The sequence below is a fragment of the Asterias rubens genome, chromosome 9, assembly GCF_902459465.1.
Source record: "Asterias rubens chromosome 9, eAstRub1.3, whole genome shotgun sequence".
NCBI lineage: Eukaryota > Metazoa > Echinodermata > Asteroidea > Forcipulatida > Asteriidae > Asterias > Asterias rubens.
Genome location: NC_047070.1, coordinates 9,273,530 through 9,331,645, shown reverse-complemented (window position 1 = coordinate 9,331,645; position 58,116 = coordinate 9,273,530). Strand labels below are relative to the sequence as shown.

Genomic DNA, 58,116 nt, shown 5'->3' with positions numbered 1-58,116 from the left:
TAATTTGTCAGTGATTTGTTTTTAACGGAGTACACAGTGCTTAAAAGGCAGCGGACACTATTGGTAATTACTCAAAATAATTATTATCATAAAAACCTTTCTTGATTACGAGTAATGGGGAGAGGTTGATAGCATAAAACATTGTGAGAAACGGCTCACTCTGAAGTAATGTAGTTTTCGAGGAAGAAGTAGTTTCAACGAATTTGATTTCGAGACCTCTGATTTAGATTTTGAGGTCTCGAAATCAAGCATCTGAAAGCACACAACTTCGTGTGATGACAAGGGTGTTTTTTTCTTTAATTATTATCTATCAACTTCGACGACCGATTGAGCTCAAATTTTCACAAGTTTGTTATTCTGTGCGGATAATTTTCCGGATAACTTTCCGTATGGCGCCACCACTTTTTCACTCATTTTTACAAAACGGGATATCTCATTGAGGTAAATTAGATCTTATATTATTTCATATCGAATGAAAAAGTGGTGGCGCCATACGGAAACTTTTCCGGAATGAGTAATGAACTCTACATTGTATGTTACTAGCACAGACTGTAAAGGGGTGGGTGGTGGGGGAGTGTACCCCTGTGTCAGCCCTAGAAGTAGTTGGCAACGTGCCCCTGGTGGCAGTTGATCTGGGTGAAGTGTAGCCCGCACCTTAAAGTGACTGTCTGGCCTTGTTAACTTTCATACCCTTATTGGACGAATTTGTGTGCTTTCAGATAGGAATAAAAGACTTCTGGCTAGAAGTCTTTTATTATTTTAGTGATAAATTACCTCTTTCTCAAAATCTATGCTACTTCAGAGGGTGTCGTTTCCCCACAATGTTTTATACTATCAACAGCTCTCCAATGCTCATTACCAAGTAAGTTTTTAAGTTAATATTTGTTTTGAGTTATTACCAAACGTGTACCTTCCCTTTAAAACAAATGATTTCTGAACTAGGTCTACGGTAGCATTGGGTATCTTTTAAAATGTCGCCACATTTTAACTGCTTACAATTTTGTATCATTATACAAAGTCAGTTTTAGGACCTCCCCCATCAGGATTGAGCATTGTAAATAAAACATCAGGTCATTTAGACCTTAACAGAAGGACAGATTACACAGAAAAACAAAACCTAAATACTTATACAACAAGCTAGGGTCGTTTTCTTTGCATGGTGAGCTATGATTGGCACACCTTGCTTATTTCAAATAATATTGTTGTTATGTTTAATAACCAATTAAGTACATTCTTTATCCCGATGCAAATTTAACACCTATTAAACCGTTTGCAGTACGCTAAAACATAGGATTCGAACTGCCTCTAGCAACCGGGCTATCTCTGTGTATGACACTGCTCTATGGGTCTATATTATCAGACCCCTTGCATTATGCAAAACGCTACACTGACGAACACGTTTTTATGCACAAAGAACAGCTATCGTCCAATCATTTGACTCCTTTGACCCCAGTGAGGGCACACTTGGACCCCAGTGAGGTTGCTTTTTGAGTGTGTGACATTACATGCAAGGGGTCTAATTGAAACTTGAAAGCCTGGCTAACCCAGTGACGGCAACTGTTATTTGGGCGTCAAGACCTCATTCCTCTGAATCCTTCATTTTTCTGAGAGGGTGGAAGGATTTGCGAGGGTTGGGGTTAACCCCCCTTTGACACTCAGGCTAGGTTTGACACTTTTCTACATGGCCACATCCATCTCCAGATCTGTACTTGGTGATGCCCTACGACGATGATGCTCTGCACATTGCTTGCTTTCCAGGATAGAGAAATCCCGATGGGATCTAGGTGGAGTCCAGACGGAATCCCGGATTCATTTTCTATGGGGTCAGGCTAGATTTGACTGTTACATGGCGACATTTGTCTCTAGATCTCTACTTGGTGATGCCCTACGACATTCAGGCTGGCGCACATTGCTTAATGCTTGCCGGGATATAGAAATCCCGATGGGATCCAGGTGGAGTCCCAGCAGGATCCCGGTGGGCTCCATCCCAGCAGGATCCCGGTGGGCTCCCAGGTTCCTTTCTTATGGGGTCAGGCTAGATTTGACTCCTACATGGCTAAATCAATCTCTAGATCTCTACTTGGTAAATGCCCTACGACATTGATGCTGGCACACATTGCTTAATGCTTGCCGGGATACAGAAATCCCGACGGTATCCAGGTGGAGTCCAGGCGGAATTCCGGTGGAGTCCAGGATTAATTTTCTATGGGGTCAGGCTAGACTTGACTGCTACATGGCCAGATTCATCTCGAGATCTCTACTTGGTGATGCCCTCTGACGATGAGGCTGGCGCACATTGCTTGCGGAAAACATCTCCATCCCATCTGCATTTCCTCTTGGATCTTCATTATCCTCCTCCTCCTCCTCCTCCTCGTCATCATCCGAAGAGATGTTGCAGGCTTTCTCCAGATCATCCATCGACATATCAGCAATCTTAAACGGGACATCCTTCCACTTCTTGAACATCCTAGGGGGCCCTTTGGGCATCTTCATCACAAAGTTCACTGGTGTGATGAGATTGATAAGGCATCCCTTGTACAGCATCTGCGTCCCCCACTCTTGGGTACAAGACTTCCTGGTATTCCCGCAGTAGATCTTCTGTCGAATCTCTATGTCTGGATGCGGATTGCTATGAGGGACATTTACGAAGCGACAACGCTCTACGAAGAAGTCGGCCAGGACTACGTGATGAGCGCCCTCTATGACTCTGATGTCGTCTGCGGTGCAGGCCTCGGCGCCGCACTTGCGACAGATCAAAATAACCTGCATGAGTTTCTTGTTGTGCTTCCGTGATTGGTTCCCGTGGTTCTTGAGTTTTCTCTCCAGCTTATTTTCCCTCTGTAACTTGTCAATCTGAAACAGAACAATCAAGGGTTACAAATGTTGTTTGTTTGGTTTGCAGTATCACAATGTGTATATCATCGCTGAGTATAGAGCTTGAGTTTGGTGATCTTAAAAAAGCAAGAACTTGTCTTGCTGTAGTAGCTTTTTGGGAGACTACTACCTGTCGGAACTAAAGCTTTCGCTTAGTGGATCGAGGGGACTTCTCATTACTAACTTCACTGACGCGGAGTGAGTTCTTAATAGGTCTCAACATTTCAACGAGCTTGCTCTAGTCATCGTCATCAGGAGACTGAAGCGATGTGACATATCGGCCTATTTATAGGGGTCCAGAGGTTTTAGTGTGGAGTCAGTTTTGGAAAACATTTGGAACTCTGTTTTGGGAGGTGTTTCAAGTTTATTGTCCTTCTGCAATCTGAAACAGAACAATAAACGGTAACTTTGTCGTATGACTGCAATAAGGTCCCAACGCTGCTGTGGGAAAAGGTCATATCTCTGTTTTGAAAGATTGTATTTTGGTATGGGGAAAAATGCCATCTGTTTAAAGCCATTGGACACTTTCTGAACAGAACAAAAATTCAAAGTTCACAGATTTACAAATAACTTACAGGGTTTACAGAAGGTAATGGAGAAAGACTTCCCTTGAAATATTATTCCATGAAATGCTTTACTTTTTGAGAAAACATTCAAACAATTATCAATTTTCGATATCGAGAATAACGGATTTATTTTAAACACATCATAACACGGCGAAACGTGTGGAAACAAGGGTGGGTTTTCCCGTTATTTTCTCCCGACTCCGATGACCGATTGAGCCTAAATTTTCACAGCTTAGGTTTGTTATTTTTTATATAAATTGTGATAAACGAAGTGTGGGCCTTTGGACAATACTGTTTACCGATGTTGTGCGATTGCTTTGAGAAAAGGTCATATCTGTTCTAGGAAAAAAAAAGGTTTTTCTGTTCTGGTCTTATATGTTTTGGGAAATTGTCATAAATAGAGTGGAGAAAGATCACTGATGTGTGAGGAATATTTGCTATCATTTAATTGTTTTGATTGATAGGCTTTTCATAATTTGACATCTTTTCGCATTATAGTCTGGATAACAAATTGCCGAAACAACTTATCACTTAAAAAGCTGACAATGTGTAAAATAAATTACCTCTTGTATGAAGCATAATTAAAAATGGGATTAAAAGGTCAGGTCTGTGTGAAAGGGAAAGGCACAATTCCCATTAAATGGTTTGGGTACTTTTTGTATAACACAAAACACAATGTCCGCAGATTGACACTAAAATTAAATGGCTTAAAGATAATGATGGTAGAAAGATTCCCTTAAAATATTACTTGCTGAGGTGCTGTACTTTTTGAGAAATGAGAAAAACAATGTCACAAAAATCATTTTTGTCTCAGTGAGGCGAAAGTTATTTTAGCATTTACAACATATTTACGCGACTTTCCTAACAACTTTGCTCTGTGATTTTCACTTTTGTTTTCTCAAATACTTGACCACTAGTAAAGCTGAAACATCTTCATTCACAGTGAATAGGGATTCATGTCATGGCCAAAAACTAAATCTACAAAAGGTATCAAACCCTTTAAAGGGAAGGTACACGTTTGGTATTTACTCAAAACAAATATTAACTTCAAAACTGACTTGGTAACAAGCATTGGGGAGCTGTTGGTAGTATACAAAATTGTGGGAAACGACTCCCTCTGAAGTAACGTAGTTTTTGAGAAAGAGGTAATTTCTCACAAAAATATAAAAGACTTCCAGCTAGAAGTCTTTTATTCCTGTCTGAAAGGGCACAAATTCGTCCAACAAGGGTGTTTTTTCTGTCATCATTTTCATGCAACTCCGATGACCAATTGAGCTCAAATTTTCACAGGCTTTTTATTTTATGCTAATGATGGGATACACCAAGTGAGGACACTGGTCTTTGACAATTACCAATAGTGTACCTTCCCTTTAAGCAGAATGGTGTTTATTTCTAAATGAGGTATGGACATATGTGAGCGGGTCGATGCACCAAATGAATGCATGATCAATGGCTCTGTAGTACGCATCATTACCACTCAATGCTTGACTACACATATGTAATTTGCATTACTATTTTAGTCACGACATTTCTCAGTTAGGGATGGAAAAAAGATTCCAATAAGAATTAGCTATGAATCAATAAATAGTAAACTTGTGGGTACAACCAAGTATTAAAGGCAGTGGACACTATTGGTAATTACTCAAAATAATTACTATCATAAAACCTTACTTGGTAACAAGTAATGGGGAGAGGTTGATGGTATAAAACATTGTGAGAAACGGCTCCCTCTAAAGTAACATAGTTTTCGAGACAGAAGTAATTTTCCATGATTTGATTTTGAGAACTCAGATTTAGAATTTGAGGTCTCGAAATCAAGCATCTGAAAGACACAACTTCGTGTGGCAAGGGTGTTTTTCTTTCATTATAATATCGCAACTTCAACGACCGATTGAGCTCAAGTTTTCACAGGTTTGTTATTTTATGCATATGTTGAGAACACAGGTCTTTGACAATTACCAGTAGTGTCCACTGTCTTTAAATCTCTTTTGGAAGAGTGTTGGCTCTGAAAAGAGTTGGTGTCATTTCAAACAGTATACTCTGCACGTCTTTAGGTAAATGATTCCTTTAGAGGCAAAGTATAAACCATTAATTCGGCTGGGGATTCGAACCCACACTCTGCTGATCAGAAACACCAGAGTTTGAATTCGGTGCTCTTAACCGCTCGGCCAGGACACTTCCACGAAAAAAGGTTGACGAATTCTTAGTCCTCTTGCACGGACTGCTACATGACCTTCATTGAGTTTGCTTGTGGTTTGCAATGCGGCATTGTTGTATTTGTGTGTGCATCATATTCATTTTGTGAACCTGTGAATATTTTTCATATTCCAATCAGCCATTAATAATCAAAGGTCCCAATCTGGTCCTTCAGTGCTGAGTCGCTAGTGATCTTGTCCCGAGTAAAACCTATTTGTCTGAACAACTGCCTCTCGTGGGTAAATGGCAGAGGGTGTTACTGTGTTGTGACTCAACTATATTCAGTAGCATACGTAGTTAAGGGGGTCGCCCACATTCCCACCTTCCCCTCCTTGATGTCTCATTCCAACTTGAGTTTAAGACACTTCCTTTTATCACCATAAAGGATAAAAGGTCTTGTACTCAGCGCAACCTTCATTGTACTTGGCATGTTCCCAGCTTTACACACAGGGCATATACAGTGTATATTGCAAACATTTGAGTTGTTGTTTTCCCTGTGCTGCATAGTGCAGTGTTCCAAACTCATTGCTGTGTTTCTGGGTCATGCTGTATTACAATTAAAGTAGCAAATCGATGTGTAACATTGTTTTTGTTATGACCAATCAAAGTGGTTCCCAGCGGGCGCCAGAAGTTTTGTTTTGGCAGGCTTGTTAATTTGATCTCTCACTTCGGCACAGTCATTCGTTTGGAATAGATGCTTCATTTTAAACCCATTATCAAGTCAGTGGTCTTCAGACTGAGGCAGTAATTCAACAATTGTGTCTTGTTTACTTTTATTGGAGTCTGAGTATAAAGGACACCTTTGGTAATAGTCAAAGACCAGTCTTCTCACTTGGTGAATCTCAACATATGCATAAAATATCAAACCTGTGAAAATTTGAACCCAATTGGTCTTCGAAGTTGCAAGATAATAATGAAAGAAAAAACACCCTTGTCAACCCAAGTTGTGTGCTTTTAAGATGCTTGATTTCGAAACCTGAAAATCTAAGAAAATTACTTCTTTCTCGAAAGCTATGGTACTTCAGAGGGAGCCGTTTCTCACAATGTTTTATACTATCAACATCTCTCCACTGCTCGTTACCAAGTGAATTTTTTGCTAACAATAATTTGGAGTAATTACCAATAGTGTCCAGTGCCTTTGATAAACTTTACCTGTTTCAAGAATTCAGCCTCGGGCATCCTCTGCAGTCTCTGAGTCGATTCAAACATCATCTTTTCACGGATTTGGTTCATGAACTCCTTCTCGTGGAGGTTTAACTCCTCAGTGACGATGAGGTAGAACTTCCCACCTCTAGCTCTGTTCCTACCTGTTTTATGAAACAAAGTTATTTTATTAGAGATGTTAAATTTGCATCGGGGATAAAGAATATTAATTTTTGTTGTTTACCCCTACACAGATGTGTGTTAGCACTGTATACTCAGAACTATCAAAGGCATGTTACTCGGGTGGGATTCGAACCCACGACCCTTGCAATACTAGAGCAGTGTCTTACCAACTAGACCACCGAGTTATTATACTTGAAGTTAAACATGCCAAAAAATTGTGGGTTCGAATCCTGTTCATGACACCCGAGTCCTTGAGCAAGATGCTTTATATAATTGCTTCCCTTCACCCAGGGGTAGAACATTTGAATGAGTACCTGATTGGGTATTCAACAAAATTTAATCATACCTTAAATTATACTTGCAAAATAAATTATAAGAGGGTGAGGTTGCTATGCAAAGACTTGCCCCGAACCATTTGGCATAGCAACCGTCTCTACAGTCTGAGGAATCCAAATGTAAATGAGCAGGACATTGTGACTATAGCAAGTCATTCTACCAGACACTATTCAAATCTAACTTGCAGATGGCTTAGGTGGCCAATGCAAGGGGTCTTTTGGGGCCCAGTCAACATTAAAAATTGCTCCTTCACTCGACCCTGAAAAAACATCACCCAAAATGAAAATCCCCCCCCCCAAAAAAAAACTTCCCCCCCACGCCCGCAAAAAAAAAAAAACACAAATGAACACACCTCACTCTCAAGTTCACCCCCTTTTTTTACCTTGCGCTTGAACCCTGCCGATATCATTGCTGATGTAGTTGTAGCGGATGACAACATTACAAGCCTGGATGTCCAATCCCTCTTCTGCCACCGATGTTGCAACAATCAGCTGGTGGTTACCATCCCGGAAAAGTGTCAGAAGCTCCGTCTGCTGCTTCTGGGTCATTCCTAAAATTAGTTTAGGAAGGAACAGGAAAGCAGAAAACATAGTTTCAATGAACAAATTGATGAACAATTTGGGGGCTTAACCGACAGAACTTGTGGAATTTGGTATTACAATTGGCCTTAGCCTGGAACTGAACCAGGTCCACAGCGATAACAGGCAAAGGACACTGCTACATTGCAGTCATTACGCAGGTATGGAATTGCGCCCATGGCAGCCAGCCACATCGATACCCATATTCGATCATAGAGCATGGCCAGAGATCAAAGTGTTTGAACTTTTCAGTGGGAGGAAAATCAAAGGGCCAAGAAAGAAAAAAAACTTGTAGCTTATTTGGAGAGAACCAACGCACAACTCTACTCACATCTGCCTTTGCTTGGACTCTCTTGGACTCTATCAGGGCCACAGTGATGAGAGGCAGAGGACACAGCAACACTGTGGTCATAACTCGGGCATAGGATGGCGCGCCACCAGCCAGCAACACCGACCCATATGTTATCACAGAGCACGACCAGAGCTCAAAGTGTCTGATTTTTCAAAAGGGAGGAAAACTAAAGGGCCCAGAGAAAACCCTTGTAGTATAGGAGAGAACCAATTGACAACTCCACTCACAAATGGTCTTAGCATGGAATCGAACCAGGGTCACAATGATTTCGGGCAAAGGACACTGCTACATTGCCCACAAATGCCCTCCTTGGCAGCCAACCACTTCAACCCATAATAATGATCACACAGAGCACGGTCAGAGATCAAAGTGTTTGAATTTTCTAGAGGGAGGAAAACCTGAAGGCCTTGAGATAAACCCTTGTAAAGGAGAAAACCCACACAATTCTAGTCACAAATGGCCTTAGCTTGGAATCGAACCAGGGCCAAAGTGATGATCGAGGCAAAGGACACTGCTACATTGGGGTCATTACTCAGGCGTGAGATGGCGCCCTTGGCGGCCAACCACATCAACCCACACATGATCACAGAGCATGGTCAGAGATCAAAGTGTTTGAAATTTCCAGAAGGAGGAAAACTGGAGGGCCTTGAGAAAAAAAACCTAGTAGCAAAGAAGAGAACCAATGCAAACTCTAATGACATACATTAGTCGGGAACTGAACCAGAGCTATACGGTGCTGAGAGGCAAGCACTCTGTGCACTTGCCACCCATGCCACCATGCCACCATGATCGGTGTCAATCGTGTCAACATTTAAAACATTCCTTTTTACCTGTGCCCCCACTTCCGATGAGTCTCCCAGGTTTCAGAAATTGCAGCTTTGGGGTCTTCTCTATCCAGGCGAGGAGCGCTTCTGTCGCAGCTCTGGTCTTGCAGAAGAGAATCCCGCGGGAGTGATCCTGTCCGGCTAGGGCTTTGATGAGTGTGTCCGAGAGGCATTCAAGGAGAGGGTTACGATTTGCTGGATCTTCACTGATCCTTTGGAGATGTTCTTCCTTGCCTGCAAGTTTGAAAACAATGGTGGCAAAGAAGTAATTTTATATACTTGTGTTTTGACAATGTGTGATAGTGCCACGATGAAAAGATGACAACAAGGAATATTAGCGGTTTCTTATGTAGCATAATAATAATAATAGTAAGCATTTATACAGCGCTATCTATCCAGATAACTAATCCGAGGCGCTGGAGAGGAAAAGAAACCGAAACAAAGAAGTTTATACAAAGAAAAGGATCAAAAGAGTGCCTAATTATCGTGACTTAGGAAACAAATAGGTTTTTAGTGGCAATTTAAATGTGTCTAAAGAAGAAGCTGTGCGAATGCCTATTGGTAGAGTATACCAGAGGGTTGGTGCTGCAAATGAAAAAGCCCTATACCACACGAGGTGTGTGTCCTCGGTGTCACAAGAAGACACTTGTTTGATGATCTCAGGCTGCGTTGGGGAAGGTATTGTGAAATAAGTTCATTGAGATAGCCTGGTGCTAATCCATGAAGTACTTTCCATGTTAAAAGTAAAATTTAGAACTGAATACGCTCTTGTACTGGCAACCACTATAGTTTAGTGTAAAACCGGTGGAATATGATCAAATATGCCTATCCGGACATAAGGACACAGGTGTCACGACTCTTGAACCTACACTCTGCTGAACAGAATAGCCAGAGTTCGAACCCGGTGTGGCAGTTTCAACTTTCCGCCGTGTTCAGTTTTCCGAATGACCAAATACGGTAACATTACGTCATGCGATGCCTGCGCACAGCAAGCAAAAGTAGTCAATTTTTAGTGCTGTATTGAGTCATCCACGTTGCTCTCCGGTAGCTGTCATGGCGGCGTCCACGAGTACAACGAGCGGCGAACGCGTGGATCGTATGAGAGAATTTGGTGTGGCACAAGCAGTGTGACCTGCTTACAGCTGTACGCATGAATACATGTAAAGATGGGGCAAGAGAATGTGACTAAACAGAAAAGAATCGTAATAATAAATAATTTGGGGTCACTGAGAGAACTACAGTACTCACCAGGGTACTCGCGGCTGTATTTTTGTCTGGCTACATCACCCGGAAAACTGAACACGCCGGAAAGCTTAAACCGTTCCAACAACGTGGTGAAATGTCCGGCTACATCACCCGGAAAACTGAACACGGCGGAAGACTGAAACCGCCACACCGGTGCTCTTATCCGCTAGACCAGGCTTTCTGCTTGTTCTCATCATTATACTGTGGCTGTGCCGAGATGTAGACATGCCTGGAGCATGTTTCCCTTCATCCTATGATCAGCCATCTTTTAAGAGGAATATCAAATCCTACCTTCAGCTCCACTGAGTTACTACATTTCTATGTTTTCTTCCTTGTAGCCCTTAACCTAGAGTAGCTTTTAGCCTTGTTTTGGGCGAACTTGCATAAATAAATAAATAAATAAAAATTAAAAAAGACCATGACATGCCATTTAATAAGGAGGGAAAACATACTCATCAACATCATGCTGAGGAGTAAAGTGCAAAGACAACTGTTGTTTTATTTGTTTCATAAGTCTCACTTTTAAACACTGCCACTAGCTTGTCCTCAAATGAACAGTTTCTCTCTTTGTCAAGTTCATTGTCTTGCTCTTCTTCCGCTAAGACGCTGTGATGACGTGTGAGGTTTCTCTGAAGATACTCCAAAGCGTCTTGGGTACGAGCATCACGATTGATGTAAAGGCTGGAGTTATATTTCTGCAATAAAACATGAAACAATCCCAAAAATAATTTAAAAGAAGTATTCTTTCAAAGGGCCTTGTCATACGAGGATATTTTTACATCCGACTAGGAGAGAGTTAAGCAATTTGCTACAGAAGACGATCAGAGCATACTGAACTAAACATCGAGTTAAACCAACGGTTCTTTTCAGAACCACCTCAACTCATTAGAGATAGTCGTTACATGGTGTTACCGCAAACCTTTCCATATAAATTTGCTACAGAACGAGAGAACCTTTTTAACAGTGCCTCACTATACTCAACAAAACTTCTGTGAAACTTGGAATGTGAAAAAGTTTTCTTGTTGAAATTTGCTTGTCTGGTTAACATCACCTTGTCAGATAATACTCTTGCCCGAGACACTCAATAACCATGATTTCTACTCTTGTACAATGGCTGAGAAAATGTTTTTGGATTAGCAGTTTGGGGGTTGTACATGCTACCCATAGTGTTTAGAAAGATTTAGGCATACAGGCCATGGCTGCTGATGCCTTTCGTGGCTGTGGGGTGCCCCTAAAAAAAATACAATTTTTTCAAGGCCAAAACTGCTGTGCCACCATGCCCTTTTTTTAACAGAAGTTCAATATTTTTTATTGACACAAATATTTGTTTTCGGCCGACTACTTACACCGACAATAATTATCTAGTGAACTCTATTTGGGCGCGTTCCTCTTGTCCAAGCATTGCCAATGTTTGCTCACGTTTGTCAACAATTATGTGTAGAACGAGTTGTGCGCCGCCACCGTTGGCGAACGTTGGCAACCTTGGGTGACCATTCTTCCGAGGTGTTGGCGGGTGGTTTTTAAAATGGCGGACAAGCAGATGGTATTATTTCCTTCGCACGAACATAATTAGAATGTATTTTCGATGGTTGATAATGCAGATTTAAAATAATTAAGTTCATTAATTGGTGTCACGATTCACAAAAGAGGACTACATACAGCAAAATAAAAACAATCTTACAAAAAAACTATGTATGTTGTCGCCATCTTCATTTCAGGGCGACGCCATTAAAGTGCCTTTAAAGGCTGACTAATCTAAGACCCTCTAAGGCAGAATGCTGGCAATACCTGACTGGTCTTAGATCACTGGCTAAGACAATTTTTATTGTAATTGACCCCTGCATTAAAATACTAAACTTACCTTCAAGTGGTCAGTGCACGTGACCAGGCACATTCGGTTGTCGTTATCTGTGGTCGCTCCAGCGATGTAATCTTGCATTCTGACCAGCCACTGCTCGTAAACTTGAGTCCCACGGGTTGTTGGACACTTTAACTCCGAGTCTTTGTGGATGATATCACCTCCTTTAATTTACAAAAGAAAAGTTTTATCCAATAACAAATTTGTTTTTTTTAATGTATGTTAATCTTTCCACTGAGATAAAGAACACAATTTGGTTTATACCCTTACACAGAAGTATACCAAGCACTGTTAACTCAATACTTTCCTGAGATCTGTGAAAAAAATTCCACAGGCAGATCACTCCGGTGGGATTCGAACCCATGACCTTTATCAATTCTTAATATTTGAGTTCTTTTTCCAGAAATCAAATCCCTTCTTCGCAGTTTTTAAGCTGAAAGAGGGGGGAAAATTGAAGGTTTGTAATCAATAGAGAACAAATTGTCATTCTATATTTTACCAGGAGTTTGGGAAATAATGTCTTCAATCTGAGTCATAATTCTCTCAATTTCCATTTTGAAGCGGTCGATCTTTCTACCAGGAACTGGGAGGATACCTGGGAACAACAACAATATAAATCAACATTATTTTTTATAAAATATCTTTTATTTTAACTAATCTGTAGGACCCACTGTTCCATTGATACAGTTTGGGAAGACCTGTAGTCTTTTAGTGTTGCCTGAGCCCATTTAGGGCAACCCTTAGAGCTCCAGCTACCTGGGCCCAATCTCATAGGGCCGCTTAGCACAAAACTTAGCATGAAATTTCTTCCTTGATGAAAAAAGGATTACCAACCAAATTTCCATTTGTTGCACATTGCTTGTTACAGGTATTCAGCTGTTGTTTGCTAATCCTGAAAATCAATTGGAAATTTGGTTGGTAATTCTGTTTTTATCAAGGCAAAAAATTTCATGCTAAGCCAATTTTTGTGCTTAGAAGCTCTCTGAAATTGGGCCCAGATGTTTTTGTTGCACGGTCTCATTTTTCGGAAAGAAGTTTCCTTTCAAAAGGATTATGACTGATAATGCCATTTCAAAAATGGAAAACATAAAAATCCTTTAAAATGTGCCACAAAACACAAAAGAAAATTGTGCAAAAAATAGTTATCGTGCGAAAAATAGTTAATGCCCTGACATTTTGACCCTAGCAGAGAGTCTTTCTTAAATGTTAAAATGACAACACAAAAAAACATAAACAGGTAAACTAAGTGGTACATAAGCAGTGAAGTGGGAGTACATGAATGGAGTTAGAAAATAAATTTGTTTGTACAATGGCTGATGGTCCACCAACCCAAAACCCAACTGAGCTAAATTATTAGAAGTCAAACTCGCTCTAAAATTAAGTATTGTTTTAAGCTTTGCATGGTGTGGAGAAATAAGAAGAAACCATAGATAAATAGTGAACTTGCGGGTACAGCCATGTGTCAATCTCTTAGGGTGAGTGTTGGCTCTGAGAAGAGCCGGTTGGATCTCGACGTTTCGAACAGCATACTCTGCTCATATCCTGAAGATCTCCTGAAGACGAGCAGAGTATACTGTTCAAAACATCAAGACCCAAGCGGCTCTTTTCAGAGCCAACACTCACCCTAAGAGGTTTACACATGGTTGTACCCGCAAGTTTACTATTTATCTATAGTTTCTTCTTATCGCTCTAAAATTATTAGTTGAAAATGTTTTTGACTTACTTTCTGTCGGCTTATCCCGATTTCTCTTCAGTTCTTCTAGATTGTCTTCATTCTGCACGGTGGACAGTTTCTCTGCGTCCAAGTTGGCGCACAGATTCAAGATGTGACTGACAGCTTTGTATCTGGACTTGGCTTTACCGACGCCCATCGATGCAGTCAGACCAAGGATCTAAAGGAAAGACATCATTTCAATTTTAAAGGCAAGGTATACTTTTGGTTTTTTAAATCAGTTTGATTGTTTTAATCCTATTAATCAATGAATATGAATATGAATATTAAGAATAATGTTTTATTGTCACATGTAAAACACAATATTACAGTGAAATGCATTTTGGTTTTGCATGTCTCAAAATATTTTATATACAAAAATACACACTAAAAATTTACATTTTATACAAAAATGCATCAAATCTATAAACAATTTAAACGTATACCTTCTCAAATTTATAAACAATTTAAACGTATACCTTCTCAAATTTATAAACAATGTATGTAAAGTATTACAATATACAGGGGAATTACGAAAGATAAAAACAGCACGCTGATTTAAAAACAAGCCGGTGGAAAATTGATTTTAAAAGGTAGTAGTGTTTTTTAAAGGTATCGCCAGAGGGGCAGAAAGAGTAATCTGAAATTGGAATACACAGTCTGAGAAATATATGTGACTGTAACATTTTTCAGATTCACATTTGAGGGGAAAAAATATAAAAATATCTATTTTTTCAAAACCACATTCATGACATTACTTCAAAGTGAAATGATTCTAAAAATGCTTTATACTTAAGCTGCTGTACTTTTATAGCCATTAATTTAAATGAGTGATTACCAAACGTAAACTTTCTCTTGAACCTGTCCTAAGAAAAACTTTGAATGAAGGCCAACTCATAAAGATGGAGGGGGAAAAAAGAAACTCATGTGTACCTGCGGTCTTGGTTTATCTGGTGTGGTTAACTTGAGGTCCCGATACTCCTCCATGACCTCATTGTACGCATTTGATTTCTGTGTTGCACAAGAAGAAACAAGGAAAACATTCTTAAAAAACAACTTACCCATATGAAAATATAGAAGACTTTGTGAAAGCTACAATAAGAAAAATTGTAGAGTGAGAAGATAATTATTAGGTGAGAATAAAGGCATTTACCTTCTACACTAAAAAAAGACAAACACATACACATATATGGGTCCATGCATTCAATATTTAATTTGGCTGAGAAGTGGAAGACAATACCCATATAAAGCACTTAACGGCAAGGCTCACTATATCTCAGAACTATTTCAAGTTTACACTCCATCAAGAATTGTTGATCTGTTCCATGCTTCTCCTCATTGAACCCAAGTATCGACACTCAATGATCATGGGGGTAACAGGTCTTTTTCTTCAGCTGCGCTACGCATCTGGAACTGCTACTACTTAATCTTAGATCTTGTCTTTGTACGACAAAAAGCAAATCTCTGTAATGTCACAGGTTTTCAAGGAATAGCTTTGTTGTGTCTGTTCTCTTTCGTTTTGTTTTTTTAGTTTTACTGTGCCTGTGGATATGTTCCCATTTCAAGTCTATATTTGTATTATTCTTAATATCACAATGCCAATTATTAGTAAGTGTATCTCATATCGAAAATTTAAAAGCCGAGTGATCAAGTGAAGTGCACTAACAATCCTAGTACATGGGTCCTATTGCTCTTAACTGCTTGGCCACGTTATGCCACAATATTACTCTTAAGAAGCATTTGCACTAAGAGGTTTGCGTTAACACCTTGTGAAAATCTCTTGAGACTCACAAATGTACACTGTTTACTCTTAAGACCTACACTAATTTGACCTTATTGTAGCATTGTCAAAAAAAAATGACTAAAACTACCTGACAATGATGACACTCATCCAAGATGATCAACCCAACAGAAGACAACTCCATCCTGTCGGCGTTATCCTCCTTATCGCTGGCGCGTAGAGCGTTGACCAAGATCTGCGCCGTCATGACGAGGACGTCTTTCTTCTCCAGGAGATCATCCAAGGAGCCGATGTGGCCCATCTCTCCGCTTAATCCCATAATCCGACGTCCATCGATGTATTTCTTGAAGAGATCTCCCTGCTGCTTCACCAGAGGCACCTTGGCAACAAATTGTTAACAGAAAAAACAAAACTGTGAAAGGGCTTTGTAAAAATAACAACATGTTCTGGAAAACGTGCCTAATGTAAAATCCCTTTCCATGGGGGGGGGGGGGGGGTCATTGTGTAACCCCCGACTCCTGACCTTGGGGCAGGCTGTCACAGCGTTATTCTATTCGGCTCAATTTGGAGAAAGTCCGAGTACTTTGAGATTCCAGCAAAACATGGCAGATTTTCAGTCATGGTTCTCGGCCATAGTTCTGCGAATCATGGTAAGTGTCTACTCAATTTTCTCAAATCCCGGGAACCTTTGTTGACTCTCCTCTATTTTCAAAAAAAAATATTTACTCAAAAAGCTCTGAAAAGTTCTGAAAAATGGGTGGGTGGGCAAAACTTGATCTGGTTATTAAGCAAAACAAATGAAGAAGAAAGGCACCACTAGCTCTATGAAATTGTGTAATGACCCAAGAATTAAAATCAATTATAAACTTTTCTTTATGATAAAGAAAAGTCAACATCAGAATCTCACCTTGTTGACAATGAAGATAACTTTGTTAGATCCATCCTTTATAACACGACCTACTCCCTTCCCAGCCCGCTGTCCTACTCCAGGCTCCTTGTCCACAACCGCTTTGGCCAGGCGGGCAGCGACAACTGTCTTCCCCGAGCCAGTCGGCGCAACGACAACCGAGTTTTTACCATTTAGCCCCGGAGACACCAACTCGTCTTGATACCCTCGCAGGATGAGTTCCTCTAGTCGTTCCGGTTCCTCGTTGAGTATGTCATCAGGATCTTCATCTACGGAGAGAACCGGGCGATGCGGCTGGATGGAGGGTTCAGCCTAATGCAACAATAAAGAATACCGAAAATCAGAACCTAAGAGAACCAGCCGTTGATTTCACCAAACTCTTCCTAACTAAGGATTAAACTCAAGACTTAGGACGAGTTAGGTTCCGTATCCATAGACGTTGACGCATTGACACAGTCTTAAGTTAGGACAAGTTAGGTAATTCTAGCATTTCGTAAAATCGGCTGCAGACCCTTCTAGCGTCAGTATGACTACAATGGGAGGGTCACTAGAACACCGGACTCAAGCTCGGCTGTATTTGATCAGCAGAGTGTGGGTCTGAGTCGGCTAGTCGTGACACCTGTGTCCTTAAAGCAAGACACTTAACCATAATGCTTCGTCCTTCAGGTGGGACGTGAAACCTTTTGGTCCCGTGTGTTGTGTAACGCACGTAAAAGAACCCAGTGCCTTATCAAAAAGAGAAGGGGTTCGCCCCTGTGTTCCTGGTTTGGTTGGCTGCATATTGTGCCACATCACCTTGTAAACCATTACATGGTGCTATGTAAAAGAAGTAGGTCTCAGAGTTCAAACGTAGTCCCGCATACATTGCAGGAAAATACTGTAAGTTAAAGCGCCTTGAGCGTCACCGAGTGACAGAAATGAGCCCAAAAGCCACTACACTACATGTATCTTTAAACCAATATGGCTCCTCTATGACAAATAGTGATTTGAGTCACGTGGTCTTAGAAAAGGGAAAAAGGTCAGCCTTGTTACCTTGGGCAGTGCCGTATCGATACATCTCGTCACAAACCCCTGGCAGGGAAACACTAAAAATCAACGCTAATTGGGTATCACCAAAAGTGACTGCTCTGCGCAGATGCTTGATTTGATACTTTCTGGCAATTGCAGGGCACTTGTCAGGCCTCACATTTTTGCCGCTAAAACTGGAAACTATAAATAATAACATACATGTACATGGTTAAAAGCCATTTTGAGATATGGCGGACACAATACTAAGGTTTGGCTAAATTTTTCTGATATACGCCCAAACCAAACAGTGCGCTCCAATCAGATGCGCCATACCTCAAAAGGCTCAATGACAGCTGGGGTTCACCATTATGTGTAGACCTCGAATTACGCTCAGAATTACCTTTAAAAGGGGAATATTCTTCACTGATTGGCCCTTCTGATCTTCAGAGTCATTAATATTCATAGCCATCTCCTTGCCCCATGTGCAGGCTAGGCTGCGTTTCTTCCCCTTGGGGGCAGGAGAGCTTGAGATCGAGTCACAGCTGCTTGCGTTATCGTCACAAGGGGTGCAATCATCATAACACCCGGGCGCGTCCTCCATGGTGCACGTGTTGACGTCATTCAGTTTTGATTTGCAAAACTTTTCTCCACCTTAAACCAAGTGGAAAACAAAATTGGTTTCTTCTTTTTTTTTTAATTTACAAATACCCACCTTAGCTCAGTTTCTTAGCTCATAGGCTTACGTTTCAATTTTGGTTATTGTATATATGTGTATGTTTGTAATGTATGTTATTGATTGTATCAAGCGTCATGAGTACTTTAATGGATTTGTGCGCTTTATAAATTTTCATAATTATTAATTGATTATTATTACATATTCAGGGAATCAAAAACCATTTGCAAAAACAGTTTGTTTTTTTTGGACGAGGGATTTTGGTCAATCTTCATGGCTAAGTTGTTTATACTGCCAAACTCCCCGCTTACGGCGCCATGTTAAACACATAGTTCAATGGGCCATAGGGGCTATACTTCAACGGTAAGCAGAACCATCAAATTGGAATCTGGATCGAGAGTCAATTAGTTTGGTAAGTCAGTTAAGTTAAATAAACTCGTACCACCATGCAGTGCAATGAATTTTATGTCACACAAATTTTCTTGGCATGGCACTCACGTTGAGTACAAACAATCCCATAGATGGGCAGTCAGAGTCAGAATGTTGGGGCCAGAAATCCCTCATTGGATGATCAAGGTGCTTGTCTGTATGAACAGCTAGACACTCGGGGTCCGACCCAACGTTTAATTTGTATAGTTTCTAAGGAGATTTTAAGTTTGTGTCTGTGACCTTTTAAACCTTTTTGATTTGGCCTACAGCATTTGGCAGGGGGAGTAGATCGAGCACCTTCGTAAGAAATGCTCTCCATTGTGACAGGCCTCGAAATAAACCCTTTGCATTCACAGCAATCCGTGGTGCCCTCTGCTTTTGCTGTGGTGCCCTCTGCTTTTTGCTGTGGTGCCCTCTGCTTTTGCTGTTTTGCCCTCTGCAAGGTTCCAACAGAAACTGAATGTTTTCCCCATAGAAGCAAATACCCCTTACAAGATTGCTGTGCCCCATTGGATATGCTTTTAGAAAGTTTTACCATTCTTGCATGGATCCATGAGGTCAGACAGCTCATTTGCAAGTCCCTCATGTCCTGTTCCTTGGAGACCTTCAATCAGCTGAGAAAAGCACTCCTCTCCTTTGGTGCGCAGAATCCCACAGAACATCATGGCTCCACTTATGGCTCCATTGTTAGTAACACACTGTGTCACATTTTCTCTTTCACCATCACTGAATTCGGTAATATAGGGTAGTAGATCACATGGGTCGATGTCACAGAATCTTGGGCAGAGTGCCCTCATAACATACTTTATCTTATCCCTGGCCTCTGATTCTCTTGCGTTTGCAAACTCTTCGATGACGTCCGCAAAATATTTGAAGGACTCTGGCAAAGAGATCAATAATTGTTGACAAATTTTTAAAAACAACTACCATAAACCGAGGGCAAAGTATTTTTGGTTGAATGTTCTCATTTATATTGAGCTCATGGAATGATTTTAAGGGACTGGGAACACACGTCACACAACACAATGTCCACAGATTTTTTATTAAACTTAGTTTGAATATAATGGTGATAGAAAGCTTCCCCATGCTGTAGTATTTGAGAAATGAGTAAAACATTGTCATCACAAGAAAAATTGTTGTCCTCGGGGGAAGAACATTATTTCATCATGCAGTGACTACCAGTACTGGTAACGTTCCTCCAGTACTGGTAGTACACTGCATGATGAAATAATGTGGAACTGCATGATGAAATAATGTGGAACTGCATGATCAAATAATGTGGAAGTGTTGTGGTCGAGCGGTTAAGAGCACCGATTTCAAACTCTGGTGTTTCTGATCAGCAGAGTGTGGGTTCGAATCCCCAGCCATGACACTTGTATCCTTAAGCAAGACACTTAACCAATGCTTCGTCCTTCGGATGAGACGAAAAGCCGTTGGTCCCATGTGTTGTGTAAACGCGCATATTAAAGAACCCAGTGCACTTATCGTAAAGAGAAGGGGTCCCCGGTGTTCCGGGCCGGATTGGCAGCACATTGCGCCACAGCACCTTGTAAACCATTACACGGTGCACGGAGGATTATATCTCAAACTTCGTCTCACTCCTGCATTAATAATACCTGGCGCTTTGTATCCTTTGGCAAAAGGCGCGTTATAAATACGGTCATTATAACCGGATCTCTACTCTTACTGAGCGCTATGACCAGTCAAGCATGTTACTATACTCTTGTCGCGGAATCCAACAAACCAATTGGACCTGACTGAAGGTCAACATCAAGACCAAGACCGGTCTCTCAATACCTACATAACATACTCCTAGAACTATGACATTCGTTCCGCTATCGCTTCCACAGAGGAACAAACCAAAATCCAGTGGTTATAGACTACAGGACTTGCAATCACAAGGTTGTGGGCTCGAGTCCCTAAAAGCTAACCGCTGATTTCACAATGACTAGAACAAGTGTTGATGTCTATTTATTGAATCGCAATTCATAATCGTAGACGTTAAACCATATGTTTGAGAGAGATTGGTTGTTGCCAGCTTGTTGTTTTGCCCCTTGTGAGAGTTTGCCGAGTTCCCTTGATGGGGAGATCAACTGAACGAATAAACAAACAAACCATACATCACTATAAAGTCCACAAGATCATATCGAATACAGTACATCGTCTTGCCATGATGTACCGTATTAGATGATCTTGTGGACATCAACTGGCAAGCACATCTCACAGAAGCACAATACCAGACTACAGGACATGGATCTAGCTTCTACATCCCGCACTGCAGCAATCAGGTCTATGTATCATCGTTCTTTCCTCGCACAATTAGGGACTGGAACTGCTTGAAGATGGACCCTGCCCTCTCACCCTCTCTAGATGCATTCAGGAATGCACTGACTGTCTCACCTAGTTAGTAATCTTGCTGGCCAGTTTTTACTTGAACCATGTATATTTTGCACCTGATTTGGCGCTTGGTCTCATGGTTTCACGCATGCGCCCAGCCGCAGTGCGGTAATCTCCAATTATTGAAGCAGCACTTGAAAGGAAGAAGAAGAAGATTATGAACCTAATGCAATTAATTACAACTGACCCACATTACGGAGAGAGTTCATGAAGGCGGCATAGGATCCCATTTGGTTTGCTTGCTTCAGATCATCAAGGAGCGTACTGACACCGTTTCCCAACTGCAGTAGTTGGGGATTCATCATGATTTCTATATAAAAAAAACAAGAAAATTCACACACAGGTGAGTTTGTCTGATTACTAATTCAGAAATCATTGCGATATGTGTAAATAATTTTAAACTGCACTCTGCATAATTTGAATAATTTAACTTGGGCGGTGGATATTTACCCAGTACTCCTAGCACTATATGACAGGGCTGTATGCTTCGCTTTTGGAAGGGCCAAGGCACCAAGGCATTTTCTTCTTGGTAAAAGGGCACCCTATGATGAAGTTGCAAATTTGTACTGGTGCATTTCAAGGGCACCAAGGCAATGACTAGGGGACACGGAGGCAATCGCCTTCGTTGCCTCCGTGAAGTATCAGGCCTGATATGATGTTCATTCTGCTATCATCTCCACGAACAAAACGAAGCGTTTGTGTTGTGAGGATGATTACCTAGAGGTCTAGAGGATCGTGGAGATGATAGCGGAACAAAACCTCATAGTTCAAGGAGTGTATACCCTGCACCTCTTTTGTATTAAGTCTACTATTCATGCAGAGTGTTAGGCCCCCACCCAGGTCAAAATTCCAGTTGAACCTAGTTAAACTGGGTTCAACTGGAACTAGTTGAAACCAGTTGATAAACTAGTTAAACACAGTTAAAACCAGTTGGTTTAATCTGGAAAATGGACAGACACCAACTGGTTTATAATTTAAACTCAGTTGAACACAGTTAAACCTAGTCCAAACCAGTTGGTTAATATGGAAAATGGACGAGTTTGGTCACTATCCAGTTGAACCAGTTGACCCCAGTTAACTAGGTTCAACTGGAATTTTGACCTGGGCAGTCACGATTATCAACATATGTCCACCATACGCTTTTGTTTTCTGAAAAAATTGTTGAAGTAGGATATAAAAACAATAACTTCATGGCCCTTTTTGCAACGTAGCTCAGGTAGGCAATACACATTCTGCGTCTTTTACGCAGGAATTACGGCATTGTATCAACTCATTCATGTTCTTTATTTATATCTTGAGAAAATAGAACTAGCTGTTGCAAACCACTTACCAAGCAAATGGACCGAGGGTAAATGGTTAATATACAAGATATAAATAAAAAACAGTTAATGGCCTGACGTTTCGACCCTAGCAGAGGGTAGACTCTGCAAGGGTCGAAATGTGCGGCCATTAACTGTTTTTTATTTATATCTTGTATAACCTGTACTCGTAAACAGGGTTTAAATGATTCACATTCAAGTATCTCTATATGTCAGTTGTAGAATAGTGTGAAAACAGAAAATCAACATTTTTCTTGTTCAAGTACTTTTTTAGTGTTTTGAGAAGGGATCGGAGGGGGTATTGAAAAGAATACCGGACACTTCGGCACCTGGCAAACTCGGCACCTCACAAACTCGGCACCCACTCGGCACCAAGAATGTCGGCACCATACAACCTCGGCACCGGCCTTTTATTGACTAACAAACTCGGCACCAAGCAATATCACCTCGAAGAGTCAGGTGGTTAAAAATAAAGTAAAGTACATGTATGTGTCTTACACAACATAAAATGGTTTGAATAGTTAGTAGCTTTGTAAACGCTATTAATGGCAAAATCACCAGTTGTGGGAGTTAATAAGAATTCCGAAGCGTAATTTGCCGAAAGGCGCCGGGGCCGTGATCGGGGGATTAAATTTTCTGACGGTTCCGCGACAGTTCGGTGCATAATAGCTCATGCCATGCACACACCAAAGACCGTTTGGTGCACGCTCCTTTTAAGTTCTTCTATTTTCTGGTTAATTTAACAATAATTATATATTCCAATAATATTTGTTATGTTATTACTAATAACTTACTAACAGGATTAAGCTTTTTATGGTACTATATGGTGACACTGAACTTTTACATAAAAACTAGGCCTACGCACGCAGTGCGAAAATCACACTTTTTCAACTGGGTGCCGAGTTTGTATTTGTACATGTGCCGAGGTTGTAGGTGCCGAGTTTGCAAGGTGCCGAAGTGACCGGTACCCATTGAAAAGGAGGGTTTGTACGCTTGTGGAAAAGTTCATAACTGTGAGTGATGTGAATGGCCCGGAAAAATTTCATGACCTCCCCACCACTTCTGGCCTTTTTTTTGTTTCTACGAACACACACATATACAGCAGGAACATGGCGGATTTCCATGATGCTGCGAGGTCAATACCGGCCTTATTTTGGCAATTGTTTACAAACTGTTGATTGTCCAATGTCCCCTTGATTTAAAGTGCATGACAGAGCAAAGTAGTCTGAACTGTGTGTGTGTAGTGTAGCACTCTGTAGGCCTATTAATATTACTTATACTATCTTTACTGTATAGGTAACGGTAATTACTCCTGATCCTGGTGGTAGGAATAGGCATAGTTACTTACATGTATACTTACCTCTAGAAACTATAGGCTTCCCCGTGAGCCTTACATTATTATTATAGTTTCTAGAAGTAACTTAAGTTATACTAACCTTCACTCACGAACCCGGAGCCTGTTAGTTGAGCTATAAACTCGGGATTCAACCGAAGACTCTTCACTAAAAACGGCCGGAAAACCTCCGTGATTAAAACCAGATTCGGATCGCCACTAGCGCTACCGCCATCTTCTGCCACACCTGTCATGGCTGTGGCAGCCATCACAAAGTTTGTGACCTATTTCTTAACTAAAATTTAAAAAAGGCTAAATAATTTCAATCAGGTTCAGAATGAAGAACTCTTTCTGTCAGATTGTGTTCACTACAGCTCTTTGCAGGAAGACGAGTGGTTGTGCGGTCGGTCTTCACTATTTTGATTGCGCAGATGGGAATTCACAGAACCAAAAACACACAGGCCAAGGGCTAGTCGCACTCCCCTGATTGCAAAAGGGGTTTGATGTGCATCATCTCCGGGAATTCCCCCACGTGAGAAATAGCCTGCTGCCCAAACCGACGGCTATTTGATGAAATCTGTATTTGAGGGCAATTGTTTTTAAGGCTATTATTATCATTTTTAATCATTAGACATGTGTACATTATTGTTCAACTTTAGCTTATAATGAAAATATGTATTGCTGATGATGGAATTATAAATAAGTGATTATATATAAATGGATTATCACGAAATATCGTGATAATAAATTGATACATAAAACAGTGTCCTAATTGAGAATTTATCTCAAAATACAACGATGATGTCATTTTACGGTGGGCTCCCCGCGACTAAACAAAACATTCTTTAGAAAGGCTCTAGTGAAATACAAGGCCAACAACATTCACGGTCAACATCAAGTTTTGAACAATCAGGGAAAGACAAATATTGCGCAATTCTTCGTATGTAAATATTATGACGTCGGTGGGTTGCGAGATTCCATTTACGTGAAGTACGTGAAGGACGCCCTCATGTGCTTGTGTTTGTGAAGCAGCCTTTCCTGTTTCGTTCACATCACAGTGTCATGCTGTAGAGCTTTTCCTGAAGTGAAACATTGTTGGTTTTTGATGTGATTTTCAGCCATTCCAGGAGTATTTTAGAAATGTAAGTATGTGCAGAAAACAATCAGTGGTCCCATTGGTTGTTATTATTGTTGGAAAAGTTTCCGTATGGCGCCACCACTTTTTCAACGTTGGGGCCCAAAGTTCAAACAATTGGAATTTTATTTATTATGCATGAACAGCACCTGAGGAAGTGCACATCAATAAAGCGTCAAGTCTAGTCATTTTTAAATCAGCACTCGGCAGTTATAAGCTTGACTGGATTCAAACCCACAAATCAAGTCCTGTGGTCTGTTGCCCAGGTCTTGGCCTTGGTGCCCCTTTAAAAAGTATCCTAGGGGTTTCTCGTTTGTAGGCCTAGTGGAAGTGTTGTGAGCAAATTTGATCTAGCCTTGCCCTCTCAGAAATGAAATTCTGGGCCTGTGTATTTTAGCATTTCAAACATGTCAAAGGGCACCTCATACATGTCAAAGGGCACCTCAAACATGTCAAAGGGCATCTCATACATGTCAAAGAGCACCTCAAACATGTCAAAGGGCACCTCAAACATGTCAAAGGGCATCTCATACATGTCAAAGAGCACCTCAAACATGTCAAAGGGCACCTCAAACATGTCAAAGGGCACCTCATACATGTCAAAGGGCATCTCATACATGTCAAAGGGCACCTCAAACATGTCAAAGGGCATCTCATACATGTCAAAGAGCACCTCAAACATGTCAAAGGGCACCTCAAACATGTCAAAGGGCATCTCATACATGTCAAAGGGCACCTCGAACATGTCAAAGGGCACCTCAAACATGTCAAAGGGCATCTCATACATGTCAAAGGGCACCTCATACATGTCAAAGGGCACCTCGAACATGTCAAAGGGCATTTTAAACATGTCAAAGGGCATCTCATACATGTCAAAGGGCACCTCATACATGTCTAAGGGCACCAAGGCAATGACCCAGTGGTAGTGAACAAACTCTGATTGTGTGATTGTGTTTGAGATGGTATTTTTTTCTATTTTTTTCCAAAAAGCTACTTATGGGTCGTATTTTCCATAAACTTGTTTTCATCTGATTTTTTGTATGTGCAGCACTGTCAACATGGGAGGAGACGACTTAAACAAGGCACGGAAAAAGCGACTAGATGATAATGCAGTTGAGTTTCGAAATAAAGTGATTCCCTCCGAGCTTTTGCCTCATCTTACCTGTCTTACAGATGGTACCAAGGTAACTTCAATCAAGAGATCCCTAATTGTAGAGAAAAAAGTAAACTTTTGTGCAATGTTTTTAGCTAGAGACACTCTCAATTTTGACCCCTTGCACGCACATCCCACAAGGCGACTGTCATGCTCAATATTTTGGTGGTCAATAGGTTTACGTGTAAATGCCGCATTGCCTAAAATGCACACTTCACTGATAACGCAACTTCGACGACCGATTGAGCTCAAGTTTTATGCATATGTTGAGATAAACCAACTGTGAAGACAATAAGACAATTTGACAATAACCAATAGTGTCCAGAGTCTTTAAACCGAAGAATAAACAAACTGATAGCAATCCAGGAGTCTTCCAGATGGTCTAGAGACTGTATTTCACCATTCTAGGGTCGAGCCCATGAATATTTACACTGGGTCAGCTGTAGCCTTTTGTTGAGGCCTTCGTGGCTTCGTAGAGCTGCGGTCCCAAGCCACTGCAACATGAGACCACACACGCGAGTGGCGAAGCCCTGAGGGCCTTTTCCAACTTGTTTGCGGTTTTAAAAGTCCAAACCAATCAGAAGCGACAGAGGTCAGCATACATTAATGCATGTTTCATACTCTATGAATAATTCATCAACAAAACCGCAAAACAAGTTGGAAAATGCCCTCATGGCCTAGCCACTCGTGTGTGTGGTCTCCCGTTGCAGTCACTCGGGACTGCGGCTCTTCGAAGCTGTCCAAGCCACAAAAGGCCTTGACAAAAGGCTAGATCAGGTGTGTCAAACAGTGGGTGCGTTCGTTTAGATTCCTTGGGTCGACCCCGGTCTGCCCCGGTACGTTCGAATAGCCTTGACGGGGCTCACCCGGGTCAGCCCCCAGTGCCCTGCTTGTGGAGTTGGTCACTTGAGGGTGACCTGAGGTGCATGCCACCACCACGAGAGGGCGAGTGTGATCATTCGATTAACTGTTGTCATGGGCTCACCCGAGTGAGCACTGCGTGGTCGACCCAGCGAAGCTTATCGAACGCACCCAATATTAGTACTACACAGGCTTGTTTGTGCATGAGATGGGGAATTCCCTTGAGACAGAGGACCAGTCTATGTTGTAAAAACTCCAGCATGTAAACAGCCTTGCCTCGGCCACTCAAACTTTAAATCATGTTTCTCAAGCAGATTCTCTTTGAAAATGGGATTTTACTAAATCATGCGCAGAGTGATTAAAAAATGCTTAAAGGCAGTGGACACTATTGGTATTTACTCAAAATAATTATTAGCATAAAACCTTATATGGTAACGAGCAATGGGGAGAGGTTGATAGTATAAAATATTGTGAAGAACGGCTCCCTCTAAAGTGACGTAGTTTACAAGAAAAAAGTAATTTTCTTCGAATTTGATTTTGAGAACCTCAAGTTTAGAATTTGAGGTCTCGAAACCAAGCATCTGAATGCACACAACTTCGTGTGACAAGGGTGTTTTTTCTTTCATTAATATCTCACAACTTCGATGACCAATGGATCCAAGTTTTCACAGGTTTGTTATTTTATGCATATATTGAGATACACCAAAGGAGACAATCTTGTCTTTGACAATTACTGTTAGTGTCCAGTGTCTTTACTAAGCCAATTGCTAACTAGCAGTGAAACGCTCCAAGGGTTAAATAAAATATTTATTTCCTCTGATTGTTTTTTTTTCGAATACAGGAGAAAATTATACAAAAGGAAGTAAATAATGGGCCCATGAGTGCAGCTTTACAACTCATCATGGTTGTACGTAAAAACGATGACTGGTTCGAACAGCTCATTCCAGCTTTAAGACAAATTGGTCAAAACAAATTAGCTGATCTGCTGGATGACCCCGAGGTGGACCATTGTGTCCAGCGTCCTGGTGTCCGACAGAATGGTCCTCAACCCGACCCCAGCTTCAACCCTATAAACGACAGACAAACTGTTGATAAAGGTAATAAACCCCTACCATGAAATGTGCACAATAAAGGGCACTAGGTTAGACACTTTGGTAATTGACGAAGACCAGTATTCTTACTTGGTGTATCCCAATAATGCATTTAAAGATAACAAATCTGTGAAAATTTGAACTTGTCTAGTCATCGAAGCTGTTGCACTTAATTTGTGTGCTTCCAGAAGCCTAAAAAAGGCTTCATTCCTGTTCATTCTTTCAATATTTGAATGAGAAATCACCACTTTTTCAAAAACTATTACTTTAGAGGGAGCAATTAGACAATCTCTGCTCATACATACTCATGATCAAAAGTTGAGTTCTCGCTGGTCCGTTCAACAGTGTGGCCGACGCTATTTGCTGCTTACCAAGCCCTCACGCGGGTATTCACGTACATGGTAAATGCCCAAGACAAATAGACTGTCGCCTGAGCAGCCTGGGCGACAGTCTATTTTGTCATGCGCATTACAATCCTGTATATATTCTACCTGATAAATTCTAATGCACCTGGGTTCCCAACTTAGGTTTTAGTAAAAGCTTTCAAAATGAGCTCAGGAATTTATCAATTTTTTTTATATTTCTTCTTTGAAGGCAAAGGGGCAACATTTTCCCCACATCGCCCCCGAAACCAAGGGGCATCAAGGTACCCACCTTACCAGAATGAAGAGCAAGCCATTGCCAGGAGAGGTGAAAGGGTCACTGGTGACACTCTGTATCGTCAGTTGCCCGCCACTGTGATGGATGTGCTCAGACTACTCGACGAACCCAGTATCTCAGGCAAAGATTGGCAAGGACTTGCTGGATGCTTAGGTTGGTATCTTTGTGTTTTATATAGCTAACCTAGTACAGTCCTTGGGAGCCTGAACATCTGACGTCACACTTCGAGGCTTGCGAATAAGGGTGGCATGGTTGGCTTGTGCGTAAAGTGCTCGCCACTCACCAAGGTGACCCCGGTTCGATGGCCAGAGTCATATGTGAGTTGAGCTGTGCGTTGGTTCTCCAGACTATCAAGTTTTTCTCCCTCGGGAAAAACAAACACTTTCGATCTTGGCTGTGCTCCGTGGTCATAATGGGTTGATGTGGCTGGCAGCTGAATGCGCCCTTGCATGCCTCCTCGTCGAACACGTTGTAGCTGCGTCCTTCGCTGCGAGTAAGGATAATTACTCCCCAAATTTTATTATAATGCCAGAGACCTGCCTCCAGACAGGCGTGTACATGCTCATGTCACTGTGCAAGTTTATCCAATGATGTCGTTGTATCCAATGGAATCACTGGGTCTGAGCAGCAGGTACCTGTCTTTATTTTTGCGGATAAAGACAGGGGCCTAGTCTAAGTCCTTCGGGGCAATTCAGATAAATCAATGTTTATTTTTTTTAAATTAATTTTTTGAATTCTGATCCAACAAGAACCATGGCGGGTGTCGTGGCCGAGCGGATAAGAACATCAAACTCAAGGTGGTTTGTCCGGATGTGGGTTCAAATCCTGGTTGTGACACTTGAGCAAGACACTAAAACATTGCTTCTCTCTACCCAGGGGAAAAACTGGTACCTGTGAGGGCAGAGATGGTTAATGTGAATGATTATTATCTGAAATATTGTTCAGCTGTTATTTTAATGATTTAACATTATTTTTTTAACACTGACGTTAAGTTTTGAAGTCCATATATTTTAAAATTATTATTGATAAACAATAAAATACCAACGTTGTATTTTTGTTAATTTTCCTTCGCCTTGTGGTGAACAGGGTACACCATTGACATTGTTGAGCGTTTGAAGTTGAGGGAGAGTCCGACCGAGGCACTCCTGTTGGAATGGGGTTTTGGGGAAAAGGCAACTCTTAATTCACTGCTGAAAGCACTCCACGCCATAGGAAGGGTCGATGTTTATCAACAACTTCAGGATGTGCTGGGGTTTCACATCGAGGGCTTCGATCAGGTAAAATCTTGTTCTTCGTCTTTTTCAATTTTCAGATGGTTTTTGTATAGTGTCTGCTTCAACCATGTTTCCCTGCAATTTTGATTTGTAAAGGCAGTGGACACTATTGGTAATTAATTAAAAATATTTATCAGCATAAAACCTTACTTGGTAACGAGTAATGGCGAGAGGTTGATGGTTTGTGAGAAACGGCTCTCTCTGTATAAATTTGAATGCGAGACCTCAAGCTTAGAATTCGAGGTCTCGAAATCAAACATCTAAAATGCACACAACTTTGTGTGACAAGGGCGCTTTTTTCTTTCATTATTATCTCGCAACTTCGATGACCGATTGAGCTCAAATTTTCACAGGTTTGTTATTTTACATCAAGTGAGGAGACTGGTCTTTGACAAATACCAATAGTGTCCACTGTCTTTAATGGTTGCATTGTAATAAGTGTAAATGCTTTATTCCTTTCTTATATTGCAACTATTTGTGTGATAGACTGTAAATCCTGTTCGTATTCAATCATTCTGATATTAAAGGTACTGGACACTAATGGTAACTACTCAAAATAATTGTTAGCTTAAAAAATTACTTTGTAACGAGCAATGGAGAGCTGAAGTAACATGTTTTTTGAGAAAGAGGTAAAGGCGTCAGGCCCTGAAGTGTTTATTAGGCGTCTAAAATTTCACAAATTTGTGCAACATGGGTGGTTTTTTTCTTTCATTGTTCTCTTGCAACTTCAAGAACCAATTAAGTCAACATTTTCACAGGTTTTTTATTTGTATGCATATGTTGAGATACACCAAGTGAGAAGATTTTTTTTTTTTTTACAATTACATGTATCAAAGATGTTCAGCGCCTTTAAACATGCTTGTTTTCGTTCTTGTGCGAAGCCAGTGTTCCATTTATTTATTTTATTCACGATATATCGCCGACAATATATTGCAATATTCGATATAATCGCGATTAATTAAATTTTGACATCATCAGTCTTCAAACTCCAAGTGAAAGTTGTAGAAGAGAAAGTCATAGCATAAGAGAGGTGTTCTAATGACCTATTCTTTTGGTTTTACTCCAAACCTATGGGGTGCAAGATATCTCAGCTAGGAAATACATCGTGATATTGCGATATTTAATCAATATCGCGATATATCGATATTTCGATTAAAATCAAATTGATACGATATCAAAATCGTTTCCAAATTAACATCGCGATATTCGATAATATCATGATATCGCCCTAGCTTTAGGCAAACCCTGGTATCATCATTGTGCCGTGCACATTCAAAAAAATTGTATGGGTGTTTTTGCCGTCTGTTACGCAACTATGCAAAAGCATGCCTCGAACCATGTGTCAGCAACCGTTTCTAGTCTGAGGAATTCAAGTTTAAGCAGTCAGGTGTGACTAAACAAGTCTGTGTACCAGACATCATTCAAATCTAACCCGCAAATGGCTTTCTTGAACTTAATTATCCGATACATTGATTGTGTTTTCAGCTTTGTTGTTGTGAATTTTGATTGTGACTATAATTTATGATAATGCCTACTTTTTCCACAGAATGTTTACTATTTTGTTGTTTTACTTTTTAATTTACTCTTTAATTTTTTTTCTACAGATTCCTCGACCAAAATCCCCACCCCAAGTGCCATCTGTAGTGAATCTCCCGAAGTTAGATTGCGCATGGGATGACAGTGAGGAAGCAAAAGTTGAAATTAAAAAACAACCAAGAAAGCGTAATGACAAACCAAGAGACAGCTCTTCAGAAGCCAATCGGGCGGGGGAAACCATTTCCGATGGCAACAAGAGGAATGCTGGGAATTCGGGATTGGACATCACCAACACTGGCAGCAGTGGTCAAGTGGAGGCAAAGGAAGTGAATAAGGAATGCCCGGTCAAAGACCAAGTTGGAACCGGGCAAAGCAGTGGTTGCTCTGAAGCCCCTGGCGCTACTACTTGTGCTGACGAGCCCATCACCAATAGAGACGAGACCAAGTCCATGACCAGAAGCAAAACTGACACATCGGATCAAGACATAGCGCCAGAGAGTAAAAGTACCACAAGGGAAGGCGGTAGCATCATGAATAACCTCAACAGAAATCCCCATGCCATGAAGCAAAATATCTCCACCGATCAAAGGGAAAGCGCCCTCGAACCCAAACCCCAGAATAATCAACAGTATGTCGAGGACAATTTGAGGGAGTCGGATCAACAGAGCAGCAATATAACGATGAGCAATGGAACAAAGATGGTTGCCGGTAACAATGCAAGTAGTAATTACAACTTGGACAGGGGTGGTCAAGCAGCCGATCAAAGATTCTTGGATCCCGTCGATGAGAACTGCAGGGGAAAAAAATTACTGTCGCAAACTTCACGAGCTAGCACAACTTCAAGTTTGAATGATGACATGGATACGATGTATTCCGCCACTGGTCCAGATGATTGTTATTGGTCCCTGAGGAACCCTGACTCATTGGACGCAACAATAGGTGAACTTCTAATGTCTGACGCAAGCTTACCTGCTATTGCTTGTGCCGGCAAGCCCATCACCAATAGAGACGAGACCAAGTCTGAGACCAGAAGCAAAGACGACAAGGAGCCAGAGAGTAAAAGTGCCACACCCGACTTCACAGCTTTATCAACTCACCAAGTCATATCTACACCCGATACTAGGGGATCAGAGAGTCCTCACAATACCACGCTCGTGCCAAAATCTGACAGAGTGCAGAAGTCTACGAAAGGCACTCCAGTCACACAGCCGGCACATGTGCCTGCAGAAGTACCTGGTGGCCTCGGATTGCTGTCAGCTGATCCTACTTTTAGCAAAGACTCCTTAATGGCGGCAATTACTCCTGGTAGAATGCTGCGCGAATCCCAAACAGCATCGACCCAGGAAGCAGAAGGGAAATTACAACAGCTTGACGCTAAGCAACCAGCGAGTGGAATCCAGGATGACCCTCATAAAACGAAGCAGAACCTACCTTCGACCAACATCAGTACCAACTCAACCCCAGCTTCACCCCTGCATGAGGAGGATGTTACTCACGATCAAAAACAGTCAATGAGTGAAGACGATCCTTCTCTGGAACTCCAGGAAAGCATTCTGGAACCCCAGGAAAATGCTGACCCTGCACCCCCAGAAATTGATGAACCCCAGGGGACATCTGTTTTAGGTTCCATCCTCCGAGCAGGTCCTGCTTTACTGTCATTTGTGTCTTCTGTTCAGCATGGAGACTTTGCACCGTACAAGAATTGACAGAAATAATGTCCGTTTATAATAATAATAGTAATAATATAGAAAAGTTTGCGGTAACACCATGTAATAACAATCTCTAAATGAGTTGGGGTGGTTCTGAAAAGAACCGTTGGATTAACTCGACGTTTCGATCAGTATGCTCTGATCGTCTTCTGGAGAATGCTGGACTCTGATGCTGCATGCTGCTTATGTACTGGGCGGTGGATCATCAGTGATGCATGAAGGCGGGAAATAGAGGCGGGAACTGAACTCGATGATGCGTGGTGAAACCTGTTGTGGAGCCTTGGGTGGTGTGTGGGGGGTGTGTGCTCACTGAACCGTGTCAGTAGGAACAAGCACAGGGGATAGAGAGGGTGTGGGGCCTAGGTGACTGAGGGTATAGATGACCCAAAGCAGTCTAATGATTGGGGCCTAGGGGGTGAACGTGGATATAGAAGATCCATTGGTCGGGAGAAGGGGGAGCCAGATGTCGCTGATGTGGAAGCCGATGTCTTGGGGTACGGTGTCATGCTTGTGGATCTCTATGGCCTCTCTGATGCGTCTAGGGTGCCACGCCTGGATTGGAGCGATGATTTCTGCTGCTTCCCAGTTCACTCGGTGGTCAGTGATGTGGGAATGCTTGACGATGGCGGATTTATCGAAGTCCCCCCTCCTTCCGTGAGCTCGGTGTTCCTTAAGTCTAGTGGGAAGGTTACGCCCGGTTTCCCCAACATAAACCTTACCACACTCGCATGGAATGCGATAGACTCCGGCACGGGTGGAGGGGTCCTTCTTGTCCTTGTGCGATTGGAGAGAGCCATGGAGTTTCGTCGGGGCGGAGTGGTACACCTTGATTCCTGCTTCCTTGAAGATGCGTTGGAGGCGATGAGAGGGGGGACCTAGGTATGGTAAACTAACTGTGGGTGTGTGTGTTTGACCTTGGGTATAGGAGACCCTTTGGTCGGGGGGGACGGGCTTGCTTGTCTTGACTTGCTTGGCGTTGTGAACCACCCCAACTCATTTAGAGATTGTTATTACATGGTGTTACCGCAAACTTTTCTATATCTTACTTCCACCATGCAAAGTTTCAAATCCTAGAACCACCCCAACTCATTTAGAGATTGTTATTACATGGTGTTACCGCAAACTTTTCTATATCTTACTTCCACCATGCAAAGTTTCAAATCCTACTTAATAGTAATAATAACAATAGTAATACGCAGTTCTTAAATTATAAGTTATCACGCGAGCACGAGTGGAATACAGAAATATATAGCGCTTCTGCGTCCCATATCCAATGAGGCCGTCCCATATATCCAACAAGGCCGAAGACCAAGTTGGATATGAGACGCAGACTCGCTATATTTTTTTCGTAATTCCACGAGCGTGTGTGTGATAACGTATTTGGCAACACTCTTGTTGCCATGGATCGACCAATCAGTGCTCAGTATTTTTTTCAGCAATATATGCAGAGTTTTGTTTTGAAGTATGAGACCTATTTCTTTACATAGCACCATGTCCTCAATGGTTTACAAGGTGATGTGTCGCAATATGCAGCCAAACAAACCCCTTCTCTTTACAATAAGTGTACCGTTTTTTGTGTCTAAAGACCACAATTAGTTGTGATGTCTGCATCTGTGCGCTATTTTGAAGTGTTTAAAGCACTCGCTTTTAGGAGCATATCCGCATTATTTTCAGAACACCATACTTGTCATACATAAACATACAACAGAGCACTTACAAAGGGCCTTTTCGAAAAGATCAAAGTGCTATAAAGTGAGCAAACCAATAGAACAATTCTTCACTACATTACATTTGATACAGATAAGTTTGAAGAGATTTCTTGAACATTGGCAAAGAGACACAATTCATAATGGATACTGGGAGGTTGTTCCACATTTGGGGAGCAACATAGGTGAATGTCTTGTTCAGAGCACATCCCTACCAGGTGCGACTGAGAAGTTGTGACACATGTGTCCTTAAACAAGACACGTAACCATGATACTTCATCTTTTGGATAGGACATAAAGCCGTTGGTCCTGTGTGTTGTGTAATGCACGTAAAGCAACCTAGTGCACTTATCGAAAAGAGAAGGGGTTCGGCCTGTTGCTCCAGGTTTGATTGGCAACATATTGTGCCACAGCACCTCGCGTAAACCATTACATGTAAATTGTGCTTTGTAAAAGAAGTAGGTTTCATTATACAAACACAGTCCCACAAACCTTGTAGGAAAATAATTAATGTCCGCTTGGATCCAACCGTATTGAAAGCGCATTCTAAATGATGTACATTATTATTAAGAGGTTTTGATCTGCGCACCGCCCATGGTAGCGAGACTGATGTGCACTAAAAAGAACCAAGTGTTCAAGGGCTCCAAGGTTAAACTCAGTTTTGTTATCCACTCTTTTTTCCAGTTGATAGATTTTTTTATGAAAATGGTGAGAAAAGTTACAATCCTCAGGTCTAATGGAGTAAAATTCCACTGTGTTTGATACCCTTCAAGTGCAATTTGTCTCAAAAATTCAAAAGATTTTTGATGACTTAACGTTTCAAAAATAATGTTCTGAATATTTTGTTTCAGTTCATTTTGTTTCAGATGACATTTAATAAAAAACGGCATTGAATTTGAGCTGATTTGTTGTGGTCATGAGGTCATGTTTCAAATTTCGCTTTCAAAGAGTATAAAATAAAATGATATTTTTACACCAATTTAACTTGAGCACCAATTTAACTTTAGGTAGGGCATGTAACTTTTCCCACTTTCACCAGGACTCTATCGGGAAATGAGTGCATCACAAAACTCAATTTGACCTTGGAGCCCGTCTTTAAAGGGACACGTTGCCTTGATCTATGAGTTGGTCTATGAAAAGCATTTGAAACCGTTTGTTATAGAATGTTTAGAAAGATGTTTTTAAAGCAGAATATAAAAAACCACTCACAAACATGTCTCGAAATTGCATGGTTTTCCTTAAATGTCGTGAACTAACATGGTACGCTATTCTATGGAGTCAAGTTTTTGACTCCATACCATGAGCGACCGTATTAGTTAGCAAAAGTAAAAGGAAAACCACGCAATTTCGAGGCATGTTTGTGTGGATCATTATACACTACTTTTAAAACATCTTCCTAACCATATCGATTTCATAACAAACTGTTTCAAACGTGGACCAACTCGACCATTCAAGGCAACATGTCCGTTTCATTGTCATAGCTGGAAGGAAAGTCATTTTAACTTGGACACAGGCTCGATGCTAACAACCTTGGCCCAATTTCATGGCTCTGCTTACCGTAAGCACGGAATCGGCACTGACGGTAGCAGGGAATTCTGTGCTTACGCCAAGCGTATTTCACGGGTTGGCTGCGAATTTGGGCTTCTGGGCGTGCGTACTCCACTTTACGAGGCATTCTACGCTTACAAGGCTAGCGCAGAAATTCTGCGCTTGCACGTAAGCGGGGAATCGTGATCGTAAGCGCAGAATTCGGCGGTAAGCAGAGGCATGAAATTGGGCCCTGCTAGACTTGCACATTATTGAAAGACCCTTGACATGAAATATTAAGATCATTTTATTCTTCTAGATTTATTAAAAATGATTTATTTAGATTTACTGCAATGCTACAGTATAATATGAAGCAAACATAAAATTTACATATACCACTGATCAAACTGTAATAATTATATTGTTAACTATGCATTCATTCTTGTTCAACATTTTAAATGTTGTATTATATTACTGTATTACAACTCCCCTTACAAAATCATGCATTTTTAATGGTTTTGCAAGCCGTGCTAATGCAACAGCATCCCAAGTACTATATCGGATGGGACGTAAAGCTGTTGGTCCCATGTGTTGTGTAATGCATGTAAAAGAACCCAGTGCACTTTTCGAAAAGAGAAGGGGTTCGCCCCGGTGTTCCTGGCTGTGGCTGCTGTATGCGCCGTAGCACCTTGTACACCCTTTATCGGTTAAATAATTGGGTCTCAAAATTCATCACTGTAATTATCTAACTTTCTGAAAGTTTGTATATACTCAGCGCCTTGAGTACCTTGTTTGGTAGATACGTGCACCATATAAGGCTATGTTATTATTATTATTATTATTATTATTATTATTATAATTATTATTATTATTATTATTATTATTATTACCCATAGCAACCAGTGCACTACACCCATAGCAACAGCAGCTTGTAGGTGCCTAGTCATCTAGGCACAATATATGTTTATTGTGTGTTATAAAACAAGAATTGACTGTTCAAAAAACCAATACTTTGCCTTTAAGTACAGATTTAACCATTAGGGTGTAATAGTGGACACTATTGGTAATTACTCAAAATATTTATTATCATAAAACCTTTAACAGTTTTGTTATTTTATGCATATGTTGAGATGCACCAACGGTGAAGGCTAGTCTTTAAAGACAATGGACACTGTTGGTAGTTGACAACAGTCTTCTCACTTGGCGTATCTCAACATATGCATATAATAACAAACCTGTGAAAATTTGAGCTCAATTGGTCATTGAAGTTGCATAAAAAAAAATGGAAGAAAAAACACCCTTGTCACATGAAGTTGTGTGCTTTGAGACCTCAAAATCTAATTCTGAGGTCTCAAAAAAAAAAACGTGGAAAATTACTTCTTTCTCGAAAACTACGTTACTTCAGAGGGAGCCGTTTCTCACAAAGTTTTATACTATCAATCCTCTCCCCGTTACTCGTTACCAAGTAAGGTTTTATGCTAATAATTATTTTGGAGTATTTACCAATAGTGTCCACTGCCTTTAGATATTTTTGTATTATTTACTGGTAACCAGTTGTACTTGTTTGTAAATACAGGCCTAAATATTTCAGGGAAGCTAATGAACCTTTCCCATGAAATATGCTAATTACATTCGCGCATGCCTACACACACTATTGGTTGCCAAACACCACTATTAGATAAGATGCAACATGCCACCATTGACCTTTTTGAAAATACCTGATACGCGCGTACTAGGCATGAAATGAGGTGCATGCTGGTCTAGCTAGCGATCAAGTTTTGATCCCTAGCTAGACCAGCATGCACCTTATTCAACAGTTAGCACTTGCGCAATGGGTATTTGCGAAAAGGTCTATTAGCCTGATACAAAAAGGCGCAACTTTCTCCAATGCTCTCAACCAGTAGTGTTAGAACGCATGCGCAATGTACACATATTTCATGGGATGGGTCTATTGCCAGCATACCTCATGCAATCTTCGTGTTGTCACTTGAATTGTTCCAGTACAAATTTACATTTCTCTCTTAGTGAGCCTCAAGCTCTCTGACACAGCGTCCATTAATATATTTCACGCATTTAAAATGCATCAATTATTTCTGTGTGTTTCTGACAACAGCAATATATACTGTAAATACTGAACCAGTAATTTGTGCCTCTTTCAAAAAGCAGATAATTTTGATTGACAGATAGATGTATTTAAACAAAAAGAAAGGTTTACAAAAAAATTTGTATTTTTTATTTTAGAGGGTAAGTGGCAGTTAGTCAATAGTGACAAAAGGGGAAAACCAAACTTGTTGTGGTGCCATCCGGTTCGAACTGTCTATAGCATAGTGGTCTAGTGTAAGACGTCTGCTCTAGCAATGCAAAGGTCTTGGTTTTAATCCCACCCAAGTGGTTTGCCTGTGGAATTTTTGTCCACGGAACTTGGGGAAAGTATCCAGTGTATACAGTACTTTAATACACGTCTTTAATTTCGGTTTTTACCCATATGCACCGATGTGTGTAAGCACTGTTTACCGAGTCATTTCCAAAGCTCTGTGAACAAAATATCACATATTACTTGGGTGGGATTCGAACCCACGACCCTTGCATTTCTAGAGCAGTGTCTTACCATCTAGACTACCGAGATTGCCCGGTAGCTAGAGGCAGTTTGAGTCAAACATTTTAGCAGAAAATATCGTATTGATTGAATAGATGTTTTAGTATCAACAGCTGCAAGGCTTCTTACTAAGTCATTTTTATATAGATATTTTAATATATTCAGCTTTCAAAATGACTTTTTTTTTACAGGCTAGTTTAATTGACTTTTTCTAAATTCGCATTGGAATAAACTTATTAAACAGTTCTGAAAACCTGAGGTATATTTATAAAAACTAACTTCGTAAGAGGCATTGTACAGCTGTTTATAATGTATAATAATTTTAAAATCGTTCCCTTATTAAAGGAAAGTGGTTTTAAAGACACTGGACACTATTGGTAATTGTCAAAGGCCAGTCTTCTCACTTGGTGTATCTTAACATATGTATAAAATAACAAACCTTTGAAAATTTGAGCTCAATTGGTCGTCGAAGTTGCGAGATAATTAGGAAAGAAAAAACACCCTTGTAACACGAAGTTGTGTGCTTTCAGATGCTTGATCTGGAGACCTCAAATTCTAAATCTGAGGTTTCAATATCAAAATCGTGGAAAATTACTTCTTTCTCGAAAACTACGTTACTTCCGAGGGAGTCGTTTCTCACAATGTTTTATACTATCAACAGCTCTCCATTACATAAGTTTCCACTGCCTTCAAATAAAGGGATTTAAAATCTGAGATTGTTCTCTGCAGGGACATATTGGCTCCAGATTTAAGGCAACTTCTGAACACAGGCTTGTCTTATTGTATATATCTACATTCACATTGGATTAAATCAGTTGAACAGTTTCAAAAACCAAAGGTATAATTTGTTGTACACTTATTTTTTTTACGATGCCACTGCAGTCTTAATGTGACATACAAAAACAAAATGAACTATTGACCATACTTTTTACCACATCGGGGTACTTTCAACAGCGAATAAACTGTGCATTCTTGTTGTAATTTTAAAATATTTTTGTCACTTACAATGTGACTCGAGAAAACTGGAGAAAGGTAAATCCTGTCGATGTTTCACAATCAAAATTACATCTTTTGTTTTAAACTCGCATGCAAATGATTAAAAAAATACGCTTTCATCCCCTCGGCTACTAAAATCACCCAGATCTGTTGCAGACATATAGTCACTACATATTCTGCCAAAGGGGAAATAGTGGTGTAAAATATGAGAAAGTTCAGGTATTATGGGATTTGATGCATTGCATGGTGAGGTATCAATATATAATTGATTTGTGGTAACACCTGCCATGCATGTATCTACTTGCCAGGTAGATTATGCTCTTTAGAGAACGGTTGCCTTATATACCACGGAGTCGATTTTCAAAATTCAGGAGCATTCTCAGTTCTGAAGAGAACGGTCCTGCTTTTTAACTACTAACTAGGCAGAAGGTAGTAAGTCGGCCGCAACTACTACTATAGCTTTAAGTGGATTGTTATTAACTGCTACTGCTTAAAATTTGCGCTTTGATTTTGATATTGGTTGATGTTTGAATTTGGACTCTCTACACTACCAAAGATGACGGAGAGTTACTTTCCTCTTGATCCACATCATCATCCTCATCATCACTCGACTCTTCAAGATTATCTTGTCCCTCCATCTCCCCTAGCTCCTCCAACATCTCTACGGTCCATTGAGAGACCTTATACGGTATCTCCTTCCACTTGCTGAAGACCCTCTGTCTAAGACGACGGAGAGTTACTTTCCTCTTGATCCACATCATCATCCTCATCATCGCTCGACTCTTCAAGATTATCCTGTCCTTCCATCTCCCCTAGCTGTTCCAACATCTCTATGGTCCATTGAGTGACCTTATACGGCATCTCCTTCCACTTGTTGAAGACCCTCTGTCTCCCGTCACTCGCACGAAATATGAAGTTTACCGGAGTTAGAGCAAAGGCCTTGCAACCCTTATACTTCATCTGTATCCCCCATTCCTGCGGACAGTTGGCATTGCCGCACATGACTTTCTTCAACTTCTCGAAATCGACCTTCTTGACTGGTTTGGGATGGTCGATGAGACGGCACCTCTCCGGGAACGAGGTACTCAGAACGATGTGATGGGCGTTTTCGATGCAGCGTATGTCGTCCAGGGTGCACACCTCCTTCTTGCATTTACGGCAGATGAGCTGAATTGACACGAGCTGTTTGTTCTGGGTCATCATGTTCTTGACTCTCTGTTTGTGCAACCGTAGGTGACGGCTCTCCTGCTGGAACTTTGCAATCTGTTGGTTTGAAAAGGATGTGCACATCGTTAGTGGTCATAGGCACACGTGGACAAGGTTTAAAAAACATAATGAATTTGTAAAAATAAAAGTAAAAAACAATTGAATACCGGTACAAAAAATAATGTGATTTTTGCACTTGAGAGTCATAATTGCTGTTGCCACTGTTGGCGTTCGTAATTGTCGGTCCCGCCTAAACTGAGGGATGGGTAGAAGGGGACAGTCTTTGTGGCAGGCAGGACAGCTTTGTAGAGGTGCTGGTCACCTGTTCCTCCTTGCCACTCACTGGCTTGGTATTTTAATCTATTTTGTAACTAATTAAAAGTAACAAAAAAATAAAATTATACTAAATAAGTAGTAAACAAATGTAAATGACCTGATTCACAAAACCTTGATGACCCATATTCTTGATGCCCTCAGTGGCTTTATACATCATAGTCTCCCGGATACGATTTCTTGTCTCTCGATCTGCGAGACCCAACTCATCTGAAACAATCAGGTAAAACTTGCCATCACGTGCCCTGCTTCGACCTGTATGAAAGTCACAATAATAAAAATCAAGTCATATTAAAGGCAGTTGACACTATTGGTTATTACTCAAAATAATAATTAGCATAAAACCTTACTTGATAACGAGTAATGGGGAGAGGTTGATAGTATAAAACATTGTGAGAAACGGCTCCCTCTGAAGTAGTGTAGTTTTCGAGAAAGAAGTAATTTTCCACGAATTTGATTTCAATACCTCAAAATTAGATTTTGAGGTCTCCAAATCAAGCATCTGAAAGCAAACAACTTCGTGTGATAAGGTTGTTTCTTCTTGCAACCTCGACGACCAATTGAGTTCAAATTTTCACAGGTTTGTTATTTTATGCATATGTTGAGATACACCAAGTGAGAAGACTGGTCTTTGACAGTTACCAATAGTGTCCAGTGTCTTTTAAGGACTATGTAATCACAATGACTTTTGTTATGTGTTGACATTCAACACTAGACCTGCTTCATAAACTTTTTTTCCCCTGGTTGCCGACCCATTTTCGCGTAGGCCTAGCTCTCAGAAATGAATGATTTGGGTCAGTGCATTTTGTGTCAGAAATTTGTTTACGGTCATGGTTGCCAAAGCACTACCCATGACGGCTTTTGGCTTGACGTCTCAGCTTGAGCATCCTTGGTTTCAATATCAGAAATATATCACGTAATGAAAACTACTAAGTGGAATTGACCCTTCAGATTTAAACATTTACCCCAGTACTAGGTTTCAAGGTTTGTTTTGACAGTAACAATTCAATTAAATAATACGTTTCGTAGTAAATTCATTTATTAAAAAAATACGCTTATTACATATTCTTGTTGAAAAAAATAGAACAAATACAGGCAATCATATGTACATGTTCCAAATAATACAGTTTAGCCAGATAGAAATTAATACATTTTATGATGCTACTGAAAAAAAAGCAAAGCGTATAACCGTTAGCCCCAAAATACAGTTTAGCCAGATAGAAATTAATACATTTTATGATGCTACTGAAAAAAAAGCAAAGCGTATAACCGTTAGCCCCAAAATACAGTTTAGCCAGATAGAAATTAATACATTTTATGATGCTACTGAAAAAAAAGCAAAGCGTATAACCGTTAGCCCCAAAATACAGTTTAGCCAGATAGAAATTAATACATTTTATGATGCTACTGAAAAAAAAGCAAAGCGTATAACCGTTAGCCCCAAAATACAGTTTAGCCAGATAGAAATTAATACATTTTATGATGCTACTGAAAAAAAAGCAAAGCGTATAACCGTTAGCCCCAAAATACAGTTTAGCCAGATAGAAATTAATACATTTTATGATGCTACTGAAAAAAAAAGCAAAGCGTATAAACGTTAGCCCCAAACAGGTACACTCGTTGAGGCCAAACCAAACACCCATACATAGATTGGGTAATCATCAGTTGAAATAGCAAAGGTTGGGCTCAAGGAGTTAACTGCATATAATACAAATATTAAAGGGATGCAGCAGTGAATTCAAATAAAACAGTTAATTTTGCTGTAATTTATTTCTGATATATGTATTGAACATAAATAAAATGTGTTTTTTTTTTTTCCCCGACATATCCGACTTGCGTAATTAGCGAATAAGTCCTGGCCCCCCCCTTTTGTGGATTGTTACCGCCCCTACCATCGACGTCACGTCCGGAATTCAAACATATCGTCAGCAAAAAAAGTCTGGTCCCTTACTACACGCGCCTAGGTACCAGGCCACACAGTGCACACTTCTCTATGCACACAGCCAGGGGGCCCGACAGCTCGGGTTACCGACATGACGTCACGTTTATGAAAATGAAGGCTCCCCTTTAGGGGCGGGGTGGGTTCCCTTAATCTTTTGAAAACCATTTTTAAAATACTTGCGCATTTAATAAAAAATATATAAAAATATTTCAGGTTTAAAAAGTCATGTTTAATCGTTTAAATTGTTAAAAAAACACTGCAGCCACCCTTTAGAAAATAAAACATTAGACAAATGAACAAAACTACACCCCTCCTCCCCATGCCCTCATTGTGGTTTTAAGCTCTTATACCTTGAGCTTGGACTCGTCCGATTTCATTGGAGATGTAGTTGTAGCGAATGACAGTATTACATTGTTGGATGTCGAGCCCTTCCTCAGCTACCGAGGTGGCCACAATGATCTTGTGCCTGCCATCTTTGAACATCTTCAACAGATCCTCCTGTTTAGTTTGAGTTAAGCCTGAAGAAGATGAAACAAACCTAGATGTAGTATTTGTAAAGTTAGAAGTAAAGGGTACTTTTTGTATGACACAAAACACAAACTTCTACAGATTTTCTTAAAACTTACATGGTTTAAAGATAACAATGGTAGAATGCTTCCCTTAAAAGCATTTGCTGGGGTGCTGTATTTTTGTGAAATGAGTGAAACAATTTTCCACAAAAATAGTGCTCGTCTCGTCAGTGAGACTAAAATTATTAACTGTACTTTCGAATAAACTTTGGTGATGATAACTCTTTGTTTGGGGTTTAACAACCTGTGGGATAGATTTCTTTTCTAGACTAACTTAATTTGCAGGTTTACTCATGAGTTAAGGATATAGCCTAATGTGAATTAGTCTTTTTACTCTATAGCTTGGAACTAACATGAAGACCAAAAGAAATAGCATTTGCTTACCTCCAGATCCACCGCTGCCGATCAGTCGCCCTGGATTGAGGAAAGCCAGGCTAGGCGTGTTCTCAATCCAAGCAATAAGAGCCTCTGTAGTGTTTCGAGTCTTGCAGAAGAGGATCCCTCGTGAGTCTGGGTTCTTCATTGTGGATCCGTTTAGAATCTCGGATAAACATTCCAAGAGGGGATTCTGGTGTTTTTGCTGGTGACTTGACGCCAACATTTCGAAGCGTCCCAATTTGTCTACGAAAGAAATTAATAATAATCTTGTTATTATTATTACTGCCACAATAGGGCGACACTTTATGCGCAAAAATGCTGGAATAGGGCGACGCAGTGAATAATTTTCACCCAATTGTTCATTAGGCCAACTCATCAAAAAAAGCTGCTCAAGGTACACAAATGGGAAGGTACACGTTTGGTAGTTACTCAAAACAAATATTAACTTAAAAACTGACTTGGTAACGAGCATTGGATAGCTGTTGATATCGTATAAAACATCGTGAGAAACAACTCCCTCTGAAGTAACGTAGTTTTTGAGAAAGAGGTAATTTCTCACTAAAATAATAAAAGACTTCTGAAAGCACACAAATTCCTCCAACAAGGGTGTTTTTTCTTTTCCTCATTTTCTTGCAACTTCGATGACCAATTGAGCCCAAATTTTCACAGGCTTGTTATTTTATGCTTATGTTGGGATACACCAAGTGAGAAGACTGGTCTTTGACAATTCCCAATAGTTTACCTTCCCTGTAAAAGATAGAGGGGCATCTTCATAGTGGAAATAAAACACATTTTGGATTTTAATGTGTCATTACTATTATTATTAATATTTTTTGGTATATTCACACCAAAGCCCAACGATTGAACAATGGTTACAGTTGGTTAAAAACATCAATACACAGAAGGAAATTAACAAATTGTGCACATGTAGTCTATAAAAACTAAAAAGCACCCCAAAAAACACACCCGGCGAACAAACATGTTTTAAAGGCATATGTCATATAATAGCAATCCAGTTGGAGACTAATAAGGGCTATTATGAAATCAAATATAAAAGCAGTATTTTATATAAGATAAAGATACAAAAAGTTAATCAACCTTTAAAAACAGATTTTAAGGATGTATTTTTTGCAATAAAAACGAGTTTGATTGCACCAGTAGGCCAACAAATTAAATAAAAACCATGTATGTTGGTAGTTGATTGCTTAGTGAAAATGCAGGGTATAAACTAATTAACCCCGTCAACATAAGGAAAAACCAACAGCAACAATAACTGAAATTGTTGCATTATCAACCAACAAAATCATAAATATTCCTTTAATATCAGCTAAGAGCCCCGGATTCAAGCTCTGGTGTTTGATCAGCAGAGTGTGGGTTCGAAACCCGGTTGTGACACTTGCAACATAAAATTGGGGAGGTAGTGCTTTCTGCTCTACCGGCCAGGCTTCGGACTGATGATAGCCAAGCCTACATCCGTATGGACTGTAAAAGGGGTAACCCTGTTTCAGCCCTTGGAGTGGGTGGCAACAGCCTCTGGACAAAAATAATGTAGCCCACACCTTGAAGTGGCCTTCAGGCCTTGTGTGTCTGGCGACTTGCATAAAAAAAAAATATAAAAAATAAATAAAAAGGTATTATTTTTTCTCATGTTACCAGACAGCAGCCACGCAGTAAAAGGTCTGTGGTCAATTTCACAAAGAGAGTCCTAACTTAGGACACATTGAGTTATAAAAAACTTATACCGCTAGTTTTTTTAGGACAAGCAACTCTTCCTAACTCGAGATAAGACTATAGTTTAGCCTCTTGTGTTTTACCTTGAAACATTTGAACCAGTTCTCCCTCTATCTCATTCAGGCCTTCGGTTGCATCCTTGAGTTCTTGAATGTAATGCATGTAATGGTTCATAGCATCTTGAGTCCTGGCATCTCGGTTGATATAAAGACAGTCATTTAACACCTAACACAAAAATAAAGACACTCAAAAAGTTTTTCAAAACTTTAGGGGAATTTTCTTATTGACCAAAACTTTAGATTGCTAAATGTAGTTACACAAGGTCCCTTGAATGTTTTTAACTTTCTGTTTAATAGCCCCACTACTGTGCAATATTTGAGGCTTTCTGAACATTATTTTAAAAAAAATTATGAGTTTGTGTGAAGTTAAAACAAATTATAACTTTTTTTTTTTTTTTGGGGGGGGGCATTTTGGCTTCAAAATTTTGCGTGTCAGCTGAAAAATGTGTGCATTTCTGGGTGAAACAATAGCATAGGGAGAACCCTGGGATCAGTGTATCTATCCTGTAGTTTTTTATTACATAGTAGTTTTAAGATGAAATAATTAAGTTAAACGCTTTTTCAAAAACTGAAACAAGCACAGGGAAAGTATTTCCAAAATTGGACCAAGAACCTTTGATGGCAAAGCTGAAACAAGAACCAAGTTTGCTGGAAAAAAAATGTGAAGAGCTGAGTTTGTCAAAACTGCGATAGAACAGAGTTTGCCAAAATTGAATTATGAAACTAAGTTTTACTCAAATTTATACAAACCAAGTTTGTTAAAGGCAGTGGACACTTTAGGTAATTACTCATAAATAATTATTAGCATCACATAATTAGTAAAACCTCACTTGGTAACGAGTAATGGGGAGAGGTTGGTAGTATAAAACATGGTGAGAAACGGTTCCCTCTGAAGTGATGTAGATTTCGAGAAAGAAGTAATTTTCCACGAATTTGATTTTGAGACCTCAGATTTAGAATTTGAGGTCTCGAAATTGAGCATCTGAAAGCACACAACTTTGTGTGACAAGGGTGTTTTTTCTTTCATTTTTATCTCGCAATTTCGATGACCGATTGAGCTCAAATTTTCTTAGGTTTGTGATTTAATGCATATGTTGAGAAGTGAGAAGACTGCTCTTCGACAATTACCAATAGTGTCCAGTGTCTTTACAATAGATAATAATAATAAATTACATCCATGACTGGACCCCAAGGCGATGTCGTTTAAAATAGCACCAAAAAAGCGGCGGAAACAATCAAGCATAAAAAAATATAAAAAGATTTGTTCAGAGCAGTTGGTTTTTAAATATAGAACAATTTTGATAGCTTTCATAACACAAAATAGTTAAGCACCGACCATTTCTGCAATCACTCAGCACCTGAAGAATCCAACAAAAACAAGACAACAAAATAATTATTAACAAATAATTTGTTTAAGTTTTCATTCAAACCCACATAGAGAGGTAGAATAAAAAAACATCCCAATTACCTTAAGATGATCTTTGCATGTTGTAAGAAGAGTTTGGTCGCGGTCAGCTTCTTCAACGAAGAACTTGTCCATTTGGACAAGCCAGTTCTCATACTCCTGGCTGCCACGCTTTGGGCATCCAGATAACCTCATCCATCTGTTTCCCGCTAAAGTAATGAATCAGAGGTTTAACGTAGTGAGAGGTTTGCATAACACAGATCTTGCATGAAAGGGAGTTTTTTCGTTTTCGACAACAGATGGTTCTGCAGCGATAATGATGACATTTGGCGTCATCTGCGCATACGTCGGCTTTGAGGATGGTCGTCCCTCATTTCTACGACCGTACTTGGGATGGATCTTCGTTGTGCTGAAAACGACAATGTTTGGCTGAAAAACTGTCGCAGAACCATCCATCGTCGAAAACGAAAACTCCCTATTATCTGGCTATCTCCCAGGTCGAAATTCCAGTTGAACCTAGTTAAACTGGGTTTAACTGGAACTAGTTGAAAACCAGTTGATAAACTAGTTAAACACAGTTAACACCAGTTGGTTTAATATGAAAAATGGACAGAAACCAACTGGTTTATAACTTCAACCTAGTTGAACACAGTTAAACCTAGTCCAAACCAGTTGGTTAATATGGAAAATGGACGAGTTTGATCACTATCCAGTTACACCAGTTGACCCCAGTTAACTAGGTTCAACTGGAATTTTGACCTGGGCTAACAACTGATGGTTTTTTGACTGGTATGCTCTAACTGTCTTCAGGAGAAAGTGGACTATCAGCTGATCAAAGCAAACTGTGATCAAAGTGTCAGATTTTCGCTAACACGCATCGTTCATGAATACATTCTCTGTGTCTGATAACTAATGGTTTTGATATGCTTTTTAGGTCCCCCCTTACATCATCAGTTCTTTTCAGAACCAACTAAAAAAAGTGGTGCCCGCTGTTTTACTATCTAAACTTTGCTAAACCATGTTCTTTACAATACAATACAATAGCCATGGAGAGAGTGGATAGTGAACATTTCTGGAGCCAACATCCTGCAGGATATGGTGCAAGATTGAACATAACCACTACCCATTTCTATGTTTGAATGAACTATTTACAAAATGCAAGGTGTATTTTTTTTTAAGTTGAATCTTTCTCGGAAACTTTGTGTGCTTTGTTTCAAATATAAAACATGTAAAAAAATACCTGGAGTTTGTAAAATCTTCGCCTCAATCTTCACCATTACGTCAATCATTTCAGTGACAAAGCTATCATCTGTGCGGTGTGGCACAGAAAAGATTTCTGAAAACGAAAACAAAATAACCAATATATTTACTTTAAAGCATACTCCATCAATCGCAATATGTCATGGATTCACTTTTACAATGGACCATAAATCGTTTTCTTGATAAGTAAGGCTCCGTAATCAATTAAAACTTTCACACAGTGACTATTACGTTTTCTAATTCTTGATAATGTTGTCTATCAATCAGCATTATGTTTACAGAAGCCAAGGGATACACTTGTTTTCATATTCTGATCTTAAAGACGCAATTATTATTAGTATTTTTATTAAATTTGCCATAACAGAACAAAACAAAATACATTGACAATATACCCCCCAAGATGGGCGAGGGACAACAAAAGCAACTACATACTATGATCCGTAGATCTGTTGCCCCACGTCTGAATGGGGTACACAATAAAATTAATATAGATTTAACATAATATAGTACACAAAGCAATAATAAAAGCAGATAAGCAATGAACAAAACTGGAGAAAAACTGGAATAATTAAGAGACATCACAAGGACATTAAAACAAGGTAAATGGAGATGGGCTGCGACACACTGCCCGAAGAAATGACAATAGATGCTGGACAGCAAGAATAATGGATTGGCAATCAAGGACGTGAAAAGAAAATGAGGTAGACAGAGAAGAAGGTGGAGAGATGACATCATCCTGGGTATATGCAGGAACAACATGGACCAGAACGACAAGAAATTAAAATGAATGGCATTTACATATTAAAGAGAACCACATCGTACACTGGATGATCACAGCTAGCCTAAATGATGATGATGATGATGATAAACAAACCTTCTCGTGGTTTATCCCTCTTTAGTCTTAGCTCTCGCTTGTTCTGTTCACTCTGCACAATACATAGATCCTCCGTGTCCAGATTAGCACAGATCTTCAGAATGTGTGTCTCAGCCGCATACTGCCCTCCTCCTTTACCTACGCCCAAAGAAGCCGTCAGTCCAAGTATCTACAGACAGACAGAGGAAATAGACAGACCACAAGAGAAATACATGTTAATTGTCAACTTTATAATTGTTTTTAGGGAGTAAGGGCGAAGCAAGATTTGTTTTTAACGAATATGTTGTGTAACAGTGCGGGTCATGTCATGTTTGTTCAGCTTTTCTTTCCTTATCAATACAAACCACAAGAGAAACTGACTGGGTAAATTTTGAAATGTTTTTGAGGGTTGAACAAAGAATTGACTAGAGTGGGATTCGAACCAATGACCTCTGGATTAACGTGCCGGCGCTCTACCAACTGAGCTATCTAGCCCTATGTTGGCGGTGTCCCTATTTTGTCAATATCTTTGTTCGGGGGTGCCAGTCAGAAGACATACAACCGTTAACTGCCGTGTAGCCAGGGATCACACCCAAATTACGATACAACCTGGGAAGCGACAGCCAGGGGATCACCTTATTAAGGGGATGCAACTTTTTTGTTTTCGATATCTTTCCTTTCCACCCTGGAATATTGTGTTCCCCCAGCACTTCCCCGTTGTCTATGCTGTTTGGAGTAAGGGGTGGGAAGGGGTAGGCCTATAGGCACCAGTTAGAAAACAGTTGTCAACAAGTGAATGTCATCTTTACCTGTGGCCTTGGAACCTCAGGAGACGACATCTTCAAATCACAGTAACGTGACATCACCGCATTGTAGGGGTCGTCTTTCTGCAAGAAAAAGGAGACCAAGAAAATCACATAAATATTCCCATAAAGACAAATATAAGTGAGGCATAAAATGTCTCCGTCGTTTCTACAGAAGTTATCAGCACATCCCCAAAGTAACAAGTCTGACAGGGAAAATAAAATGTTGTGCACTTGTTGAATATGTTTGGTCATTGAATCCTGGCCTTGCCTTTGGAGCGCAACAGATGAGAAGAGGCATGGATGGCATGTATTGCTTTCCTCCACTATGTTGGAGCGGCGCTGCACTGTCTCTCACTATGTTGAAAAGGGTTCTGGTGGTTGGCTCTGTGAGTTCAATGAATGGGAAAATGTAATTGCAGTTCAGTCCTCCGCTATGTTGAAAGGGTTTTGGTGGTTGGTTTTGTAAAATCAAGAAGGAAGAAAAGAGGTAATCTCCACAAAGCAGTGCCAATTTAGCCAAGAAGACTTCCAGCAGGGTGGTTTGTTGCAATATAAGTTGGTGTTGAATAGTCGTAATTGAAGTAAACATCAAGGCAGCAGCCAAGAAGTAGAGCATAATGAGTAGTGCACCCCGCAGGGTCCAACAGCACCTACTGATTTTATCAACATACCTTACAATGGTGACACTCATCAAGGACCAGCAGACCTATCTTAGAAAGCTCTATGGATTGATCAGAGTTTTGGTCCGGATTCTGAAGGGCATTGACCAAGATCTGCGCCGTCATCACCAAGACGTCCTTCATTTCCAACAAGTCACTCAGGGAGGCCGCGCTGCTCATCCCGCTCCCGGTCAGCCCAATGATGCGTGTCTCATCCATGTAGGTCTTGAACAGACTGCACTGTTGCTCCACAAGAGGAACCTGTAATAAGCAATGAGTTCAAAATCAAACAAGTGGTTAGGATAAATGATACAGAAGTAGGGTTGAACTAATTCGCCTGCTTTTCAGGACGGTTTGGTTACACTGACTTGAGATGGAATCCATTATTGCGCTTCCGGTTGGTTAGCGGCAGTTTGTGCCACATCATGGTAATAATATATCTAAATGAGTCTGCGCCAAACCAATATGTCTGGCTTTTCAGGCCGGTGTTACATTGACATTAAAGGACTGAGAATATTTCTGGCATGTCTGGACAGGATGCCAGTCACCAGCTCTTATCAGAACCCATTTGCACTCTTGGGTGGGAGGGAAGCAATTATGATTAAGTTTCAGACCAACTTTACGTAAATTACAGAGCTTGAGTCTAATACCCTAACCCGCTCGGCCACCATCACCCCAGTCTTGGACTCCTTTATAGAAGTTTCCCATACACTCTAAAAATTCCGATGCAATTGTCCTTTCAAAAACGAAAATGGACTTGCCCTCTCAAAGATAAACCTATCAAGACATACCAGAAAAAGAAAAACAAAACAAGGCTCCTCAACGTTCACCTTATACCCTAACCTTGATCCCTAGCCCTAAACTCTAAACACTTTCCCAACTTATCATTTCAATAACCCTAATCCCTAACTTTAATAGTTTGCCCAACCAATCCTTCAATTACCCTTAATAATAATAATTATAAACTTATTATGCGCACATATCTGTCTCAATAGAGAAACCCATGGCGCACAAAAAAGAAAACTAATGTATACATTTAACAGAAAACATGAAACTGATTTAGTAAGAACGCTTAAATAAATAAATATGTCTTCAGTCCGGTCTTGAAGCCTTGAAGGGAAGTAGCAGTAGAAATACCTCTTGGAAGAGGTTCCGAAACTTATCCCTCCCCCTTTATTATACACCTTTCTAACCATATCCAATCACCAATACGCCCTTTCATCTCACCTTGTTGACAAGGAAAATAACCTTGTTTGAGCCCTGGCTCAACACCCTCGATGGGTTACCGACCCTTGGTCCTACTCCTGGCTCTCGATTAAGGAATGCTTTCACCACCCTGGCAGCCATGACAGTCTTGCCAGAGCCAGTAGGGGCCACGATCACCGAGTTTAATCCCCTCAAAGCAGACTGGACTAGCTCCTTTTGAAAATTATGCAGTCTAAGTGGCTGAATCTTTTCACCCGATACTTGCATTTCAGAACTTCCAGCCGATGCCTTCAAAAGAAAATTAGAAATTGTAGAAAAAATTGTAGCGGTACATCAAAAAAACTCAAGATCAATGAGCAATAATGTAAATTGAGTGTCGCATTCCCTACTGCTTACTATGAGGGCATTCTTAACAATAAAACAAAAATTCATCAGAATATCTTACTATCAGGGCCCAGTTTTATAAGCCGTTTAACAAAAAAATACTGCTATATGCAAATGTTTTTGTTGAGCAAAAATTAGGTGGAGAACCATGCAGTTGCACCAATGTAAACTTTATGAAATTTTGGCTGGTAAACTGCTTCTGCTCAGCACAATTATTCTTAGCTTATTCTGAACTGTAATTTGGCATTGCTCATTTTGCTGATTGCTCTGATCACGGCAAAAATTAACAGTGTCCAAGCAATCAGTTGAAAGTGAAACATTAATCTTGTCACTAAATCCTTTAAAAATATTTCCCTCAGTACAAATGAGAAGTTCATTATCACAACCTTAAACTTCTTGCGATTCGGGTTTATCTCCCGAAGTAACATTTTATTTCTTGCTTCCTGACATCCCATTTCAACGGACACGCTACCTTGTATCTGGTGAGTTGGTCTATAAAAAGTGTTTGAAAACCATTGTTATGAAATGCATGTGATTAGAAAGATGTTTTAACAGTAGAATATAACGATCTACACAAATATGCCTCGAAATTGCATGTTTTTCCTTTTATTTTGTGAACTAACACGGTCGGCCATTTTGTGGAGTAAAAAATTACCCACAAACCGTGGAATTTCAAGGCATTTTTGTGTGGATCATTATATTCTACTTTTAAAACATCTTTCCAACCAACCATTTTTATGCATTTTATAACAAACGGTTCAAAACAATTTTAGACAAACTTGCTCCGATCCAAGGCAACGGCCCCTTTAAGTTCACATCTCTCACCCCTTGAGCGGTCGAAAACAATATGTTCATCTGTAAAGTTCCACTCTCTGGATATCCACTGGTGTTGTCCTCCATAGGGGCGTCACCCTCAAAAATATTTGGCCTATCCATTATGGTACCTGTGTAGGATGATGACGAGGACGCCCAATCCATATCAAAACCTTTGGATGAGAGATTGTTTAACCCATCTGAAAAAGAAATACAGGGATGAGATGGTCAGACTTTTGGCTGAATTCAGACTTTTTATGCCGGCCTGGTGAAGTAAATCAGACAATATTTTTCCACAAATAAAGAAATCCTGCTCATTGGTCTACTTCTCTAGTGCTTTGAATACTGTTTCCAAAAGCTCCTTGGAATCTATAACCCCAGGGGTTACCAAATGGTAGAAATGGCATCATTTCAACATACCTTTGAATTTGTATCCAAGTTTCAGACTTTTTAGTTAGTAATGACTCTCACCCCTGGAAATATTAATTTTGGTTTTTACCCATACACCGATGTGTGTTATCAGCACTGTATACTCAGTACTTTCCTGAGTCCTGTGAAAAAAATATCACAGGCATGTTACTCAGGTCGGATTCAAACCCATGCTCTTGCAATTCCAGAGCAGTGTCATACCAACTGGACTACCGAGGTTGCTCGGTAGCTAAAAGCAGCTCGAATCCTATGTTTTGGCAGCGGGTACCGCAATGATATATGCAGTTTCTTTTCTTTTTTTTCTTTTTTTTGTAACTACATGTAGCAACCCTACGGAGCTCTAAGCAAAAATCTTTTTTTATTCTCTCTCTTTGTTTTTTTTTCTTTCCTAGAATGTTAAAACTTACTCCAACAGCAAAAGGGTTGAAACTCTAAAAAGATCTACATCAGTTTAAAAGAGATTGATATTATTCCACTGGTATTCTGTCAGCGGAACACGAGCAAAGTTTTAAAAAATTCGCAAAATTGCAAGATTTTTGAAAGTATTTTAAAAACAGTCAGAGCTATTTAATCTTTTATATCAACAACCAAAATCACAGGATTATTCATCTGATCAACTTAGAATTAAATAACTGAAGTAGATACCTTCTTTTCTTGCTGAATTGATCATATCGTAAAGTTCGGTTGCCAGAATTGCGTTATTGGTTTTTCTCAAACCTTCCAGAAGCTGACAAAAACCTTCCATTCCCTTCTTGAATAGAATTCCCAAGAAAGCCTGAGCCCCTCGAATATCCCCAAATCTATCCACAACACGGAATATGCCATCAGCCTCTTCTTGGCTAAAGCAGAACATCATCGGTAGAATGTCCTCAGGTTGTATCCGATTGATGAGTCTGACGCAGTAAGGCCGCATGATGTGTTTGACAAGCAATCTATCTTCAGCTGCATCCATCTCTGAGTAACCCTCCAGAAAGTTGGCATGGTCGTCGTTTCCTAGCAATAAATAAATATTAATAACAAATTCTTATCAATGCACTTTACATTAGTTCCCTGGTCATAGGGCCAATAACATCCCTTTTTAATGTTTCTCAGCTCCCTGGGGAGTATACAGCCCTGAGCTGCTTATAAGGCGCTTGTGGTTTTTTCATACACAATATCAACCTCTACCCTCGCAGGTACCCAATTTATACCCCTGGGTGAAGAGAAGCAATTGTAGTAAAATATCTTGCTTAAGGACAGAAGTGACATGATCAACATTCGAACCCACACTCCAGTCATGACTGCACCAGTACTTGAATTCGATGCTCTTAACCACTCGGCCATGACTCTCAACATAATTAAAAGTGGAGACATCATATTTGAAGTGGAAAACAAATTCTTCTCTATTTATTTTGTTTTTAGAATCTTTTTTTGTTCAAGACACTGGAAACTGTTATCAAAGTACAGTCTTCTCACTTGGTGTATTTCCACATATGCATAAAACAACAAACCTGTGAAAATTTGAGCTCAATTGGTCCTCGAAGTTGCGAGATACTATGAAAGTTGTGTGCTTTCAGATGCTCGATTTCGAGACCTCACAATCTAATTCTTAGGTCTCGAAATCAAATTTGTGGAAAATTACTTCTTTCTCGAAAACTACGTTATACTTCAGAGGGAGCCGTTTCTCATACTAGCAACAGCTCCCCATTACTTGTTACCTAGTAAGGTTTTTTTATGCTAATAATTATTTTAAGTAAATACCAATAGTGTCCACAGTGCCTTTAAAAGTTGAAGTCGAAGAATAAACCCTCACCTCACCATCTCCCCAGCGGGCGCAGAGGCACTTTACTGTCAGTTTTATGTTAACTATTATATATTAAAAAACTTAATTTTGACCAGACCACCAACAATTTAAAAAAACAAAAACAAAACTCATTTGTCATTTGAAAACATTGATTGTTCTAAAGGGCCCCTAGACTTCAAATCATGTACCTGTAGATCTGAGACAACGAATGAACACTTCATAAGTTCCTTTCTTGTTCCACTTCTTGAGCTCATCAAGGAGCAAAGAGACAGGGGCTTTGTCGCCGAGGATGCGCTCTGAGCTGGTAAATGTTTCTGCAGGAAGTACAACAAACAAACTTTATCATAGTTCTAGGAGTATACGCCTCTCTTAATATTAATGCATGACGTCATAATTCTGACCCCAAATGAGGCTATAGGCGCACGTCAATCGTTGCAGTGGATCGTTTGGGGTTAGAATTGTGACGCAACTCATGCATAAATATTAAGAGAGGCCTATTCGCATCAGATTGCATTTATGACAGACTGGCTTACGGTGAACAATATAATAAGCGTCTGGAACGAATATGTAACTTCAGAACATAGTTTATTTTTTGGGGCAGTCAGTTGTGGACCAAGGTTTTAGCCAGGATTTAATAGGGTGTCCAAATTTTCAGGAAATTCTAAAACTGGGTGTTCACAGTGTTCACTTAAAATTTAAATGACAGGGCGCCAACATTTTAAAGAGGGTGTCCAGTTAGACCATATCAAATATGACGTTACCATATCAAATACCTGCCCACAACATGGCGCCTGTGAGAGTGTGCGTGCAATGTGCCATAACAATCCATAGAGCTATTTAAGAACTAGAGGGCGCACAAGCTTAGATTTGCAGCCCGGTGTGTGCAGCCATTTTGTAGCTGCCCGGTGTGCAGCCATTTTGTAAGTTGACAAAATAGCATTGCATCGTATTCAACGGGCAAACAACGTCCTTACAAAATGACGCGTGGGTCTCCTTTTGGTCTCGTCGCGTTGTGCACGCAGCATCACCCGTGGGCCCTCTAGTTCTTATATACAACCCTATGTAAAAATCAAACCATGTCTACATGCTGCGTGCTTCTTCAGATGTAGGCCTTTATAAGGACACGCATACGGCCCGTATACGGCCCGTACATTGCCCACTTTCATAGCAACAAAGGGGGTTATTCAATATGGTATACACATTATTTTCCTTGTGCACAGAGGGACACATGGCCCTGGAATTTATGCTTGAAATCTCCTTTTTGACAACTGCGTTGCTTTTGAATAGCTGAAATTTCAAAGCACAGGGCCCCATTATGAGTCTAAGTAGACCCAGTCTAGCCCTAACTGGGGCGCTGTACTCCTGTCGTACTATTGTCATTATTGGTTGAATAATAACCACAAATTTTCGAAAAAAAGGAGTACGTACAGCGATCCAGTTCTGTCTAGGTCTATAAGATAGTAAAATAAATGGATAAAATATAAATACCGAGTACAACACAAAATCGTACAATTTGTATTAATTATAGCCAAACTGAATATATTTTGTTAAATACGGTGGAAAGTACGTCTAGAAACTATAAGGCTCCCCCGTGATCGAGCCTTATAGTTTCTAGAAGTAGGCGGAAGGGAAATTCCAATAACTCGGCTGACACATCATCACATCATCAGATCATACCGGCCGGTATAACAATTTACACTTAAAAGCGAACAAACCAAACTTGCAAGATATTTTCCATATAGGCCCAAACTCCTAGATTGTTCAGCCCAAGACTGCGATAACACAACCCTTTCACCCCGACAGTCGTACTGGAGTACCACATTATTGGCCCAGGTCCGGACAAAACAAAAATAGCTCCCTGTATAACTTACCGATCGTACAAATAAAAAAGACCCCTTACCTTCGCTCATGCCACTTGAGCAAAACAGTTCTGCCAAAAACTCTCCGGTTAGGTTGAAATTCTCCTTCAAATAATCCCGGAAAATTTCGGTAATAATCGGTAAATTTTTGTCCTCATTATTGTCTGGTGTGGCGTTGGCCATGATGGCCCAAAATGAGTAAAATCACTGCCAAAAATTGTAAGTCCACGACGTATAACAATGCTTGATTGTTCCCCGTTTCGTGTAGTGTTGTTGTGAAATAATAACCGAAAGGGGATTTCCCCCGATGAGAAATGTCAGACTTGGAGCATGCGCACACACACGTACATAGACTCTTGCATCAGCCGTTTTAATCGAACAAAGTTAAATTCATGGGGTGGCCGACGGTTATTTAAAGCACATGCAATTTACTTTAATTGATTAATAATTGACTTCACATAATTGTGTCATCAGAAGAGGAATTTTAATGGTTCACAGCAAGTGTTTTAAAACCTACTTCAATG

At 40.2% G+C, this 58,116-nt stretch overlaps 3 protein-coding genes and 1 non-coding gene across 5 annotated transcripts; 1 reads left to right on the top strand and 3 right to left on the bottom strand.

The window, feature by feature from the left end:
• Positions 1-1,489: 1,489 nt before the first annotated feature.
• On the bottom strand, positions 1,490-24,649 carry LOC117294413 (probable ATP-dependent RNA helicase DHX58). Its single transcript, XM_033776799.1, has 15 exons — positions 23,777-24,649; positions 21,209-21,331; positions 19,160-19,504; positions 17,923-18,173; positions 16,515-16,826; positions 15,738-15,986; positions 14,800-14,877; positions 13,879-14,047; positions 12,655-12,750; positions 12,159-12,319; positions 10,818-10,992; positions 9,059-9,286; positions 7,681-7,848; positions 6,789-6,943; positions 1,490-2,853 (listed from the first exon to the last, which is right to left on the bottom strand). Exons 1-15 carry the CDS (start codon positions 23,940-23,942, stop codon positions 2,230-2,232), a joined length of 3,300 nt encoding a protein of 1,099 aa, XP_033632690.1. The 5' UTR covers positions 23,943-24,649; the 3' UTR covers positions 1,490-2,229.
• Positions 7,075-7,147, bottom strand: Trnat-agu. Its single transcript has one exon. It is a non-coding gene; the product is annotated as a tRNA-Thr (tRNA).
• A 62-nt stretch (positions 24,650-24,711) lies between the features above and the next one.
• LOC117294414 lies at positions 24,712-33,168 on the top strand. Of its 2 annotated transcripts, none has more exons than XM_033776801.1 (6): positions 24,712-24,815; positions 25,857-25,992; positions 27,664-27,919; positions 28,508-28,726; positions 29,660-29,850; positions 31,452-33,168. In XM_033776801.1, the coding sequence occupies exons 2-6, from the start codon at positions 25,867-25,869 to the stop codon at positions 33,087-33,089; spliced, it is 2,430 nt and encodes an 809-aa protein (XP_033632692.1). In that variant the 5' UTR covers positions 24,712-24,815; positions 25,857-25,866; the 3' UTR covers positions 33,090-33,168. The 2 variants fall into 2 exon arrangements, with proteins under 2 accessions (XP_033632692.1, XP_033632691.1); XM_033776800.1 differs by having other exon boundaries at positions 28,505-28,726.
• Positions 33,169-39,540: 6,372 nt separating this feature from the next.
• On the bottom strand, positions 39,541-57,856 carry LOC117294712 (probable ATP-dependent RNA helicase DHX58). Its single transcript, XM_033777223.1, has 15 exons — positions 57,634-57,856; positions 55,922-56,047; positions 54,596-54,943; positions 53,534-53,721; positions 52,346-52,612; positions 51,131-51,379; positions 50,463-50,540; positions 49,675-49,843; positions 48,781-48,876; positions 47,604-47,749; positions 46,160-46,301; positions 44,352-44,588; positions 43,749-43,916; positions 41,557-41,711; positions 39,541-41,180 (listed from the first exon to the last, which is right to left on the bottom strand). The coding sequence occupies exons 1-15, from the start codon at positions 57,773-57,775 to the stop codon at positions 40,638-40,640; spliced, it is 3,054 nt and encodes a 1,017-aa protein (XP_033633114.1). The 5' UTR covers positions 57,776-57,856; the 3' UTR covers positions 39,541-40,637.
• Between the last annotated feature and the right edge of the window lie 260 nt (positions 57,857-58,116).

Coding starts and splice junctions, on each gene's coding strand:
- LOC117294413 (XM_033776799.1), bottom strand. CDS start 23,942: ATGGCTGCCACAGCCATGACAGGTGTGGCAGAAGATGGCGGTAGCGCT. Junction 19,505..21,208: donor GAACTCTCTCCGTAATGTGG/GTCAGTTGTAAT, acceptor TCTCTTTGCCAG/AGTCCTTCAAATATTTTGCG. Junction 14,048..14,799: donor CAGATAAACCAAGACCGCAG/GTACACATGAGT, acceptor TCTTTCCTTTAG/ATCCTTGGTCTGACTGCATC.
- LOC117294414 (XM_033776800.1), top strand. CDS start 25,867: ATGGGAGGAGACGACTTAAACAAGGCACGGAAAAAGCGACTAGATGAT. Junction 27,920..28,504: donor CAGACAAACTGTTGATAAAG/GTAATAAACCCC, acceptor ATTTCTTCTTTG/AAGGCAAAGGGGCAACATTT. Junction 29,851..31,451: donor ACATCGAGGGCTTCGATCAG/GTAAAATCTTGT, acceptor TTTTTTCTACAG/ATTCCTCGACCAAAATCCCC.
- LOC117294712 (XM_033777223.1), bottom strand. CDS start 57,775: ATGGCCAACGCCACACCAGACAATAATGAGGACAAAAATTTACCGATT. Junction 52,613..53,533: donor TGTTTTCGACCGCTCAAGGG/GTGAGAGATGTG, acceptor TTTCTTTTGAAG/GCATCGGCTGGAAGTTCTGA. Junction 44,589..46,159: donor ACTGGTTCAAATGTTTCAAG/GTAAAACACAAG, acceptor TTTCTTTCGTAG/ACAAATTGGGACGCTTCGAA.